General features: G+C 34.0%; 2 long non-coding RNA genes across 21 annotated transcripts; one reads left to right on the forward strand and one right to left on the reverse strand.

Moving 5' to 3' along the window:
• Window positions 1–22546: 22546 nt before the first annotated feature.
• Window positions 22547–31364, reverse strand: LOC141633917 (uncharacterized). Of its 20 annotated transcripts, none has more exons than XR_012538685.1 (14): window positions 31113–31359; window positions 30869–30970; window positions 30525–30673; window positions 30371–30423; window positions 29433–29568; window positions 28985–29079; window positions 28662–28774; window positions 28322–28411; window positions 28024–28124; window positions 27740–27798; window positions 26558–26674; window positions 26346–26448; window positions 23653–23695; window positions 22547–22826 (listed from the first exon to the last, which is right to left on the reverse strand). It is a non-coding gene; the product is annotated as an uncharacterized LOC141633917 (long non-coding RNA). The 20 variants fall into 20 exon arrangements; XR_012538671.1 differs by having other exon boundaries at window positions 29433–29667; XR_012538679.1 differs by having other exon boundaries at window positions 29433–29667; window positions 30643–30673; window positions 31113–31357.
• Window positions 31365–39313: 7949 nt separating this feature from the next.
• Window positions 39314–40421, forward strand: LOC141633305 (uncharacterized). The gene is made up of 2 exons (XR_012538081.1): window positions 39314–40058; window positions 40192–40421. It is a non-coding gene; the product is annotated as an uncharacterized LOC141633305 (long non-coding RNA).
• Window positions 40422–72089: the final 31668 nt, after the last annotated feature.

Below are 72089 nucleotides of genomic sequence, written 5' to 3' on the forward strand. Positions count from 1 at the left end.
AGAGACGAAGGGTTGAGACGGAGGCGAACGGCGCTTTCGTCAAGGAGTGGGACGTTAGGCGGGTTCAGGCTCCGCGGGGGCTGAACTTGCATGCGGCGCCTGCTTGGGCCGCCGGCTCGGATGGTAGCCAGTTTTTGTTGCAGCTCAACACTCACATTTCCTACCGTGCACACGAGGACCTGGTGAGTTGGCTATTCTGCTGGGCTTTGTCACTTTTGTTGTTTTGAGCCTGAATAGGCGTTTTGATCCTGTTTGCTTTTCAATTTCAGAAGGCTGCTACCATGAGGACGTTCTCAGGCTTCTCGACTTGCATGAGTTTCTGCGACTTCTAGCGAGCGGGTTCGAGGGCGTTGATAGAGAGGTTGTCCATGGGCCCGCTGGTTGCTGCTTGGCGCGAGATTCACGCGGCTTCGATTAGGTCGAACCTGTGTTTGATCCGTGCCATGTTGGATCGTTACTGGGACACGACGTCGTCGTTCCACATGCAGTTTGGGGAGTTCGGCATCACCTTAGTTAATTTTTCTATGGTGTCAGGTCTTCCTTGTGGCGAGACGCCGGTTGAGTTTCCGGAGACACCGGCGCGAGTGTCTTTTGTCGTGATCACGGGTTTGATCGGCAATTTTTTACCTCCGCCGACTGACGTTAACCCTTTCTTGATGGAAAACTCTAACGTGAGAGATCACTTCAAGGTGAGGGTGTCCGGGTTCGTTCCAACACTGTTGGCGAGTCCTAAGGTAGAAGCTTAGGCTAACGCAGAGGAGGCATGGTTGTGGTTGTGCTACTTTCAGGGTACTACGTACTTTGGTGACAAGGGTGAGCGCTTGTTTACCAAAGTACTTCCGTTGCTTGCTAACTTGGACGCCTTGGGTCAGTATGACTGGGTGACACCTGTTTTGGCCCGGTTCCCTGGCTACCTGTACGCCGCGGTCCGTTCAGAAACGATGGACGAGGGGAGTGCTCCTGCTTTTGTTGGTCCCGACCTCATCTTGGAGGTACGGGTGCTTGTTGTGGTGTTGTTTTTTGTTTTTGTCTTTGTTCTTGTAGATTTGTGGGTGTTGTCATTCGACGTTTTGAAAGTTGGCTATCTTGTTGTTGTTGTGTTTTGTGTTGCGGACTCGATTGTTTTCTTACCTGCCCGCCTTGCGTCCGAAGACGGTGGGCGATGCGCTTTGGGTTTACCCGGCTATGAGGGGCTTGACGGTGGCACTCGGAAGAAGTCCACCAAGTTCACTTACTTAGACTGCAAACGTCAGGTGAATGTTATTCGGCTTGGCGACGTGAGTTTATATTCCTTATCCTTTCTATTTTGCAAGAATTGGTAGAAATAGAGTGACTAGGTAGAAACCCCCAGTTAGTTGACTAGTTTCGTTGTGAATCCAGTTCGTTGCGAGGCCCCGGAGGCACTACACAGGGGTGCCTGCCTTTGTTGTAGAACGCTTATGGCCTCGTAGTTGTTGTCTTCTGTACTTGGAGATGGCGATCGACCGGGTCTGGTACCTTGGTGAGCGTTTAGCTTGCTAGTGCTTCAACGAGACTTTTGTGGTGCATGTCGACCCACCTAGGGTGTTTTTCCAGGAGTCAACTCCCGACGAGGCTTCGGAGCACCTTCACGGTCGTGGAGGTGAGGAGCTGTTGTTGCTAGGGGTGTCTTACGAGACTTTACGCTTGTAGAGGCTTGCTTGGTACCCGATTAAGGTACGTCTTCATCACCCCGTGCTTGTTGCTTTAGTTTTTGGTAAATGGAGTTGGCAGTCTTTTGATGTGGTTTCCTGTAGGGCGTTGATCACCTCATGAGGACCCAGCCCCCAGCTTTTACGGCACAGACCACCTACTTGGGCCGAGTGGTGAGAAGTTAGAGTTGCGTCTGCCAGAACCTGCTCCTGAGGTGACCGACGTCGGCATAGAGTGGAGGCTGAAAATTTTGAGGGTGAGTTTCTAGTTTGAACTCTTCCATCCGGGTTTTGTTCTTGAATTATGTTATGTTGTTGTTTTTATTTTGTTGAGTGTTTTATTTTGTTGTGTAGGTGTCCAATGGTAGTCATAAAGCTCTGTGGCAGATGGCTAACCGCTGGAGGGCGCTTACTAGTGACCTGGCAAGGAGGGAGGCTAGACTCGTCTAGGTACCTTTTATTGGTTGTCATTGTGATTTGCTTTTGTTTTGCTTTCACGGTTCGTGAGCTTGACAACTCATGTTTTGTTTGGTAGAGCCCTGCGGATCCGGTGGAGTTGGCTCAGGTCCGTGCTGATTTGGATGAGGCGAGAGCGACGATCCAGGCGCAAGAGTTTGGACTCACCACTCGAGACCAGGAGTTGAGACATCGCGAGGAGGAGCTACGGTGTCAGGACGCTGAGATCGCTTCTCTTAGAGCTCAGTTGGCTGTGGTAGAGGCTTCTCGCGGTTCTCCAGAGCCGGGGATCGTGATCGAGCAGGAGACGCTGGAGAGTTCTCCTGAGAGTGTTGTTGATTGCGAGACCGTGTTTGCCCTGGCTCCGACTCCTGGCGAGGGCGAGGCAGGCCCGCCATGAGGTGTTGTGTAGTTTGTTGTTGCCTTTCGGGCATTGGTTTGTATTCGTGTATGGGTGTATTTTGCTTGAGGCGGTCTTCTATATATGACCTTTTGCTTGTTTTGGTTTGTAGTTTTTTTTTTCCTTGGCTCTTTTGTGTTGTGTTTCGGAGAAATGCGGTCGACGGACAGCTTATCGTTTGCTTTGGTCATTTGTACCTGCAATGTTAGTGTAGAAAATAAACAACAGGTAGCACATACGCATTCAATACATGCACGTAAACACGTAGAAATAGGCCAAAAATGTCGTTGAAATAACCGTGATGACTCGAACTTAAAAATTTAAAATTGCTCGTTTGAAATTGAATTTTTCAAAATTCTGCGACAAAATGTCACGCTTGGATTTTTCAAAAGGGAATTGTTTTGAAATTTTGAGAAATTGATTCGTGTTTGAATTAAATTAACTCGAAAAACTGCATTAAATTTTGCCGAAATTGATTTACAAGTTGAACTGAAACTCAAACTGTCTTTTTAATTTAAGACGAGGTGAAAAATAAAAGGAGAGTTTGTAACTATGCTGATTTTTGAATTTGCGAAATCGAGACTCGAATTTTGCGAAAAGCGAATTGCGAGACCGAAATTTTTAAAATCGATTTTGCGAAAAAATTTCACCAAGGTAACGATCCGTCACAGATCGTGGCGACTAGCCCTTCCCCCTAAAAAAAGAATAGGAAACTCGTATGTTTAAAGCTGAGTCGCGAAAACCGTGTCGGATTTCGTAAAACGTGAATCCAATGAAATGTGAGTGTGAGAAAACACAAAAATTCCTGGGCTAGCCACAAGAGGCGGGAGCATTATGGCGAGGAAAAAGAGGTGTCAGGAGAAAACATAACTTGACAAGGACAAGACAAGGTGCGAATCTTTAGAAGCAGCCTAAAGAGGCGCGGGCATCTTGGCAATGCAAGGGGCCTCCCCTTTTTTCTGAAAAAAAGTGCTAATTGCTTTGTACAAATAGCGAGTTTGTGCTTCATTATTTCATCATCCGAAACACAAAAATCCTTACGAAAACTTCCCCCTTTCTTCCACAAAAATTCATGGATACTTTCGAAGGTAGGTTGCGACATTGGTGTCGGGATTTGGTCAATTGTTGGTGCTTCGCCAAGTCAAGGTTCAATCTTTGTTCCTTGGTGCATGCTCTTGGTTTTGGGATACGAACACCACATTTTCGTCTTGCCGAAGGGAAAAAATTTCCCGCTTGTTGAGGAAGTAGGTGCTATTGGAGGGTGGTTGGGTTATACTCCGGTGCTTCCTCCCACTTGGTTGTGCTATAAGGAGACATTCCGCTCCATGCTTGGCTTGTCGGTGAACCAAATGAATTTCCTTCTTGCTCCTCGTGGTTTTGATATGTTGTCTTTTATCAACATCTTTTCTAACCGGTTGGATGCTAATGTTTTGGAGGTTGCTAGGAAAAGGGCCCTTGCCTTTTGCCTAGTGCATGCTTATCTTCTTGTTGATGTTTTGATGGAGGGACAGAAATGGTATGGTAGTATGACCCTCATTCACATTATTGAGCAAATGGAGCATGGACGGGACCCATCTTGGTTAGTGCTCAGTGAGATCGTTCAAGCCTTGGATAAGAAGGTGCCTTGTGGAGATTAATTCACCATCATTTGGAGCTCCTAGTACTCTCCAAGTATGGCTTATAAAGAGGCTAAGGTATGTTGAGCCTCCAATTAATTCTTCTTCCTACTCCTTCCATCACCTTACAATGAGAAAGAAGTTCTATGCGAATAGCTTTGCATGCACCAAGGCCTATTGGACCTCGAGGTTGGTAGAGGAGGGCAGTCTTCATGTCCATTGGGTGGTGTCGTGGTGGCGCTTGAGATCTTTCACAGGATTGCCCGCTTCAGTCGCTTCTTCCCGTTCCTTAGTGATTGTTGGTTTGAAGATTGTTTCCTTCATTTTTCCAGAAAGGGTTATGAGGAAAATGGGCCATCAACAAAAGGTGCCCGGTCAAGATACTTTTGTCCAAGAGAGTGCGTTCCGAAACTCCGAGCTAGTGGAGGTTTTCGAGAGGTGCTGGGCCACTCGGCCAACTTGGGAGGTGCCGGATCCCGCTCTTACGACATGGGTGACTCCCGCTTATGTCAAATGGTAAAGAGCTTCCACCTTGGAAGAAAGGTCAGAGTTCTGCAAGGATGAAGACAATGACTTGAAATACCTGCGGCCAAGGCAAACCGTGCTTTCTTTGATGATTTTGATGATGGTATGAGCCTGAGTGTGATGAGGCCGCCAAAGAAAAGGAGCTTGGGTCCCAAGGAGGCTTTGGGCCGTATGTGGGCTCGGTTTGGGCTGGGTAATGGGTCGTGTAGGAGCCCGGGTGTGTGGTGGTTGTTGCGGATCCGTTGAGGATCCGTTCCGAGGAGGAAATTCAAGCTAGGCGGTCTAGCAAGAAGAGCAAGGGGAAGATGTATCCCGAAGGAAAAGGCAAGGGTAGAATGGAAGAGTCAAGATCTTCGTCCCTCTGTTATTATTATGTTGTACTAGTATTTTTGTGTGTATCATTATTATGTCGTATTAGTTATGTTGTATGCTTGTGTGTGTTAGTTTTACTATGTAAAATGTCCTAGTCAACGCTCTAGCATTACAAGTCGCGAACTCGCTTAGCCTCTTATTGTTGCCAAGTTTGTAATTCCACCCATCAATATCAATATCAATATATATACTTAAAAGAGGAACTTTTCGAGTGATATTAGTGGTCCATGCTTTTCATACTACTATAACAAATAAATAATAACTATTTAAAAGTACATTAAATTGGTAATTAAAAATACGTAAAGATCATATTAGACATTTATTTTTATTATTATTTTTAAAAGTTTCAAAAACCTATTGTAACATCACCTTCTTACCCGGCCAAGGTAATTGGGAGATGTTACCATCTCGGTTTCCCGATGCGGTAAATCGGAGATACAATCAAGAAACATTTATTATAAATAAATAAGTTTAGTGTTTACAAACCATAAACGTAAACAAATGATAAATGAAATACAACTCGTCTATGACAATATCATCCACCAAGTGGCTAAGTACTCGACTCCAAAGTCCGTAGCGCGGCCCTAATACCGATCACATCAACAAACAAAACCTGTACTTAACTTGCTCCTCATATGATCGGAAATATCATATGGATCGGCACAGGCCACCCCGGAAATAGATGACAATTACACAGACACACAAACGTCAATTTCAATAAAGAAAGTATGACACAACTCAAAGTGTGTGAGTATGTAACATGACTATGATATGAATGAGACGCTATCAAACAACCACCACACCGGTACCGGGACACGCCCAGACGTACCCACAACCACCACGGTACCGGGACACGCCCAGACATACCGACAACCACACTGGTACCGGGACACACCCAGACATACCAACAACCACAAATAGGTACCGGGACACGCCCAGACGTACCAGGTCCGGAAGCCAACTGGATCCCCTACCAAACGTCGTGCTCAACCACACGAGTCCCTTTGTAACTCAAGCCATTAATGTGCACATCTCTCTAGTAGTAGGAAGCTCCAAGAGGCGACTCAAGCGGAAGACGATCTCCTAACCGCCTTCCGTCTCCATATAACAAGTAACCAATCAAACCTCCATGTCCTCCGACATACAAGACAACACAATAAATGCGATATACCATATAACATGCCGATTACCGACTCATTCAATGCAATTGATAACAAATGATTCATTTAGCAAATAAACACAATATTGAAACTGAGTAGGATAAACCTACATTTTAGCAAATCCCGCTAAACAATAAAGCAACCGGATACAAATATGCTCTTCCATAAAGTCGGCATCTAATTACGATAATTAAACATAATTACTAACTAAACTAATTCAATTAAAATACGAATTCAATTAATTAAATAAAAACTCGTCTTATAGCTATTTAAAAACCCGACTCACAACTCCCGACTACTCCCTATACTCCAACCACCACCTGCCGCTGCCACCGTAGGCCACCACCACCAGCCATGGTTGCTACGGCCAGCAGCAACACCCATGACCCACGACAACAACCACAACTTAAAGCAATGACACAACCGTAACACACACGCCCTTTTTAAACAACACCAAAGTAGCCACCACAACAGCCACCACCATAGGCCACCACCACCACGGTGGTCATGGCTCGATCCCAAACCCTTGGCCGCCACAAGCAAGGACAGCCGCCACAAACAACAACCACCACTACACGATACACAACAAAACCCAACCTGTATAGCCCTTTTTGACACCTATTTTCGACCACCTAACACCACCCATTCCACCACCCATTACTACCACTACAACCCCCACCCAACCCTCTACAAAACCTATCCAAGGTCAGCCCAAGATATTCACAAAAGGTGGGTCAAAAATCCGTCTTAAGACGGTCGCACAAAAACAACAACAAACATGTATAACCCACGGTCAAACACCCTTTTTACTGTCAACAGTGGTCAAAGAGGTGGTCAATGACGGGTCAAGGTCCAGACGGGTCTATGGTATAAATTAAATAATATATAAACTAGTTTAAGAAGGTTTACCTTACGATCTCGAGGCGGAGGGACAAAAGACGATCTTTCCTTTTTCTCCCTTTTCTTCTCTTTTTCTCTCTTCTTTCTCTCTAAGATTTCTCTCTAATTTTGTGTGGTGGGAAATGAAATAGTATAAGCTAGTATGGATGGATAAGGGTGGAGTATATGAGGTGAGGTGGAGTATAAGTATACGTATAAGTGTATCATATATTATTATTATTAACATACTCGCTTATTATTATTATTATTATTATTATTATTATTATTATTATTATTATTATTATTATTATTATTATTATTATTATTATTATTATCATCATTACCACTTATTATTATTATTATTATTATCATCTTATAATAATTATCATTATTATTTTATTATTCCGTCTCAAACATAACTCGTATTAATACAATATAATATAATATATATAATTATAAATACGGGGTATTACAGTCTTTCCCCCTTAAAATGAACTTCGTCCCCGAAGTTCGCCCCACTCTCTCCTTTCTCCAAGTCTCATCAGTGATTCTCATGCACTCTCTCTCGTCTCACATGCTCGTTTACCGTATACGTTCCCTTATGAACATCACACTCATCCCAAAGTTCTTTGTTCAACTCTCGTAGTTTCTCACATTTAGTACTTCCTCTTTCCTTAATTTCCGAATTGTTACATTCATTCCCCCTAAAAGAGAACTTCATCCCGAAGTTCAACTATCAAATCTCATAGTGTGCTCTCATACGTTCATTACTAAATTCCACAAATGACCAACTCTCTCTTGCCTATTGCAAATCCATTACCAAATCCCATATCTCATATAGTTCTAATTCCATTGATGTAATCCCCCATCTACAAGCCTTCCAAAGGTCAAGTGTCAGGTCAAACCCACGGTTCCAATCTAAATCCTATAAAAAAACTCCCAACTCATCTTGGTTATATTTATACTTATCTATCATGGGGTATAACTCGATTACTATTACGTATCTATATAACGTCAAATCTCATAAATTGACATGTATGCACATCAATCACGAATATGCGGACTCCATGCAATAGTTAAACTATGCCAAATTACTCGTAATGTGACTCGACCATAAACAACACTTCCATTTCTGGATATCATGCCATGCCTATACCACATCAAATACACCACATGATCACACATGTGCTACCATATCCGTTCCCATCCATCATCGATACTTCCGTTCATACAGAAAACCACAATCACAATCATGCAAAAGATCACTATACAACACATAGCGACAATTTTCATCTTACTTTTACACAAAAAAAATAAACTCACGTTGATTAACACACATCAAACAAGATTATCATATCATTTCTATCAACAATCCACTCATGTCGAATCAGCGATTTCCATTACTTGCAAAATGCCACACTATATAATCAAACGTAAACCATTCACAAAATATCACCCGTGTAAGGTCAACATGCTCATTCAAACATAAGTCAACTAATATAAACCACGAAATAAGGGTACATGCTCAATATTCGGTCAAATATCAACAAATCAAAGGTCAAGGCATGCCACTCGGTCGAGGGTAGGCGACCACTCGGTCGAGTGCAGGGTGCACTCGGTCGAGTGTCACCTGGGGCAGAATGTTTTCATTCTCAACTCGGTTCTAAACTTTCCTATTTCATCACATAAATGTTAATATACTCCGATGATGACTAATACATCATCAAATAACCAAATTAAAGCAAACACGACCTTATGGCCATTATTTCATAAACATTGCATTCCCCATATACCCGGTGACGACATCACGCTACCGTCACCAACCAACGCATAATAGTGTGAAACACCATAATCATATTAACACTCATTGCATCTACGCAATCTCATGGACATGGTACTAATACCACCTAAGACAATAATAACATTTCAACTCAACCGAATACTACAACAAGCTCACGATGCATACCACAGACGCTTTACTTGACGATTAGGAGTTAGCCTCATACAACATCTAAACCACTACTCATAGGGTTAAAGTCTCACATAACTATTTTCACACTTATACTCACCTACTTAAATCAAGCGGTCATACGATAAAACACAAGTGATCAAAATACTCTAACCACACAATTGGCTCACATGCATCACATATCGCATTCTAAATTTGCAACCATGGAGACCAATGTGGGTAGTGCTACATCTACAATTCTATCTCACAAAATAACATTTTTCGAAAACCGACTCTCAATGGACAACCTCGTCTTTTATTTCACAAAGTTATGCTCCCCAAAAAACCGACGTTGGTATAATAATATAATCATCAATTACCATATCACGCATGTACAATAACTTCCTAATAGTTTCACCATTCATTTCTCACTATGACTTTTACTAGACATCTCTCACCGTCCAGTCTCATTGATCACCTCAAGTTCCATCTAGTACTCTCTTATATTCTTATTTCGTAAATTCTTGTTGCCATCTTTCGATCCTCATCAATCCTTAGATTCCATTTACACATTCCTACAACTATAAACAACCCAAGTTATCATCTTATTTCACCCTTAGGTACCTCAATTACTTTCTCATTGTTCCACCAAAATTTCCAAGTCATGATCAACAATAATATTCCTTAATATGCAATCCAAACCTCATTCACTATCCATAAGTTCAAACACTCAACAAATGCTCAACCCAAATAACTCATCACTCTTTATCCACAATTACCTCAAACAGTTATCTTACTCAATTCTAAAACACCTTACGCAAGCTAAAGTTACTTCCTACTACCCCTACTTTCCAAACATGAATCATGCATCTACCTACTTACACGGTTCAAATCCAAGTCAAACGAAACTTACATTAATCCCAATAAAACACATGTTTCACACTCATAACTCTCAAATACAACACCACTCATCACAAATTATTAGCATATGCCCAACTACCCTCATCAAAGCTATCACTCAACAATTTATTTACACGTCCTTACTCATCAAAATATACAACCCAAAAGGTAAACAAGGCAGTGATCCATATATATAAGCAAAACAACACATTATTAACAAACATTGCAACACTATGAAACAATGAAACTACGTTTCAATACCAAATTTAAACTTAATCTTATACACCATAGTATGTATATATATAAAAAATGTTGGGCAAAATTTTAAGGTGAGATTCTCGATTTAAGACAATCCATAGCATTATTAAAAAAGATTGTAAGCTTGCGGCACAATAAAACCAAGTATTAAGCACGAAGTAAAATTTGAGCATAAACACTATAATTTTTCATACATATCACCATTACCAACGGTTAGAGAACTATAGAACAATTAAGTCATGTTTCAAATATAAAATCAAAATTTAGTGATGTACTCATGAAATCTCAAAAAGAACTTGGTCCACTTTTAAAACAGAAATTTTGTTTTAAACCATGTTATTACGATGATACTCATAAGGATTATTGCATTAAAACACCGTTAAGCCAAGTTTTTTTTTTTTGGTAAAATGTGAGCTTTTTTGTATTAAGATCATAAAATGGTTACAACATTTCAACTTACTTGAAGTTTCTCACAAGCTAAGCTAAGTACAAAAAGGACAACGAATATTAATCATACTTAGCCAACTACAATCACTAGGCATAGAATTATTACATAATTGCTTTACTAAACGTCCATGCACTTGATGTTGAATCATTGAAATCAGTATACCAGGCCGTCTGATAACATATTCCAGCCGACCAGAATTTCTTTCCATCCAAATAGCATACCAAGTAGCCATCTTGACTACTCTGCATACTCTCCTTTGCAGCTTAGAATAGGAGGAAGAGCTACTATTGAGCTTCAGCTGCAGCCATTGTTCCAAACCCATAATTATCCTTGAGGAATAAGCACAATCCCAAAACAGATGGTCATGTGTTTCCTCCCCCATCTCACAGAGAACACATCTATCAGTAGTACTCAATCCTAGCTTAAACAGTTTAGATCTCGTATTCAAAGCCTGTCTATGAATAAGCCAACCAACAAAAGCATGTTTTGGGAGAATCCAAGAGTCCCAAAGATCATGATACCATTGAACAGGTGGGTGTCCTCCCTGTAACCAATGATATCCAGCCCTAATAGAATAATCACCATCAGAGGCAGTCCAGGAATTACCCTAAAAACCACTAGCCAATTACTCCTTAACCCTGCATACGTTCCTCCAGTTCCAATTAGAATCAGGAGGAGGAGGATAAGTAGCTCAGTCAGCACCCTTCATATAAATATGATCAATCCAAAGTACCCAAAGTCTGTCTGCTTTTGTATATAACCAGTTTACTAACTTTCCCACACTAGCTATGTTCCACACCCCAACATCTTTTATACCCAGTCCACCTTCTTTTTTACTACAACAGACATTATGCCAAGCAACCAAAGGTGCCCTGTTATATTCAGTCCCCCCACACCATAAGTAGTTTCTACAAATGCTCTCAATTCTCTTAATAACACCCTTAGGAATTAAGAAAATGGAAGCCCAATAGTTGTGTAAGGTATTTAAAACAGAGTTGATTAGGACTAATCTACCAGCATAACTCAGTTTTTTAGCCCTTATTCCTCTAACTTTGGAAACAATCTTCTCCAGAAGGATATTGCAGTCAGCTCTGGTTAATCTGCCAGGTTGAATAGGTATACCAAGATATTTAAACGGCAGCTTACCCTCCTGGAAACTTGAGACCTGAGTGATATCCTGTTTCAGAGCATCAGACACCCCCATTGAAGACAACCTCTGACTTAGCAGCATTTACTTTGAGGCCAGAGGAAGAAGAGAATGTAGCAAGAACTCTAAGGATGAGCATGATGGACTGCACATCCCCTTTGCTGAACATTAGGAGGTCATCAGCAAAAAGTAAGTGAGTCAACCTTAGGCTCTTACATAAAGGGTGGAACCTGAAATACCACTTTCTAGTAGTAAACTCCAGTAGTCTAGTAAGGTATTCCATGCAAATACAGAATATAAGGGGAGAGATAGGGTCTCCCTGTCTTAGTCCTCTCCTACCCCTAAAATATCCAAAATGAGCACCATTCAGATTAAGTGTATAGGTAGGAGTGGAAATACAAAGCATTATCATCCTCCTAAACTTTTCAGGAAACTGAAGAGCCTCTAACATCTGATCCACAAACACCCATTCAATGGAATCATAAGCTTTCTGGAGGTCAAGCTTAAAGAGACAACGAGGAGAAGCTTTGCCTCTGTGATACTACCTGATAAGATCCTGGTAAATCAAGATATTTTCTAGAATACTCCTCCCTTTAACAAAAGCTCCTTGGGTCTTGCAGATAAGATCAGGCAAAACAGGAGCCAGTCTAGAGCAAATAAGCTTGGATATAACATTGTAAATAACATTGCAACAAGAGAGGCCTATAATGCTTCACACTAACAGGCCTATCAACCTTGGGGATTAAAGTAATAACAGTAGCATTGATTTGTGTTAACAGCTTGCCAGTTTCAAAAAAATTAAGAACAACCTCACAAATATCAGTACCCACAATGTCCCAAGCATCCCTGTAAAACTGACTAGTGTATCCATCAGGGCCAGAGGATTTACTAGGAGGAATACTAAATAGACACTTCTTTACCTCATCAGCAGTGACAGGGCTATTAAGGAGAAGACAATGTGCTTCTGAGCAGCAAGTCCCCTTTCTAACCACATTAAAATTAACAATATCCGTATTATTCTGAGAACCCATGAGCTCCTGATAGTAGGCCAAAAAAGCACTCTGAATTGCATCCCCTTCAGTATAAAGACTACCATCTTTATCTTCAATTTAAAAGACCTTGTTCATCATCACTCTTTTCTTAATAGAGTGGTGAAAATATGAAGTGTTAAGATCTCCCTCCAGAGACCATTGCACCTTAGCCTTCTGAATCAGGAAACTACCTCTGGCAGCAATAAGGTCCTTAAGATCATGAGCTAAATCCAATTCTTGTTGTAGCAGATCAGCATCACTAGGATTATCAATGAAGGCCTTCTGAATGCTCTCCAGTGCAAGACTAGCAATGTTTGTGTTGTTCTCAATATCTGAAAAGCAATCCTTGTTTAGGGCTTTAAGGATAGGTTTCAAAGCTTTAAGTTTCTTTATAACCCCAAACATTTTAGTACCCTGATAATGTTGTGACCAAATACCATAAACAACAGTCTTAAATTTTGAGGCAGTCCCCCACATGTTAAAATATTTGAAACTTTTCCTTCCAACAATTTCAGCATTCATGTCCATAATAGTACATGGACACTGATCAAAAAGTCCCTCAGGATGGAAATGAGCAACACTATCACCAAATTGGTCAAACCATTCCGTTAAGCCAAGTTTAAGATTAAAGAAAGAATCAAAACTTGGTCAAGTTTTTAAGGCGGAATTCCCAACTTAAGACAATACATAGCATTACTAATGGAAATTGAAGTATTATTACTCAATTAACTCAAGAGAGCTTTAAAACAAAAATTTCGAGACCATGACTAATATCCTTAAATAACATTTAAATCTTTACGACATAATTAGAAAAAGGATGGAGTATGAAAGTCGAAATTAGATCACTTTCGGTATAACTAACACAAATGTCAAAACTTAAGACGATTTGTAAGGCAAAACGGTTAGCTTAATACAACACAATAATGCAACATCAACAAGCATTAAGTATCAAGAACAACTGGATCAAGTCTTGAGTGCAAAGATCAAAATCATTCGTTTAAAAAAAATGAAACTTCAAAAGATTTGGACAACATTTTAAGGTGAAATTTTGATTCAAGGTGTCATTACTAACAAAGAGAAATCAAAACTTGAGCGCGACAAGATTCTTAAGCCTCATTAGTCAACTAAGCTAAGTTTTTTTTAACATTAAAATCAAAACTTTTGCATGAATATTAAGGTTTCAAAATTTTCGGGATAGAATTTTCAAGACCAAATTTCAAATGCATGACAAGAGTTAGTAATAACAATCAACTTTAGTCCTTGTTAAACAATTAACAAAGCAACAAACGCAAATTAAATTATTGGCTCGAGAATAAATATTTTCGGATTCATCAAATTTTCGGGCCAAAATTCGATATAAAATTTTATACTTGACATCATAAATGATGTAAAAAGACGATTAATATCATGAATCAAACAAGAAATGGAATTAATTGACAAAATTCGAAGGGGATAGCGTGGATTTAAACGAAACCAAATTGGGAAAATTAAGAACAATGAGAAAACCACTTGGTTAATTATTAAAAATTAGGAGAATAAAATGGAGTAGAAGGTTTAAATCTAAGCAATAAACATTAACAATGGAGTTTTGGATAAATTTCAAAGATATTTTGGTATTTGCGTTATAAGAAACAATGAAGAAAGGCAAGAAATATAGTAATAATGCGTATCTCGCGAATTTCACAACACAGAAAATGACACTCGGTCGACTGCTGAGTCCACTCGGTTGAGTGCCTTTTCCACTCGGTCGAGTGACTCACTTCCAGAAATTTTCAAGTTTCTGAAAATTGGTCCACTCAGTCAAGTGGTAGGGTTCACTCGGACGAGTGACTGATACCCGGTCGAGTACTAGCTCACACTCGGCTAGGCGCCTCTCTATGGTTTGCAATTTCCGACTAAGGATTACTTCTTATTCTAGCGACTACTTTACTAACAACAATTACTAATCACACTCTAACTATAGCATTAGTGAAATTAAAATATGTATGCGATATTAACATGCCAAATGACGAGGCTAGTGCCCCTCACACACTAACTCGTAATAGCCATCTTCAAAACATGTTATACACATTACTCTTTTCATCAAATTTTCACATATTAACATATACCAAAGGAATAACCACGTCATATAAAAATCCTATCAACTATGCAATTTACGGCTTCAAAACTCATCATACTCAAACACGCAATACTCATACCAATGCATGCATTGCACATAAACAATTCTCTACTCGTATCACATATATTCACTCAAGTAAACATTTCAATTCCATATCTTCAACTATCATATTATCATTTATCACACAACCTCTACATCATGCAAAATGTCCAACAAAACTATAACATAAGCATAATCATGCAACATGTCACTCCACGTTTCCCGGCTCGTAACCACCCACGTAATGACCAACCGAAACAATTGGATCTAGTTTTGAAGTGAGGGATCCTTCTCACCCAAAACCGACCTCCTATTGTACTAAAGTCGGGTTCATTTTATTAGACACTCGAGGATTTATTTTGGTTCATTGGTATAGGTTCCAAAATCATCGCTCTGATACCACTTTGTAACACTCCCTTCTTACCCAGCCAAGGTAATTGGGTGATGTTACCATTGCGGTTTCCCGAGGCGGTAAATCGAAGATACAATCAACAAACATTTATTATAAATAAATAAGTTTAGTGATTACAAACCATAAACATAAACAAATGATAAATGAAATACAACTCGTCTATGAATATATCATCCATCTAGTGGCTAAGTACTTGACTCCAAAGTCCGTAGCGCGGTCCGAATCCCGATCACGTCAACAAGCAAAACCTATGCTCAACCTGCTCCCCATATGATCGGAAATATCATATGGATCGACACGGGCCACCCCGGTAATAGGTGACAATTACACAGACACAAAAACGTCAGTTTTAATAAAGAAAGTATAACATAACTCAAAGTGTGTGAGTATGCAACATGACTATGATATGAATGAGACGCTATCAAACAACCACCACACCGGTACCGGGACACGCCCAGACGTACCCACAACCACCACGGTACCGGGACACGCCTAGACATACCGACAACCACACTGGTACTGGGACACGCCCAGACATACCAACAACCACAAATAGGTACCGGGACACGCCCAGACGTATCGGGTCCGGAAGGCAACCGGATCCCCTGCCAAACGTCGTGTCTCAACCACACGAGTCCCTTCGTAACTCAAGCCATTAATGTGCACATTCCTCTTGGAGTGGGAAGCTCCAAGAGGCAACTCAAGCGGAAGACGGTCTCCCAACCGCCTTCCGTCTCCATATAACAAGTAACCAATCAAACCTCCATGTTCTCCGATATACAAGACAACACAATAAATGCGATATACCATATAACATGCCAATTACCGAGTCATTCAATTCAATTGATAACAAATGACTCATTTAGCAAATAAACACAATATTGAAACTGAGTAGGATAAACCTACCTTTTAGCAAATTCCGCTAAACAATAAAGCAACCGGATACAAATATGCTCTTCCATAAAGTCGGCACCTAATTACGATAATTAAATATAATTACTAACTAAACTAATTCAATTAAAATACAAATTCAATTAATTAAATAAAAACTCGTCTTAAAGCAATTTAAAAACCCGACTCATAACTCCCGACTACCCCCTATACTCCGACCACCACCTGCCGCTGCCACCGTGGGCCACCACCACCAGCCATAGTGGCCACGGCCAGCAGCAACACCCATGACCCACGACGACAACCACAACCTAAAGCAATGACACAACCGTAACACACACGCCCTTTTTAAACAACACCAAAGTAGCCACCACCATGGGCCACCACCACTATAGTGGTCATGGCTTGACCCTACACCCTTGGCCGCCACCAGCAGCCACCACCAGCAAGGTTAGCCGCCACAAACAACGACAACCACCACACGACACACAACAAACACCCAACCCGTATAGCCCTATTTGACACCTATTTTCGACCACCTAACACCACCCATTACCGCCACTACAACCCCTACTCAACCCTCGACAAAACCCACCGAAGGTCAACCCAAGATAGTCACAAAAGGTGGGTCAAAAATCCATCTTAAGACGGTCACACAAAAACAACAACAACAAACATGTATAACTCACGGTCAAACACCCTTTTGACGGTCAATGGTGGTCAAAGAGATGGTCAATGACGGGTCAAGGTCAAGGCGGATCTATGGTATAAATTAAATAATATATAAACTAGTTTAAGACGGTTTACCTTACGATCTCGAGGCGGAGGGACAAAAGACGATCTTCCCTTTTTTCCCTTTTCTTCTCTTTTTCTCTCTTCTTTCTCTCTTCTTTCTCTCTAAGATTTCTCTCTAATTTTGTGTGGTGAGAAATGAAATGGGATAAGGTAGTATGGATGGATAAGGGTGGAGTATATGAGGTGAGGTTGAGTATAATTAGTATACGTATACGTGTATCATATATTATTATTATTATTATTATTATTATTATTATTATTATTATTATTAACATACTCGCTTATTATTATTATTATTATTATTATTTATAAAAGGATGCGCGTAGCTATCATTAATAGAAAAACAAAAGTTTACATAGAAAAACAAAATAATAATAATAATAATAATAATAATAATAATAATAATTATTATTATTATTATTATTATTATTATTATTATTATTATTATTATTATTACCACTTCTTATTATTATTATCTTATAATAATTATTATTATTATTATTTTATTATTCCGTCCCAAACATAACTCGTATAAATACAATATAATATATATAATTATAAATACGGGGTATTACACCTATGTCATATCAAACTCTACACCCATGCATATGTGTATATATAACCTATGTATGACATATCAACGTCTAAAATCCAATTACATATAAGCTCCTCTATTTCTACTACTTCTATGTTATTTTGTTATTTTTGAGATTTTATGAATTTTATGTGCTTGATCTCAATTATCCCCCATTCCCTCCTTCCCTCATCGGTGTACTTCATGAGCTTTTAATGTTTGATGTCCATATGTTTATTCTATATGTACAAGATATTTGTACCAAAAATTGTTTCTTACAATTTTAAATATACTAGTTGATGCCCCGCGCCCTATCGGACACGGGACCGCAATTTGGAAAATCGTTAAGGCGAGCACATATAAACGCATAAAAATGGAAATTTAGTTGCGGAACTACACACATATGCAACATTAGACTGTACATAAAACACCTAAACCGAGGAGTTTCAAACATCATCGACACTAAATGGCTCGGACCTTAGCTAGCTCACATACAGTTAGCCTTACATATTAAGAAAGATCAAGTTAATTCACAAATAATTCAAATTTTGATTACTGTGAAGTATTAAGCTAGGTCAACAAAAATGATGAAATAGTCCACCATTCATATTTGTAATGCACAGAGTCATGAGTCAGGACAATACAGCTAATATTACTTAGAACGAAACTGTTCAGCCTTTGTTATCAATTAAGGGCTATGAATGCTTGATTCTTCGATAAACCATCTCTTTCACACACCAAACAATCAAACCTGGAACAATAAACATGTATTATAAGATCAAATAAACTTACCAAACCAAAAACCATAATGAAACGAACACGAATATACAAAAAACTTCTCATATGTTGGCCGTTTGGTCGGTTTTCTTTTGTGCAAGGCTTGCTTCCTATGTTTTCCTACCAAGTACTGATTTAGCAATTGAACATTTGATTTGGAGAGTTCATAATGCCAGTTGATAACAAGAACTTGACAGCCATATGTAGCATATGTGTTATGAATTGATTTACATCCTGCTATTAATTGATTTACAAATATAATTCTATTACAACGATAAAATTAACTTTGGGAAGTATGTTAAATTGTCGATAAAGGATGGCTGTCAGGAAGGTAGCCGACCCTTCCGCGCAACTTTATTGTTCCACCTAGAGATGGCATTTCGTGCCCAGGCACGGTGGGCGGCACGAGCCCAGGCACGCACGGCACGGCACGGGTGCAGTTCTCGAGGTGGCACGAGCACGACACGGTCGTGCTTGGTCCGGGCTCCGACACAGAATTTAAGAATTTCTCGTGCCCAGGCACGGCCAGGCACAGCACGCACCAGGCACGCGGGCCTGGCACGGCACGGCCCGGGTTGTGGCACGCTAGTGGTTATTTATAGCTGTTGAGGTTGGATGAGGTCATGCTGAAATCTGAATGATGAATTGATGATGGCTGCTCTGTTAGATGTTGCCGTTTTCTCTGTTTTGTTGACCCTTCCTCTGTTTTGTACTTTTGTTGCCGTTGTAATTGCAAGTTTGCAACGGTTGTTTTAGTTTTTTTTTTTTTTATATAATTCCTAACTCTATAAATACAACCTCAATTCAATTCATTTTTTCACAATTCAATCCATCTCTTATTCTCTTCTACTTATCTTTATTCTTATATACTTCTTATAATTTTACAATATAACTTATAAATATATAAAAATCTTATATAAAATAATTAGTAATATAAAATAATTAGTTATATAAAGTAATTAGTTAATCGGGTTTGTTCAAGCAAAAGTTCAATTGGGTTTTATAACATCGGGTTTGTTGAATCGAGTATTTAGTTCAAGCAAGGGTTCAATTCTTCATTTCGATATTCCGAATTCCGATAGCTTTGTTTGCATTTTGTAACTCTACTTTTTATTATATTGTTTTAATTTTTGTTTGTTGAGTTAAATTTAGTTAATTAATTCTATTTAAATATTAGTTTGTCTTTTAAAAATTTAATTATAATTATGGACTCACAAAACTCGTCTAAGAGGTCACGTCATATTAGTGAGTCGGATTCACCAAACCCCGAACCACCATTAAACATGAACCAATATATGAATTTTAATCCGTCACTACTTGAAAACATGCATTTTGAAAATACTATTTTCGAAAATCAAGCTTTTGAAGGACCTAGTACAATGCCTATTTTACCACCTTTTGTGACGGGGGGGATAAGACCACCGTCCGAACATGGGTCATCTACCGAGACATCACTACCCCAAACACAACCCAAACAACCCGTAGTAGATGTATGGTGTACCGAACAAGAAATGGACGAAATGCATAGAAAGGGTCATTCTAGTGAAGCATGGAGTCATTTTTTTAAGTGTAAAACTAGACCGGTTTGCAAATGTAGATATTGTGATCGCATATTTAGTTGTGCTACTACGGGTGGTACTGGTCATCTAAATCGACATTGGAAAAGTTGTACTAAACGAATCCAAAGTGACCAACCTACAATGGACCAATTCGTGAATCACCCCGATAACCAATCGTCCAATTATAATTATGATGAATGTTCCACCCAATTGGCTAGAATGATTATTCAAACGGAAAAACCGTTTACACTAGTTGAACATCGTGCTTTTAACGAATATGTTAAAACAAATCAACCCCGCCACAAAGAAACAAGTAGACGGGCCGTTAGAAATAAAGGCATGGTATTATTTTTGACGGCACGACAAAACCTTATTTCTGAGTTTGAAAAGACTAAATGTAAATTTAGTATAACTGCCGATGGGTGGGATTCGGGCGTCGAGTATTCGTATATATGCATTACCGCTCATTGGTTGGATGACACTTGGACTATGCAAAAACGAATCATTGACTTTGCTAAATTAGAATACCCTCATAATGCCGAAAATACACATGCAATTATCATGAACGGTATTAATGATTACGGACTTGCATCTAAAATTTTAACTTGTACTTTTGATAATGCATCTACCATGAATTCTGTTGCTAACAAGTTAAAAGCTAGTTTAAATGATGTTATTTTAGATGGTGATTTGTTGCATGTTAGATGTGCATGTCATGTTTTAAACTTATGTGTTAAAGATGGTCTTGAAGGCATTAAAACTTATCATGCGAAATTTAAAAATATTGTTATGCATTTTAACTCGGCAAAGTGGAGATTTAAACAATGGAAAGATTTTTGCCAGGCCGAAGGATATAAATGCATTAAATTTCCCGACGAAAATAACACTAGGTGGAATTCTATGTACATTATGTTGAGTGCTATGATTCCCTATAAAGAACTTCTTACTACTTTTTGGAACCGATCCTTTCCCGATAACTTGTTATTAGAAGAGGATTGGACGAAAATTTCATTGTATATTGATTTATTAGGTGCTTTTAACTTTGCAACTCTCTCTTTTTCACATGTTTATAAACCTACCGCTCCTTGTTTCGTTGGTAATGTTATTCCTATTGCGCAACTTTTTAACAATTATTGTCAAAATGCTATGTTTAGCGGGTTTCTTCCAAAAATGGAACAAAAGTGGCTCAAGTATTGGTCCTATATTCCCATTGTTTACGTTTTTTGTATGATTTTAGACCCTAGGTGGAAATTAGAGGAAACTATACAATTAGTTGGTGTTTATAGAAGTCTATTATGTTTACCTTTTGACGAAGCTCAATATAGAGAAAGAATTAGTTCGCAATTTTTTACTGTATATAACCATTACGAGTCTGTTATTGGCAACTTCACTCGTGTTTCTTCTCATACTACTTCTAGTGCAGGTACTAGTGGTGGTGCTATTCAAGGAGCGAGCTTGACCGCTCTTAAAGGTTTGATGAGTCGAGTAAGGCCGAGTCGACAACAATCTACTCCAACATCCAACTTGGCCGAGTATCAAATGTACACTACCTACGATTATATGCGAGGTATGACCGAAGAAGAGTCCAACAACCTTGACCTTTTGCAATGGTGGCGAAATCAAAGGAGGACGCTCCGGTGATGGTCGGCAATAGCAAGGGACTTCTTAAGCATTCAAGTGTCTTCCGTTGCATCCGAAAGTTGCTTTAGTGGAGCAAAAAGGGTATTGGATGAAAAACGAACTCGTCTAAGATCCGATACACTTAAAATGTTAGTGTGCTATAAGGATTGGATGGATGCCGAAAATCGACAACAAGACTTTGTCGATCATGAGCACGAGCTTGATTCCTATAAAACAAGCACCTCGTCAGATTCATAGTTGCATACTTGCATATCATATTAAATAAACTTGTATTATGTATTTTTTTCTTATTATTATATTAGATTAATATCGTTTCTTAATCGTTTCATCGTTTTTTTAATTGAATAAACTTGTAGACGTGTACTTACATCGTTTCATGCTTTTTTAATAAAAGATTGAGGTATTTTTTTTAACATTGTTTCTTAATCGTTTAATAAAAAACTCTTTTTTTCATCGTTTCTTAATTATTTGATTAAATCAAATATATTAAAAATACAAGTAATCAATTACATTAATATTTAATAAAATATATATTTTAGTTAAATTATTATATTAATAAACAAAAAGTACTAAAATCATACAATTATTATAAAAAGTTTTGTTTTTTTTTTTTTTAAAAAAAAAAAAAAATAGCACGGTGGGCCGGCCCATGAACAAGGTACAAACAGCCCATGGGCCAGGCACGGCCCAGCACAAAAATGGGCATGCCACAGACGGGCCGCGGCTAGGGATGGAGAAGATGGGCCAAGCACGCAGGCCAGCCCAGCACGGCCCACTGCCATCTCTAGTTCCACCGTACATCTCAAGCAACACAAAACAGTCCAACCAGAGAACTATTGCTACTTTAAAAGGTAAAAACTATATTTGTGAAGAACATAATTAGTGAAGAAACAAGGTACTAACTATTGTCGAATTATAAGACGATTACAAACTGTGAAGTGTCACCATAGCATTACATAAAAACCCAAGAATGGAAGTGTCACCATAGCATTACACAAACCAGTTTATTGCACCAATTCGTTAATATTACCAAGTATCCCAGGCCTCTAACTAACCTTCATAGCAAGTACATAGAGCATTGATAAGGGGTGAAGAGTGATTATTTAATTTAACAGACAGTGACACTTCTCGCTCAGATTGACCATAGCTTACTCAACATCGTGTTCCACGGTGTTGGCTTGCTCACATTCATCACTCCATTCACTATATCTGTAGGAACAAAACAGGAAAATGAGTCACAAGTAGAGCTAGCAAGAGTATTCTATACACAAAAACAACTTGTATGAGATTGTCAAATATGTTATACCAACCAATTAACACGGTTTGTTGTTGAAGTAGAAATATTCAAGCATTTGGGTTAGGCTAACATGCGAGACTATCACACAGCAGCTCAGCTCCCTAATATTAAAATAAGTCAAAACTTACATGTCAATGGGAATAGTTAATGCTGTGACGGCGACCAGGTAAGACAATACAACTATCATTAGAACATATCTACAACTCGGTCGAGGTTAAATAAAATTATCGCTAATAAGTAATAACCACCTAAGCAAGTAAGCTATGCATTTCTTTAGACATTAATGAATTCCTAAGAAAGTTTCAGCCTTTGAACATCAAAATTACAAGATGCTCCGAAACATGTCACAACTCCATTTCATAAACAAAATTGAGTGAGCCGATGTAAGGGCTTTAAGCACTACTTCCACCGCCTGAGTCATTTGTTTAAATATGATAAAAATACCCTAACAAAGACTAAACCAAACAATGATTTTACAGATCACAAGACAAACATTTGTTCACTTAAGTACAAAATTAATGCATCGAGAGGTTCAAAAAAATACAGCGCCACATTCAAACAAACGAAAAATGTCTTGTGTATGAAAACTTGCAATCTGTAAGCCACCAACCCACCCAGAAATCAAAGTTAAAAATAATAAACAATGAGAAGACGAAAAAACGCTAATGGAATACGAAAAACGAATTAACACAATCAAGCGAAATTTGAATAATTAGGGTCAGAACTCAGAATCAATACCTCTAGATCTGAGCTGAAGCTCTCACTCCGCAACCAGCGACAACTGCAACCACAACAATAATAACAATATCTAAATCTATAAAGCAATAAAAGGAAGGTAACAAACACTCGAATGCAGGCCCGACAACCCAGCTATCGCAACATTATGAGCAAAGTCGAAGTCAACAATGAGAGTGAATGTAGCCTAGAAACCACCAAGTACTTGGAAATGCAATCATGCAAGATAAAGGTACAAGTCATGACTGAAACATGTTCTAGACAAGCTTTTTATTCATACACCACGGTCGGTAAACCATTGAAGCATGATTCCGATGACACTATTCATATACATAATGACACTATATAGCTCATCTTACCACTCGTATTTTATCCAAACTCAAGATTAACGTGCAAATCATTATTTTTCAAGCACGGTCTTTGCAAGCTCGATTGCTTTTTTCGCGACGTAAAAACTTTTCAACTATATCTAGTGTGATCTCCATGGTGGTGCCTGGTCCTCTGATGGTGATAAGGTTAGGCCTATTAGTTCAACTCCACACTTAGGTCGGTAGCCAAAATCTACAATCTTATCATCTTAAAATGACACATGTCCTTTGTAGCACCATCACTACATCAAGTATCGCGAGGCATGACCGACAAATTCACCTTATCTCAACCAAGAAACTTCAAAGCTAACCAAATTTAATTATCTCACCAAAACCCATTTACATTCATTCATCAAACATCAACTAAATCAGCCCAAAACTAATGGCAAAAGTCCAAAGAAAACATCTTGGCAATCACATTTTGTTACCAATTTACCTCGTCTCAACCAATAAACCTCAACTTTAACCAAATGTAATCAAATTTAGTAAAATATAATCCAACTACCTTAAAATCAAGATAGTTAACAAAAATGGTTCAAACAATAGATGCTATTGGAAAAGTTCTCCTTTGGGGTTTGCCCTCCAAATCTACTGATCGCCACAATCCTAGATAAAATCGCGCCCTGAAAATATGAAAGTATCTAGACCCTCACGAAGGGTAAAAAACACAAACAATTCCGTGCACACCATATACCTAAAAAAGAGAGGAGATAATGCTTTAATCCACTGTCATCTACTCAAATATCGCCAAGTTTCAGTATTCTCAAACTCCCCACCTCCATCTAGAACAAAAGAATTCCCCCATCTATTTGCTCACTAATTCCTATACACGATGGTCTCATCACAATCCATCGATATAACGATAAACAACACTTAATCATCAGAATTACGATAGACAATCAAACTCAACAAAAATCAAATAACTATGGATAATTTCAAACGACAAAAACTATGGACAATCAAATCAATAGAACAAATGACCTGCTACCGAAACAACCAGTAATCATATTAAATTTGAAAAAGAGAAAGTGACACCTAACAGAAAAGATCCCATCAGTACCCGTGTAAAATCGATGCCTTTGGGAGTGAGGATAGATCCGTACCTAAAATGACTTGAGAGGGGGAATGTTTTAGACTTTGTAAATCAAACGAGAAGGAACCAAATATTTCAAAAAAAAATGCAGAATACAAAGGGGAAAGCTTAGCCCTTGAATTACAACATTTTAGAAACCATAGAATACAAAGGGGGAAAAGATGAGAGGTGAAGAATGGAAGATGGAAAAGATGAAAAGTGAAAAATAGAAGAGGGGAAAGGGGAAGTAGATTGAAAATTGAGTAGTGCAAAGTGGAAGGTGGAGATTGAGCTTAAAAAAAATAGAAGGCGGAGAATGAAAGTGTAAAAGGCGGGGCAAGAGAATGAACAGAATAGGACATAACCTACGGTGCAAGGGAAGTTCATTCCTTGAAAGAAAAGATGTGTAACATGATGAATTTAGAGAAAAACGAGAAGAGAGAATGTAGGATATCTTTTAGCTTTTGGATCCACTTCACGTGGAATCTTAATGGCATCAGAAGGGCAAGATCTTGATTGGCAGGAGAATTGGCCAAAATGATATGGTTGGGCTGTATGAGGAACAAACATTCATGTAGTTTAAAGGCTTAGGCAGAAAGTTGTACACCTGGAGGATTGTGCTTGTCAATAGACTCCAGGTAGAACATAAAAAATGGAGTACAAAGAATCACAAGGAATCAATGTAAAAGAATTAAAATTCGCGCTTTAAATCATATGTGGCTAATAATAAAAACGTGTGTACGGTCGTCTGCAATACCAAGATTAAAGCAAATGAAGAAACGTGTGCTCAGAAGTGAGAAGTCAACCCTTAACAAAAAATTATCAAGCCTTTTTTTGTTGTTGAATATATCACATATCACACCAACGCAAACTTCCGCAAATTAATAGGATAAGGAACCTAAATATCAGTTCTTCAGTGAGTGTATCCCACCAACAGCTACTTTGGTGGGACAAGGAAGATCAACACGCGTTAGATTAACAACCGTCAAAAATAAAAAATGTATTAGTAGGGCTTAGTTAACAACCTCAGCAAAGATGGAAAACTAATGTATGAAGAAATTATACCAAATTGAATTTAGGGCTTAGTTCAATAAAGGAGCAATTTTGCTTTACTGAATTCAAACAAGAAATATCATCTACCAAACGCCAAATAATAATGAAACTTGTTGACAATCTCATAATTCCTAACAATTAATATGCTCGCAATATTAGGTAAACCAATGGGAGAGACAAAGCAAGTGAAGCTGTCATCTTACCAGTGGGGGGAATATATACTTAAATGATTGGGAACAGTAGAAATTGTTTTACTACGGCCTGTTTCTCTATCAGTCTCGCCTGAAATCTCCTTCCTCACAGCAGCTTCAAAGAAAGAATTCAGGTTTGAGTTCAAAGTACGGTATACAAAATGACGTCGGCATATACAAGTCAAACTAAAAGAAAATTAACAAAATATGGATGTGCAGATAACCTTTTTTAAGAGAGGTCAAGTCCATTTCCTAATCCCGAGAATGGCAATCTACCGAAATCAATAATCCGTTTCCTAGGAAGGTGCGTAAATTTATCCCATTCTCTATTTTCGTCAAACCTTGTGTAGTTGTGAAAAAAAATTATAAAATTGAATTAATCGCCTGGAGCTGAAAATAGAGTCTAAAAGCTAAAAATTCCACAAATGAGTATGCATATATAAGTGAGTGACTTAGGGGAAAGAACACAAGCTAAATAACCAAACTCAAACTAATACATACTATGCAGATTGAGGGCAAAAAATGTAAAAATCTAGTAGTTGGGGTCGGGTCAAAATGTCCCATTCTCTAAAGCAGAGATCAAACAATCTAAACACAAAATCTTATTAAAACCCATTTTGGCCCTAAAAAGAATAGCTTAAACAAACACTAATAACTCTAAGAGCTGAACGATAACAACTCACAAAAGTCAAGCAATAACCCACTTCCATCAAACTGTAGATATAATTCAATCATAATCAAAATCATAATCGCTAATTTAAGGGTGGAATTTTAAATGAAAAAGTAAAAAAAAAAAAAAAAAAAAAAAAAAAAGGAGCTGAAGTGTGATGATGTTTCTTACACACCAAAAACAGAAACAGATGTCAAGCAAGGGCAATGTGATAGAGTTGAATCAAAACCGAATCAAACGAGAATGAATGATTTAAAAACCGCAGAATACAAAGAGGGAAAGCTTAGCACTTTTAGTAAACCATTTTGAACCCAAAGGGATATGCGCTAGCCTATTTCGTATAACCACAGTTTTGTAAAAACAGTATAAAACCCGCGAAATGCTAAAACATTTTAAAACCGCAAAGCGCTTAAGGGGAAAAAACGAGAAAAAGATGAATTAAAAATGGAAGAGGGACGAAAAATGAAGAATAGAAGGCGAAAATGCTAGGGTAAAAGGTTGGATATGAGAAATGAAAGGCAAGGCTGAAAGGGAAAAATGGAAGGAATGGATTGAAGGGGAAAAAGTGTGAATGAAGGTAACGCCAAGTAACTTAATTGGAATACGAACTTGCTTAGACATGGTTGTGGAGAGTGAAAGAGAGAAAAGAAATCAAACCAATTAAGATAGGCAGGGGAAATTTTTAAATCACTTGAAAAATCCAACAAAACATGAATCAAAAATACGAATTAACCACCTAGACAAAGACGCAAAAAAATCCAGAATCATCTCTTCGCAGCCAACCTGACCCCACTCCTGCAATTCAGGGTACAATTAGGGTTAAGACGAAATCTAATATCGTAAAGAAACTGAAGCCTAATTAAGGGACACAGCCAGTAATCTGGAAACAAACTCAAAGCCCAATTAAGTTAGCCAACCAGCAGCCTGAAGACAGTACAGGTAAGCTAACATTTAGCCTTAAGATTCTACAAGCTCCTACTCATAAACAAATGAAGACAATCACGGTGTACGAGGGAAAACCTTAAACGCTGCCTAAATCAAATTGACGCCCCTCCCTGGCTGCACCGATTCTCCACTATCCAGCACCTCCAAATTTAGGCTGATATAGCCGAAACATCTACCTGTCAATAAAAAATAGTTTATGATAATGGCACATAATTCCCACACCCAGACCCCTCGCAAACGGCAGCCCAGTACTCTACAACCACATATACATGTAATACTACCCCAGGAAAGGAAAACAACGTCAATGGAAATGTCAGAGCCCGTCATCTCCAAGCAAACTATCTAGTGCCAATTAGGGCAGTGAGACCAATACCTGCACTTTGGCGCCGCCAATGCGGTTGACAAACATAAAGCACCCGCAGGTAACAGCTTGAGAATCCTATCTGCCTCTGCCACGCCTAAACTGCAATGTTTAGCATGTTAAAGATCTATTCGAGAAATTGCGTCCAAAACAGAATATAAAAGTGACGTAGACGAGTGCAACACAGAAATTTCATTCCCAGGGCTCACCTAAACGGCACTCAATGCCATGTGAACACATATTCTCAGGTTACTGGGCAGTAAAAGTAACCAAAACGGCAACGGTAATAGCAAAACAAATCAACACTTGCCAAAACGGAAAACAACAGATATTAGACCAAGGAATTAAGCACCTGTGGTTTAGCGTCGATTATGATATTGCCGGTCTTCACGAGCTAGCAGTATCAAATAGCCGTTTTCCTATGGCTATGCCGGATGTGCAATGTTAACCATATTAAAAATCAGCCTGAAAAAGAGCAATCCACATTGTATAAAGTCGATGCACAACAACGCAATACGTAATCAACCCCCCCCAACCAGTAGGCCTATGCCTCGTCACCACATATACACAAGATACCAGCGCAACATCAGACATATGACGAAGATGGAGTTGGGAAAATAAATCAGCATTGGCCAAGGGAAAAATAAACAGACATTAGGTTAGCGAAATCGTTACCTGTGCTTTGGTACCACCGATGCAATCGTCAACCTTACGTGCTGCCAGGATCAAACTGTCACCCCCATCTGTGCCAGAACTACAATGGCCAGGAGCTGTAAATTCCAACCGAGGAAGCTTATAATAAAAGTAATAATCAACTAAGATAAGGGATAATTAGTGTATAGTACATTTTGTGTCTTACCTTCTAACACATTCTGTGTATAGTACATTTGTTTATGTGTAGTACCTTCTAACACAATGGCCAGGAGCTGTTATTATTGTTGTTGTTTTACAAAGAGGCACACAGGGTTGTAAAAAAAAATAGCAAAGCATTGTTTTACAAAAAGCAGCAATTAATGTATGGTTTTGAGATTTTAGCTAAACCTACATCGAAACAGCAGCCATAAAGGCTGTAAAAAAATAGCAAAGCATTAGGTAAAGAGATGTGTCCTAATACCATCTGTACCTGAGCAGGTGATTACAGGTTACACATGCCTTATGGCACATCGCAGGCTACCAAGATGCACCCAGTGTAAAGTACTTAAACGCACATAAACAAACTGAGACAATCACCGAGTAGCAGCCAAGACTTCATGGCTCCGCTGCAAGACGTAATGTTCAGCACAATAAAAGCCAACCCCAGGAAACGACACCAAATTCGTAAACAACTATGACGAGCTGTGCTGGAAGCTACCATGTACCTGACCATGAAATCCAGATCCACAAAAGTGCTGGTGAGATAAACTTTAGAGATAAGAAATAAGATAAAACAATGTAGCCCGCCAATAGAGACTAAGGGGTCGAATGTCTGCAGCATCCTTACCATTGTTTTTAAATTACAAAGAGATTGCCTCTAACCAACTCAATGCCAAAAGTAATCAGCTAATTTAAATACAATGTAAATATAAAAGCGATAAAGGGAAGGCGACAACTCTGATCGCATCACAATAAGAAGAGTAATCAGCAGCAAGATAACAATTTTAATAGTAGTAATTAAGCAAGAAATTGTATATACTAATACAAGACAAGCATCAACACCAACAACACTACAACACTTTAACTAATCGGTGAAAATAATGGGCCAAATCAAGGCATAATTAGAAGCTCCTAAACCCTAAACAAAAACAATGAAATCGGCAAATTAGGTAACTAAATAAACTACGAAAGCGCTTCTCACACAACACCAAAAACAACTAATTTCCAACCAAGGAATCATTATAATACCCAAACAATAACGAAATCGCACCCAAAACAACTAATTTCCAACCAAAGAATCACTAACTACCAATAATAATTATAATAAATAATATAAGACAAGCATGAAGCATCAACACTAATAACACTAACACTTTAACTCATCTGGGAAAATAATGGCCCAAATCAAAACATAATTAGAACAGATACCTTCAAAGACAAGCTTGTTAGCCGAAATCCCAACCGGACGCATGTTTGCGGAGCTAAAAAAGAAAACAATGAAATCAACAAATTAGGGAACTTAATAAACTATGAAAACGAATTTCATACAGTACCTAAAACAACCAAGAACTCAATATAATACCGCAACACTTGCGAAAAGGAAGGAACAGCGAAAACACATAAGAAGGTGGGTGTTTCACGGTAACCCAATACTCGAATATTCTAGGATTATCTTAGGCAGTGCATAAACTCCAACTCACCCCGCCAACTGCTGCCCAAGGCTCATGTCCACTGCACACTCAAGCATCAGTAAAGAACAAAAATGGAATACAAAATCGCAATTAGGGAAATGATAAACAATAAAATGAATTAATGCTAGAACATTTTAAAAGATGTGAAGCCAAAAATGGTAGAGGAAGAAGATGAAAAGTAAAGCAAACAAAATAAAAAAAAAAGGAAAAAAAGAACGGGAAAAAAAAAGCTGACCATGAAGAAAGAGCTGGGGGATTGAAAAAGGCGCTTGAACTTGTGCTTCCTCTTCTCAAGCTCGGATGGTGGGTTCAACAAACCAATGTCATTTTGCAATTCCTAACCACCAAATAAATATACACAAAAAAGGGGTAAAAATCATGAATATTATGATTAACATACGAGGAACGCTAAAAAGCCAGAAAATTGAAGGGCTAAAAATCACGAATATTATGATTAATATATGAGGAACTCTAAATACCCAGAAAATTGAACTGATGTAAAGGTAGATGAAGATGGTAATCGAGAATTCGCCATTTTGAGTGAGAGTGAGCAGCAAGATGGAAACGAGAACCGTAGAAGATGAGGATGGGAATTGAAGAAGATGGAAGCTGCGAATCTGCGATTGAGCATGAGGGCGTGAAGTAGATAGGTTAGAGATTGAGTGAGCAGGCAGAAGGAAAGAAGAAAGGGGAATGTTGAATGAAAAGCAGGGAATGAAAGATGGTATAAAGGCAGAATAGAAGGATAGGATTGTGAGGGAGAAATCAACGGCTGATATTTGGTGCACACTATTCATAACTACAGTGTATACAACTCCAAACTTTTATCACGAAATTCTAATTCTTATTCTTATTCTTATTCTTATTTTTATTTCAGACCGCAAGATTCGTCTGAAATAATAAGACGGATATCATTCACTCTCACAAAATACCCATTTAGTGAGTGAGTGGGAAATCACGTGGGGGTGTCCCACCACCCATGTGATTGATTTTCACTTGTGAGAGATCTTATTGTTTCAGACGGATCTTGCGGTTTGAAGCAATACGGACTGAACTTTTATAAGTGTAATGATGCAGGAGCAATGGGTAGTAACGAAGTATTGGAATGGAATCTGTCGAAATGAAGATTATTGAACACTCCTCAGGACTGTTCAAAATGCTCCAGTATTATTCAGACAAGTTCACGAGATTACTTGGCATCCAAGGTAGTCATATCCTAGTATGTTTAGAATTTAGGAATCAATATCAATATCTATCTATATTATTAAAGGAAGCTTTTTTCGAGCGATTACAGAGAGTCCAACTTTTATGTACTACATAAAAAAAAACTAATAATAAATTCAATATGATAAACATTGGTACATAGTGTTTTACTAGAACACTATATTGTCAAATATAAGCAGTATATTACTTTACTTAAATCTATTTATTGCACAAATATGGTTTTTTGTATCTGGCTATATTGTAGTGTAGAGTACATCAGGTTTCTATTGGAAAGAAATAATTTAGTATTTAATTATTTAAGTACATCCTTATTTAAAGCAAATCCACCTAAATTCTTCTTTTTCTCCTATCGTAATATATCGTTAAACTTGTCTATGAATTACTATTCCGCTGCCTAATTCTTCGTCTTTTTCCTATTGCAGGCATTCTTGCGATTGACTTAGGACAAGCTGAAGATGGATAAGTAGCCATAAAGAATCCAATTACAGTATTATTTACGTAAGTTATTGTCTTTAACATTCTTGATTTATGATTTTATGTGATTTATTTATCTTAGCCAGGTAACTTGTAAAAGTTGGACTCTCTGTAATCGCTCAAAAAAAGCTTCCTTTAATAATATAGATATATATATATATATATATACACTAGATTTTATGCCCGTGCGATGCACGGGCCACTTGTTAGAATCTTTTGTAAATAACGACTATAGTTAAGCTTTAAACGTTATTGTTATTCTAAACTTTGAGAATGAGTTATCCATGCGAAGTATTATCGTATTAACATAATAATCTCACAAAAAAAATAGTTTCTAAGAGTTGGACAGCTATTTATTGGAATTGTTCCAGAAAATCATATCGTATTATCGATATTTGACATACTAATCGTATTACCTAAAATTTAAAGGTGAGGCACATCATATCTCAATTTTTTTTAGGTGGTGAACATCATATTGCTAATGGGTAGCATGTAGTTAAAAATTAAATTTTAAAAGTTGTTAAATTTGAGAAGCATCCTTTTAATTGCTCTATTCCATTATTCAATCTCATAAAAGCATAGATTTTTTTTAAAAAAAAAAGTTTAAATCATTAAACTATAAAAGAGCTTAAAAAAAATTGACTTTGGGATTTAGAGTACATGTTAATGTCGCTTAAAAAGAAAGTTCAACATTAGATATCTAACTGAAAATAAAAAAAGTTTTTGATTCTTAAAATTTTCTATAATTTTTTCACTAACTTTGTTTTAAGTTACTTTCACATGTATCTTTAGGCCATATTAAAATAACAAACGTATAAATTACGTAGAGGCTGTGTGTAAGTTTGCTTTAGTTTTAGGTGTATGGCTTAACTAGTTTTAAACCCGTGCAAAAAATGCACGGATTATAACAACATGCGTTATTATTAATATAGGAGTATATAAATAAGATTCAATATCATAGCATTATAAATAGTCGCAGTAGAGTATCTAATTGAGGATCAATATGAACACACGCAGGTGATGATACTCGCTTTGTTTGTCGCCTCGTTCAACTAATATATAAGATATGAATATTAGGTAATATACACTCATTTTATTTTAGTCACTTTCAAATTTTTTTATCAAAAACGTCTACTTACAATAAAATTTAACATGGTAAAGGTGAATATTGATAATAAAACTAATTTAACATGTTAAATACAAATAATCATGATAGAAATAATTATGTTTTTAATAGAGTTATTAATTATAAAAAACATTAAAAGAAATAACACGTTTAACAAATAATTGGGCCGGGGGAAGAAATAAATTAGAAAATGATAGCCCAACTACAAATTTTAAAATCGCATCTCATAAACCCGACCAGCATAATAAACGTTTTTCAAATGACCCTACTAACCCCGACGCTCATATCAGTCACTACTCACTCTCATTTCACCCTCTTCTAATTTGTGACTTTTCAATCCATATATTCAACCCAAAACAACCATAAATGTGTATCCTGCTCTTTATTTTATTTTGTAGATGAACAAATCGAACATTGATTTAGTTAGATTTTTTCAAGGTTAGATGTTCTAATTGTTGTATTTTTCAGGTAAAATTCGTTTTGTACACGAGGCTAGTTACTTGTATTGATTGTTCTACAAATTGAGTAATTGTTTAAGAAATATTGTAATTTTAGATTATTTGAGATCCAAATTTATTTGTGGAGCATATGTTTTTGCAGTTATTTACACATCGTCGTTTCATTTGAATTTAGATTTTGTTTTGCATGTTACATTTACGATACTTTATCAAATTCAAAGTATTTTGTTTTTATGTTTTATATACAAATTTGACATTTTTTCTGAAATTGTATCAAATAGTCCATATATTTACATCTAATTATTTTACTTTCAATACAAATGTCATATCAGTATATTTATTTTGTTAAATTTGCGATATTAGAGTATAATAGTTATGCTGATTTTTTTGTTTGATTTATAGAATGAATTTGACTACTAATTCCGGATGATTAATCAATATGCATCGTTCACATTTTATTTGTTCAGCTTAGAAGTAGGAGGACGATTATTTGAAAATTTTATTAATTTTTTTTAATTGTAATTTATTAATGTGTAATTGTATAATATATGGTTTTATATTGTTTTGTGTAAATGTGTAATCTTAATTAAATAAGATTAAGAGAGTAATAGGAGTAGTGTAATTAATTCTATAGAGATAATGGCGGGTCCCACTAAAAAAAAGGAAAAAAAAAGGAAAAAAAATCAGCCAATAGAAATCCTTTAAAAAACCCATCTTTTATACTATGGGGTTGTTTGGTTACCCTTTTAAATCATGGGAAGTAGAAATTCCCATGAATTGCTTAAATATGATGTTGTTTGGTTGCCCATTTCATGGGAATTAGAACTTTCCAAGGAACTTCAATTCCTCCATAATGTAGGAAGTTGCTTACCTAGCCCCCCTTGGTAAGTGCAACTTCCCACATGAATTCATTTCCCACATAACAACCAAACAACATTTTTATAATTCACATGAATTATAAATTCACATGAACTTAACTTCCTAGGAACTTCATCTTCCCATAGTGAACCAAACAACCCCTATGTAGATTATTATCCATTATCTTTCTCCTTATATTGGGAAAAACATATTGAGTTGCCCTAATGCTTTATTTAATGCTAGATACGAATATAATGCCGAAGAACAATAATACAAATCAGGGGTTCAAGGCAAATGTCTCATAAATTGTTGATACGCTATAATTTCTTACGGTTCTGTTCTAGAATCTCTACCCCTCTTTCCATTGATTAAAGAGTTCTCTAACCAGGCCAACAGTTTCCTCTCCCTCCTAAAAAAGACAAAAATCCTATCTATTTACCAAATCCTCTTTGCTTTAGCTTCTTCGGCATACACCTTATTAGACCGCCACATGACTTCCTTACTTGTGTGCTTTGACGGGATGATGTATATCGCTTTTTAGAATGTTATATCTCTATACTATACTACGGAGTATTATTATTGGGTCCAAGATAATTATCATCTTTATAAAAAAAAAAACATATTGTAAGGTTGCAATATTCTTTAAAAAATCTTAATAGAATCAATTTTAGGACCACAAATTCTTGTATAAGACGGTCTTACAATAACGAATCCATTTTTGAAATAATGGTCAAAAATAAAATATTTGTCGTTTTGGGTCGGTTTTGAAAATATTTGTCAAAATGGTGTCCACGTAGGCTCGGGATTTCTGGATCTAAAACACGCCACTACTAATGGCGTGTTTATAATGAGTAGGGAAAGAAATTTCATTAAAAAATGGACTAAAACAAACACGCCATTGGGAATGGCGGGTTTCGGAGGGGAAACACGCCACCCCCTATGGCGTGTTTTTAAGTAATTTTTTTTTTTTTTTTTTTAAGTTCAGTCAGTTGAGGAAAAAAATTGTTGTAAAGACACGTCACTGCTAATGGCGTGTTTTTTTCACAAAACACGCCACTACTAATGGCGTGTTTCAGGTCTAGAAATCCCGAGCCTACGTGGACACCATTTTGACAAATATTTTCAAAACCGACCCAAAACGACAAATATTTTATTTTTGACCATTATTTCAAAAATGGACTCTACAATAACTTATATTAAAATCATATTTGCGCATTAAAAGCGACCCTTTCCATTAGTTTGAGAGTGCTATCAGCAAAAACAGCATGTAAAATTCATGGGTAAATACCCAGGAGGGAAAATAAATCACATAAAATCATAAATCAAGGATGTTAAAGACAATAACTTACGTAAATAATACTGTAATTGGATTCTTTATGGCTACTTATCCATCTTCAGCTTGTCCTAAGTCAATCGCAAGAATGCCTGCAATAGGAAAAAGACGAAGAATTAGGCGTGAATAGTAATTCATAGACAAGTTTAACGATATATTACGATAGGAGAAAAAGAAGAATTTAGGTGGATTTGCTTTAAATAAGGATGTACTTAAATAATTAAATACTAAATTATTTCTTTCCAATAGAAACCTGATGTACTCTACACTACAATATAGCCAGATACAAAAAACCATATTTGTGCAATAAATAGATTTAAGTAAAGTAATATACTGCTTATATTTGACAATATAGTGTTCTAGTAAAACACTATGTACCAATGTTTATCATATTGAATTTATTATTAGTTTTTTTTTATGTAGTACATAAAAGTTGTTAATAAAGGAAGCTTTTTTCGAATGATTATAGAGACTCCACCCTTTTGAAACTACCTAAAATATTTTTTAATGAAAATATATTTAAAGATAATAATCAAAGATGTAAATTGATTATTATATATTGGAATAGATAAAATATTATATCACATCTCAAGTCATAAGCCAACAGTTTATTTAGACATAACAACCAAATTGTACAATTAATCAAACTCTAGGAAATAATTTTTCTATATAAACCATCCTATTCGTACATTCCCATAAATTAACTTAGCATAAACACCTTTTTTTCTTTGTATTGCATCGTATCATGTTAATATTATCGCATCCAATGTATTTTTATATTGTGCGATCTAATTTTGTATTTTTTATAATTTTCAGGAAAAACAAAGCGGGAGTTACTAAAAAGTCAGCCGTTGAAATATTTCAACATCAACAATAAAATTTGTATTTTTAAGATATATAACCGTACGATGATATTGACGGTAAGTCATAACTATACTCACTTATAGAGAATATCTATTAAATTATATTGATTTATTTATGATTACTTTGTAGTTGTTATCAAACAGTAAAGATTTATATTGAGTGTATGAGTTAGTTATAACCGTTGTTAAGTTTCGATAATACCGGTTACGCTCTATGGTCATCATTAATTACAAGCTTTTTATATAAAAAATATATAGAAAATAAGCAAATTAGAAGTTTGATTATTGTTCAAGATGCTGGACTTAGCCTAGACGGTGAGGCGATCTCAAACTTTGAGATTGTTCCTTTATAATAACCTTACCCATTCACACACAGTAGTAGAGTTAGGAGGGCTAGCAGGGGTTAGCGGTCGCCCCTTTAACGGATGAAATTTTCAAAGTTTTTAGTTAAATTTTTGGAAATTTTTTCAAATATACCTTATGAAATTAGTCGTTTGCACCCCTAAGTTGAAATCCTGGCTCCGCCACTGTTCACGCAAAAAGTTCATCTCACAATATGAGAAAATTAAAAGTTGGGTAAGGGGACACATTAATAAAGAACGACTAATTATCCTTTGAAATGGTCTAACAATAACAATATAAGAACGACTAATTATCCTTTGAGACGGTCTCACAATAACAATATTGTGAGACCTCTCACATAAAAAAGTGATTATTTTTTGTATTTCTTTTTCCCTGTTTTGGTAGTTATTAATGTATTTTATACTTTGTCGACAGTAAAAACTTCAACAAAAAAATTACCCCATGATGGTTTATAGAAGTCGGTGCATAAAACATAGACCACGACCACGATCTTGGGTACGACAAGGTTTATTGACGGATTTGTAACATTGTATGGATGCTATAATAATTTATGAGCGCTACTTACTATTATTTTATTAATTAGGCAAATTCTTTATTTATAAATTAGGAGAGTTTTGTATGCCAGTTAATTAGGACTTAGGGGTAGAAAAAGTTCAGTTCGTTGGATAAACATAAAACTCGGTCATGAAGAGAGATATAAAACATGTACTGTATGCCAGAAGGTCTGACGGACGGACGGACTCTTAATGATTTTTGTGGAAGTTAATTTTGATCGAGGAAGACAATAGTTTATTCAACTCGGAATTGATTATCAACTAATTTTACACTTACCCAAATACAAATATCAAAACATAGCTGCTAAGTTTGTTATTACTAAGTCAATACGTGACGTAATGTTTGTTATTACTCAGTCAATACGTGACGTAAATCAATTATCGAATGTATTTAACGGTGCGCAAAAAAAAAAAAAATTAACCAAATAATGAAGCGATTAAGTTGTTTAAGTACCGGTGATTCGAGACTTGGTTACTATGGCGAACGAAACAAAATTTAGGAGTTTAGTGTACCACAAACTCAAATTTAAAGATGGTTACTGTATCAAATAAAGCATATACCATATTATTTATTATACGTCAAGGTCTGTTAAGTGGGTTAAGCAGAACAAGTAGAGCGGGCTGGGTTGTTAAAACACGGGCACAGCCGGAACATGTGACCGGTCTGGTCGGGCCAATGTACATACCAATTTTTAGTTGAAACCATGAAACCAACAATGATTTGGTTTTAACCATGTGACTTAGTTAAATATATGAGCAAATTGCACTATGACTGATTAACAGTGAACTCCTCAGGAATTTGACATTTTAATTTTGCGGTCCTATTTTTTGTCCCTAACTCAAGATTTACTGATTTACGATTAACTTATATCCGCGTATTCATCCCATACTATTAGAGTTAAGCTTAGGACACAAGGTCGATTCATAAAATAATATTGTGTTAATATATTGAGGTGTCAATTATATATACAAGCACACTCTATAGAAAATTACATATAGGCCCGTGCATCGCACGGGCATTAAATCTAGTATATATGTAAAAGAGGCTTTTTTCAGGCAATTCTAGAGAGTCCAACTTTTTTAAAACACGGTTTTTATTTTTAATAATAAACTCAGTTGGAGATAATTACGATTTTTATTTTTAATAATAAACTCGGCTGAAGATAATTATTTTGAGCTAAAAGATTTGAATCCTACATAAGATAAATCTCCAAAAAGTCATATACATATATATATACACATGGACAATTAAAAGAAAATCTTAATATATAAACAGATTTTATTATTAGTATATAAAACATACGTCATATTTAATCAAATAAGAGTTGTAGACTAACACAAATACACCTCTCCTTAATCTATTTATTTATATAAGATTTGGAGACGATTTAGATCAATAATTAAGTGTATATGTCTCGTATAATTGCACTGGACACTATGCTTTTATGTTACGTCTATATGCTAGAGTTCTGTTGTTTAGTTTTGTTGTTTTGGTCGTTTGTTTTATTATTTTTGCTTATGATGTTTAATTATACTGATTTTCTGCAGGAAGTAATGACACTAGCAAGATCATTCAACGACATCAACAACCATCAAATGAAGATTAGACACAATAATTAGGTACTTTTATTGTCACAATATGAAATAATATGAAAGGTAATAGTCAAAACCTATATCGGGCGCTTATCATATTGAATGAGATTTATGTATATACATACAATGTACTTATGTACCCATCGTATTGTTCATCATTGTCAAAATTGTTGAACCTTCACAATTAAATTTCCGTTAATATATTTGTGGATATTTACATGTTATTTATGATGATTGCACATAGTTTATTTTGCTTTCAGATTTTACTAATTTATTTAAATAATTTACTATGTATAGAATATGGAGATCGCTGGAAGTGAGAAGTAGGATTTGGTGGTATAGACAACTTATAACCTCTTTGTAGCAATGACATATATCGCCACATACTCCGTAAATATAATGGTGTTTACCTAAGGAGTTGTTTAGTTACCCACTACGTAAACGTATACTAACTACTACGGAGTATATGTTTTGCTATGAAATTCTTTTTCAGGGGAACCATCGACAATAAGTGCAACTCACGAAGCTTGCCTTGGGATGTAAGAGTACTCCTCTTCAATTCCTACACCAACGACTAACGTATGTCTCTTAACATTCTTTCATCTACTTCAAAGTATTAATGTTACAATATGCATATAACTATTACTCATTACGTGATTTCTCATATATTTACGTATTTGTTCAGTTCTAACTATTTTTTATTTTTTTTCAGGAGTTCATGGCTTAACGAGTTTAATGACGAAAGATGAAGAAGTAAAAAAAATCAAGTTCGTGTTCCGATATTATGGGATGATCGTAACCGTCCAATATTTGTTTGTATGGGTTTAATCGATAAGGAAATCAAAACAACTAATCATTATGAAATTTGTTTTTATGTTTGGTCAATATTGATTTCATTTGTACGTCAATCGTAGACATGATAATTCAACCTCTCTATCTCCATTAAGATTCAAGGCCAAAGACATGAACTATTAGCTACGTCTCCTCATTCTGCTTTTTTACTAATTAGATTAAGTTTATGATTTAATATTTGCTTATCATATTGTTTTTGTGTTATCAATAGAGATTTCGAATAATTTTTTTTTATCGAACACTCATTTATTAATAAAACTAAATTAATGGATTTCTTACGCAAAAAAAAAAAAAAGACTTACATGTGTGACCGTCCTATTCTAGAATTTGTGTACAAAGTTATGGAGTTCGGGTTGAGTTGACTTTTTTAATAAAATTCTCACGATTTTATATTTTTTATTAATAGATATAATGGTGTAAATTTTATTGTGACTTTCCGAGGATAATCAGCATGTAAGCAGAATTCCAATAACTTATCTTCTACACTACTATAGTAACTAATAATTTATTATTTAAAGATGCAAATAACTTAATTAAGCACACTATCAAAGAGATCGAATGCATGGCCGAACAAAGCCATTTTTCTCATGACACTAATGCAGGGAGTACCCATCAATCTAGGTGAAGTGATTATTAGTAGGTAGACTATGGCATAGTTTCCAAGTTATATAAAATATGAGAAGTCAATAGTTTAAGTGTAAAATCTACACCCTCCTATTCAGCCTATAGTTTATTTCAATGTATTAGTATATACTCACATTCTCACGAGAAAACTAATGTTAAGAAAGTAAACATAATTTATCAGTTGCGAATATACAATTAGAGACGAGTCAATATTATAACCCGTACAACGTACGGGCACAAAATCTAGTATATATAACAAAAGGAGGCTTTTTTTTCTAATTATACTATTAGCATTAGAATTAGGAGATAATATTAGGAGATAATTAATTATTTGCAATTTTTCTATTATAATTAGGAATATAATTTTCCTATTAGAAATGAGAATTAATTAATTATTTTTCAATTTTCCTACTAGAAATAGGAAATAAATTAACAATTTATTAAGACTTTTTTTCCTAATATAATATTAGAATTAGGATTTTTTTCTATTTATACTATTTGCATTAGAATTAGGAGTTAATTAATTATTTGAAATTTTTCTATTATAATTAGGAATATAATTTTCCTATTAGAAATGAGAATTAATTAATTATTTTACAATTTTTCTATTAGAAATAGGAAATAAATTAACAATTTATTAAGGCTTTTTTTCTTAATTATACTATTAGAATTAGGAGATAATAATTATTTAAAAATTTTCTATTGTAATTAGGAATATGATTTTCCTATTGGAAATGAGAATTAATTAATTACTTTACAACTAGGTTAGATCCCGCGCAATAAATGCATGATATTTATAGTATTTTTTTTTTGAGGAAGTAGTATTTTTACTTTGACTGTTTTAGTTATTACTTATTACTTATTCATTCAAAATAGACACATTTAATAATTTTTCATATTTTGCCCCATTATATTTTGATATGTGAAAAAAAATCAACTCCAAAACTAATCAAGAAAGTTAAATGTCATGAAATGTGTATTCAAGAATTTATGTCATCCCAAATTATAATGATTTAATTCCAAAAGTCAATTTTTCCTAATTTGTGCAAAAGTCAAACATACAGAAAATTTTAATTATGGTAAAGATTGTGTCCACTTATTGAAATTTCATATGTATTGAAATTCCATATATAAAATATTTAGTATTTGGGTCCACAAATTGTCTAATTAAAGGAGAAGTGATTTAGGCGGGAAAAACTTAGAAATTTCCTATTCATTTAGTAAATAGGGGATTTTATTATTAGAAACAGGAAATAAATTAATTACCTACAATTTATTAATATTAAAAAATTATTCATTAGTATTTGTTTACTTTTTATTAAATTAGAAGGAAAAAACCTTTGACATATTTATAATATCCAATTTTATAACAACTTCCGATTAAAAAAATGAGGTATTATGAAGCTAAAAGGCACTAGGCTGAGCTGGGTTGTGACAAATGTGCATGCATAATACGTACTACATGGAATTTACTCATATAAAGAGTAAAATGAACGCTGAAATATGCCCCTACGTCTTTTGTTATTGCTAATGTCATATTTAATTATACATAATACGAAGTTTATTTTTCAAATGTCATATGTATTTCTTCTACTAATTTTAAAGTTATTTCCCTCACAATACACTTCAACTTCTATTGATAATTTATTATTATATTATTTACATTCATTTGTCATTATATAAAATTATATTAATCAAAATTTAAATAAGATATTCACAAATTATTGATAAGTACAAAGTTTGATATGTATTTTTCAAGGAGTATTAAAAGATAAAGAAAGTTGTTGCTAATTTGCGAATCGAATTATCATATTATGACAAATGAGTAAATGTTTTGAAAAACTTTATTGTGCGATTGTTTTACAATTTAAAATAAAAATTGTACCACGAGTAATAAAATAGATTTAAATGAGGCTTGAAGGTAAATTAGATACACTTATTATATAAATATGTATAAGGTTAAGATTCAATTCAAGCAACGATCAACATTAAAAAAAAAAAAGTCATGAAAAACACATAAAAGGGTAAGAGTAGTCTTTCCCTAACATAGTGAAGACCCCCTCTCTCAAGCTTTTCTTCTGACAAATTTGCATGCGTAAAAAATGATTATTCAATTATATGGAGCAAATTAATTATTGTTGATGCTATATATATATATTTTTTTGTGTAAATTGAGCACACCATCACTATAATTTAGGGAGAGATATGAATTGGGGAAGGGTGAGATATATTCGTCATGCATAATATGATACTTTAAAAGGGTGAGATATATTCGTCATGCATAATATGATGCTTTAACCACCTTTAGGCAAAAATATTAAAATAAATGAAAAAATTTAAACCTAAAAGGGGGTCACGTACTTGCCAACTCTTCTATAGTTCTCACCGCATTAATATTCTCATGAAATTTATGACATTTATTTCATATTAATAAAAAAATGATTATACTGCTTCATACAATTTGTGATTTATAACTTTTAGCTAACTTATTTGAACTTGCTTAAATTTATATATTTTAAGTGAAAAATATTAATTATAAATATGATAAAGATAAAGTTTGATCTTTAATTTCCTCAGAGATAAAAAAACTCAATTTTTATTTTCTTATAATATACTAATTAAAGGTCATAATGTAAAACAAGAAATTACACCACAATCTACTATTTCAATATGTCGATGATCAACACTGAAAATAGCACATTTGTTATTTAAATAGTGTAAAAACTCTCAAAATGCTAAAAAAATGTTCAATATGTCGTTATCAAACAAAACCTAATTTTCGGCATTTTTTTTTTTGTCATGTTCAACTTAATCTTTACGGGATGTAAAAATGATGAAGTTCAGAAAGTAGCGGTTAGTTTTCTGTTAGTTAGATGGACTTTTCAAGAGAGAGATGAAAGCTGTGCATTTTAGACCGTTTTATGTGTGAACCGAAAGGATTAAGTAGTGGGCTATAGGCTGTCTCGAGTGGGGATGAGGTTGATTGCGACGAGTTGGTTGACTAAAGTTTTTCCTTACTAGATCTAGAAAGGGGATAATAATTACGAGATAATAAAATTTGAAGAAAAAAGGACAATAAAAATGAGATGAAGGTAGTAATTAAGATTTATTTATGCAAAATAAAATAAATAGCAAAGTTTATGTATATATATAATATTCAAACTTATTCAGTTTACAAAAATAGTACCCAAACACTTTGTTTGAGTATTTGGAATGGAGGTAGGGGAGAGGACGAGAAAAAGATGAGGAAGGGAAAGGGAGAGAGATAAGAGGGAAGATTGCTTCTTAATTTTTTCTTTGTTGAAGGAGAAATAAATTGTCTTCAATAAGGGAGACGAGGATACATATTATCTGAAGTAAAGAATGGTGTTTCATGGACGTGAATGTGATTTATGACTTCCCAGGTGTAAAACATGGCATAAAGGTAGTGATAGTGGTAGTGGTAGTGGATTGGAGGTTGTTTCAAGTAGTAAGAACTAATCACAGTGGTTGATGTTTTATTTTGCGGGTAAATTAGTGGGGTGGAGGGAGGGTACATTTGTAGAGGGTGATGAGTTTAACGAGGGGATAGTGATAATAAATAAGAGGTTATTATCAACAAAATATCGCTTGTATTAAAACATATAGGTAACATGAATTATAACAAAAAACCTCAAAAGATCATACTGATAAACTTAATCTTGACCCCTATCAATCAAAATTAAAGTAAAATCTTAATTCTAACAACATTGTCGAGAGTAAGGGTTAGTTTCCATTGGATTGTGGATTCTTCCAGAAGTAGGGGTTTAGTTTTTCACTTGGTTGAATAAATTTGAGAGAAGTTTCGAAGATAAGGATCGATCTTTCAAGGGATGAGATTGGTTGGATAAATAAGTGGGGTGGAGGGAGGGTGCATTTGTGGAGGGTGATGAGTTTAACGAGGATAGTGATAATAAATAAGGTTATTTATCAGCAAAATATCGCTTGCATTAAAACATATAGGTAATATGAATTGTAACAAGAAATCTCAAAAGATCATACTCATAAACTTAATCTTGGCCCCCATCAATCCAAATTAAAGTAAAATCTTAATTCTAAGAACATTGTCGAGAGTAAGGGTTAGTTTCCATTGGATGGTGGATTTTTCTAGAAGTAGGGGTTTAGTTTTTCACTTGGTTGGATAAATTTGAGAGAAGTTTCGAAGACAAGGATCGATCTTTCAAGGGATGAGATTGTTTTAGATCATGTCTGTGAATAGGGAAGAAAAATAGGGGTTTGCGTGAAAGATTTTGTTTAAAATGAGAAGATGGGGGTCAAGACTATTGCTATAGGAGGAGGGGGTCATAAGCAGCCCTAGCCATGTAGTATTGCGTCGGAATTTGGTTCACATTCAAACGTACTTCTATTGTTTGACCGGGAGATATAACATTCTAAATACCTCTAAATGTTTTTACATAATTACAATTTGATCCAGCAATGATTAAATTATGATCCTTATTCGAAAGAAGGAGATTAAATTAAATCATTTTAATATCCGTGCAACGCACGGGCAGGAAAACTAGTAATTACTATAAAGGTTTAAATTCGAGTAGTAGTAACACTTTCCTAAAATCTTTAGGAAAGCTTTCCTAATTCTAGTTCTTTCTTAATCTTAGTTTGATTGTAATAAGGCAATTTGCCATACTATGGGTCGGTTTCCTAATCTATTTAGGACGAGTTAAGGAAGTTTAGAGATTAATACAAGTTTTCTTGTTGCTTACTGCTTGCGAGCTTTGAGTGTCTTATTTCTTTCTTGCGAGGGAGAGATTAGAGTGTGGTTGATCCTTGCGAGGTGAGAGTCACAAAACCCAGTCGTGAGTTACAATCAAATTCCTTGCGAGGGAGGAGGGAGTGATCACGTCATATCTTTTAAATTTTCGTTCCAATACATATAAAAATCAAATAAACAGTTTAATATTCCGCTGCGTTTTTTACAGAAAAGTCCGAACAATCCAACGTACTGTCCATATCCATAAAATCGACCAGATTTTACATCAATTTGGTTACCAGAGCAAGGTTATTAATTTGTTTCTTAACAAGTTAATCTTGGGAAGTAAGGATGCCGGGAGATTACGATTCCAGCAAGACTACCGGTGATGGTTCAAGCACACTTCAAGAACAACTAGATGAGATGGAACAAGCTATGGCCGAGCTAAACTATGATGAAGAACCTTCCAATTGGACGAGGTAGAAAACGAAGTCCAAGTCGTAGTAGGTCTCGTGGATCATATTATGATGATGCGGTTTCCAAGTCCAAAAAGGAGAACAAAAACGATGATGATCGAGGTCTAAAACTTGACATACCTGATTTCAATGGAGATTTGGATCCCGAAAAGTTTTTGGATTGGATTAGGCAAGCTGAACGAGTTTTCGAGTACAAGGAATACGATGAGCATAAACAATTCAAGGTAGTTATTCTAAAACTCACTAAATATGCATCATTGTGGTATGAAAACTTGAAAAAACAGAGCAAGCGAGATAAGAAGAGAAAGATTGATACTTGGGAGAAACTTAAGAAGCATCTTATGAGGAGATTCTTACCAAGAGATTATGAGCAAGAAAATTACCTAAAATTACAGTCTTTATCACAAGAAAATCTGTCCGTGGCCGAGTACATTAAAGAATTCGAAAGGATGATGATTGTTTGTGATCTTGAAGAAAAGGAAGAGCTTAGAGTTGCAAGATTCATCAAGGGTCTAACACCGTCACTTGCTTCAAGAGTTGAAGTTCAGATTTACAATGGATTTGATGATGTTTGTAGATTGGCTCTAAATTTTGAAAAACAAGACAAAACAAGAAAATCCTATACTTATTCAAGAGGATCAAATTCAGATTCAAGTTCTTATTCGGAGCCAGAATTTAGCATGCCTAAGGAAGTTCAAATAGAAGATCCTAAAGACAAAGGGAAACCAATTGCTATGGAGCCTAAGAATACAAGTTCTATGAGGCGATGTTTCAAGTGTCAAGGCTATGGTCACATAGCTAATGAGTGTACTCAAAAACGAGCTCTAACCACGCAAGAGCTTTGCAAGATGATTCCTGAATTTGTCATGCCCAAAAAAGAGACAAATCTGATTGTTGATGGTGTAAAAGAAGAAGAAAGAATGGTTTATGATGTTGAGCCATTGAGTGATGATGATCAACAAGAAGAAGTGGTTCGCAATTTACATCTTCAAACTAGTCCAATCAAGGAAGAAGAGATTGAGTTTATTGCTATTCATGAGGAAGAAAAAGAGCATGTCGAAAACAAGCTTCAAGAAGAGCAAGCTGAGTCTTTCAAAGGCGTTCACGAAGAAGAAGCAAAAAAGCATGCCCAGAACAGTACAGGTGACTGTCAGATTGTGGAGATGCATGATCTTGTTGAAACGAACGGTGCTGAAGAATGTCAGATTCCGAATGATAAAGCAAAGGTGGAAAACGAGATTGTCACAAATATTGTTGAACCATTAGATGAAGATGATAACAAAGAAATTCCAAATATGTCCAATGGTGAGTCCGAAAATTCTTGTTTATTACCAATCTTGGGTAAGGAATTATTACAACATAATACTTGTTCTGATGTTCCATTCAAAGAACAGTATAAGTCGCCACTAGATATCTCCATTGACAAGAAACTATATGGTGGAAACTATCAATATTACTTCGTGAGTTCGATTTAGGTGGAGGTTCAAGATAATCTTATTATTCCAAACAAGTATCGTTTGACTTTGCTACGCTTGTGCAAGGAGGGAGGTGGGGTGGAAGGCACACGAAAGGGTGGTCTGAAGAGTATAGACTTAACAACAAAAGAGATGGTCTTAGAAGCTACAAGAGGAATGCTACATTAGAGGAGCTCGAAGGGATGCTACTTGGGATCGTAATTATTGTCATGATTAAATTCGTATGGTTTGTTTTTGATCCGGGTGATTTCACATATATTCAAAGCTTGAGGACAATTTTTTTGTAAGAAAGGGAGAATGATGCAGGAGCAATGGGTAGTAACGAAGTATTGGAATGGAATCTGTCGAAATGAAGATTATTGAACACTCCTCAGGGCTGTTCAAAATGCTCCAGTATTATTCAGACAAGTTCACGAGATTACTTGGCATCCAAGGTAGTGATGTCGAGACTTATTGCTTAAGGAGTCATATCCTAGTATGTTTAGATTTTAGGAATAATTACTATAAAGGTTTAAATTCGAGTAGTAGTAACACTTTCCTAAAATTTTTAGGAAAGCTTTCCTAATTCTAGTTCTTTCCTAATCTTAGTTTGATTGTAATAAAGCAATTTGTCATACTATGGGTCGGTTTCCTAATCTATTTAGGACGAGTTAAGGAAGTTTAGAGATTAATACAAGTTTTCTTGTTGCTTACTGCTTGCGAGCTTTGAGTGTTTTATTTCTTTCTTGCGAGGGAGGGATTAGAGTGTGGTTGATCCTTGCGAGGTGAGAGTCACAAAACCCAGTCGTGAGTTATAATCAAATTCCTTACGAGGGAGGAGGGAATGATCACGTCATATCTTTTAAATTTTCGTTCCAATACATATAAAAATCAAATAAACAGTTTAATATTCCGCGGCGTTTTTTTACAGAAAAGTCCGAACAGTCCAACGTATTGTTCATATCCATAAAATCGACCAGATTTTACATCATGTAATAATAAGGATAAGGATATGTTTTCCTTGATCTAATCATATCTTTATTAATTCAGAAGACAATGCTGAATGGAGAATGCGCCACGTCATTTGTACAATTTTTTTTTTTGGAAATTCAGGTTATGGTAGGTCCCGTTGATGTGCGAAGAATTTATTTCTTCAAATCATCTGCCAATACAACCATGTGACAGTCTCCGTCTTAGAAAAAAAATTATGAAATAATTATATACAATCGGAATAAATGAAATTAATTACATATAATCGGAATGAATTACAAAATGGAATAAGTGAAATAAATTCATATAATCGGAATGAATTACATAATTAATAAAAAAATTACATAATTACGAGAATAAATTACATTTAATTAAGGGAATGAATTAGATATGATGGGAATATATTACAGAAATTAATTATTACAAACAATGCGAATAAATTAAATAACTTAGAAAAAAGGTGTTTGTTGAGTTGGATTTATATCTCCGTTGTAAATAATAACTGATGTAAATAAGAATTTGTGCTTAAATAATTTTTAAAACTAGATAGTACGATATATTTTTTTTAAAAAAAATAATTATGCCTGAGTATTTACTTGGAATAAAAAACTCGGCAACTTTTCTATCAGCCGTGCATAACGAAATTGGTAGGTGACAATGATAGTCTACCGAATAAATCTAAACTTCGACAAGCGCAAAGCTAAATTAAATTTTTATTTCGCTAAAAAAAACCAATAAACTTTTAAATTCATTGAAATATTTAAAATTATAAATTTAAAAAATTATAACACAAACGATTCACAATTGTTTAAATTTTTTTTTTTTTAAAAATATAACACGATAATTAAACAATTGTAAAACTTTAATATATGTCCGAACGATGTTGTTGAGCTCTTAGTGAGAGATCTAGGTGCCGAATATGGTGAAACTCTTACTGATGTTAATCCGTCTCTAACTGGAAATGAACATTCACCCTGTAGTTATGGTTTTAACGCATCATATTTACATGGAGAATGTTCATTTCCAGTTAGATCACTGATCTACATTAAACATGTAGATCACTGATATAGAACTATTAGATAATTACAATAGAAATCTAAAAATAAAATATTCATAAAAAAACATTCATAGCGTCCTAAATACATACCCGTGCAATATTGCACGGGTTTAAAACTAGTATTTATTTATTTTCATTTCAAGTCCATATGGTGTAGCATGTTTGCATTTATGGATGACCAACCTGTTCTAAGAAAGTTTATTTACTATTTATGGTTTACAGTAATAATTGGTGATAAACTGATAACAACACAAAAGGTAACTTTCGCCTCTTTAATTAAGGATAATGATAAATACAGCCCTTAGGGTTGTATTTAAGCATTTAATACCGTCCATATCTATCAATCTATCTATATTATTAAAGGAAGCTTTTTTCAAGCAATTATAGAATCTCCAACCTTAATAAAACACCTTAATAAATAAATAATGCTAAATAATAACTATAACTATAAAATAAGTATAATAATAAGTATGAGAGACCATTAACTTTTATTAGTTGGAATCCTAATGCCAATAAATAACAAATTTCTTTAGTATATAAACCACTCCCCCACCAACATATTTTCAATCTTTTAATTACTGTTTGTTAGCTTTAATTTATTCGATGAAATATGTTTTCTATTATTTTTGTCTAATTTGACATCCTCATAAATTTTGCTATCAAATATTAACGATTTGATTATTTTGCTATGTTAGCAGTTAGAAGAAGAAAAAGCGATGCATTGAAGCTACTTATTTTTGAGGAAGTCGATATCAATGAATTATTTATCGACTATCACGTCAATTTAGGTATTTTAATAAAATTAAGTGAATTACCTCCTACTATGATTAGGCACTTTGCTCTTTTAATCGGAATTTTCTCGTGATGGATAATCATAATTTTTTGGATCATGTAGATAGTTAGCCTTGAGCATTATATAGTTGTTTATACTATTTTCAATTCCTATATTTTTGTTTTATTTCGTTAATATGGAGTCTAATTGCTCTGGTGCACTATTATGATTTTACTTACTTTGATTATTCACAAAAACTTCGGAGAGACGGTCTTTCAATAGCGTTATTGAGAGACCTCTCACAGTCTCACATGATGGGGCGAGGGACCCACTGAATTTCTTTTTTCTCTATTATGTCTCCCACTAAATTAGTGGGAGACGGTCTCTCATGAGACCTACTGTTGATTATTAATCTGATAAAAATTTGTATTTTGATTACAGAAGCTTTTGACTTCATGATCATATTCTATAAAGCTATTAAGGTTGGTTTCCTATATTCTTGATCGAATTACATCTATTTTAATTTGCTAATTATATTTTTTAGTTTTATGGGTTGTTTCTTATAATTGATTAACCTTTTTTTTTTGGATTTGTAAGTAAGTATTAATAAACAGGCCAAAAGCGAAGCACCAATACAACCAAGCCTATTACAATTATTCACACTACTTGAAGAATATGCGTCAAATCATTACAATAAAAACATTCTGCAATTAAAACAAATTCCTATAGTAGTTCAAAGCAATTCTCTGCTTGCACCATTGTCTATCAGTCCTGCATATGTTCCTTGCATTCTACACTTGATATTGCACAGCCACCATCAAGGAGCACAACAATTGACTAACCTTTATCTAACATCTTTTGTACTTATTTAAATTATTAGATATAGATTTTTTTATAGCTTAATTGTTAAACATGTTTTCTTTGCCGCATATTTATTAAGGTACAATCATCAATGAAATAACTAAAGAGAGTCGAGTTTTTACGACTTGCCTATATATAAAACGAGCAATATTAGAGAGTTGAAATTTCTTAACCTACCTATATAAAAATAATAATAATCCGTATTAGTGTGATATAAAATCTGAAGAGCTCCTACTCCATAGCATTAGTGCAAAAAATCCAATTGGTTTCGAAACTCAATTTCGCATGCACCCGAGTCATTCATTGATACTTAAAATTTATTTAAGTAAAAAAATAAAATTAATGTAGAATCTAAGGTCATTAGGAGTAGAGTTTAAGTAAAAAAAATAGAATCAATGTGTATACTTCTATTAGAATCTGAGAGTCATTTGAAGATTTAGTTAAGCACTTAACTAAACATGTTTAACTACTACGTAATATTTTTGCACCAGAAAAAAACTACTACGTACATATTTTTAATCACTAATAATGAAATAGGATACGGAGTATACGAAATACTCCCTCTGTATCAATCATCAATTTACTTAAAAGTTTAGACACTTAAATAATTTTTGTAACGTATTTTTTTTTTATATCGATATTATCACGATGAGCCATGATACACGAAAATACCAGACTTATTATGATAAAATCATGATTATCTTTTATTTTGAGGAGATGTTTTACTTCATATTATTCTTAATTTATCATTTGAATAATGCTCGATTGATTAAACTAAACATAATGATTTGATTATCAATTGAACAATGCTGGATTGATTAAACTAAACCAACGGTACGTATGCAAACCAAGTGTAGTTGGGAATTGAAGGTGATAATTTATCACATTATATATTTATTCAATAAAGTCAATCATATGCCAGTCGCAGTTAGAAGATGAATGTTATCTACTTTCTCTCTCCCACTTTCTCTTCCACCTTCTCCCTTTACCCTCTCACAACCGATTAAACTAATATATATTGGGTCGGGTCGGATGACAAGTGGATAAGGTCATTTATATTATATTTTAACCGGTTATTAGAGAAAAAGGTAGAAAAGAGAAGGTAGATAATAATTCTCCTCATAAAAGAAGATGAGTATATACGTGCTATGATTGAATAAAAAAGTATGTGTACTATTACCTCATAGTAATTACAGTATTAATTTCATTAGCAAACTAGAAATGTATGAAGTATTAGGATGAGTAATTTAGTCAATTTGAAAACAGGGTTCTCATCGAGTTTCTGTATTGGCATTACTTAAAATTTGTATTGGTTATTTTATAACTCGACGTTCAATCTATCTATCTATCTATCATCATTGCCACGTGTCTTCATATGACTTTTTCACTTCCCGCCCAACTCATAAACCCTATGTTAATTCTTACTAATTTTGGTTGCTTCTATCTCTCTCTCTCTCCCTCTCCCTCTATACACACACATATATATATATATATAAAACAAGAACCACCTACATCATCTTTGCCACGTGTCTTTATATAGCTTTTTCACTTCCCGCCCAACTCATAAATCCTATGTTAATCCTTACTAATTTTCGTTGCTCCCCTGTCAAATAAAAAACTAAGATGGCCATTTATTCATCTTTGCTCTCTGTTTTCTGATCCCTAACCAAATAACTATATGAAATGTTCGCTATTTGTATCGCAATATTAGGTATTTTATGATATATTTCTTATGTTATTGAGATCAAAATCAAGCGCCATTTAATCAAATGTTGAACGAGTATTTTTTTTTTGGTGTAGATGTTCAACGAGTATTAAAAAATAAGGTTTCCAAAATTTTAATCACTGTATTTTTTTTGTTCTAGTATAAGTTACTGTATTTAAGTAATGAAAATAATAAGAGAGATAAAGTGTCAATTAAAAAGATTAGATTAAAAATAAGTGTTGTTAATTATAAAGATTAGATTAAAAATAAGTGTTGTTAATTATAAAGATTAGATAAAGTGTCAATTAAAAAGATTAGATTAAAAATAAGTGTTGTTAATTATAAAGATTAGATTAAAAATAAGTGTTGTTAATTATAAAGATTAGATTAAAATAAGTGTTGTTAATTATGGAGATTAGATTAAAATAAGTGTTAATTAATCTTGGGGTTATTCCCAATACTACTCCCGCCAAAACCCAAATAATCCCTCCCATTTTTCCCTCCAACTTTTCCTTCAAACAAAAAAAGAATCTTTGACTCACCTTTACACGTGGCGAGCGCTGATTGGCCCGTGTACCAAGGCCTTGTACAAAAAAAGAATCTTTGCTCTCAGTTTTCTGATCCCTAACCAAATAACTATATGAAATGTTTGCTATTTGTATCGCAATATCAGGTATTTTATGATATATTTCTTCTCAGTAATTAGTTATTCTCTTTAATTTTTTCTATTAGGTGCATGTTAAAGGATTTCATATATGCTTTTTGATAATGAATTGAATGAACTTGGGCAATATTGATGAAATTATTATGATGAGCGATAATTCAATAATGAAAAGACGATTTTCCGGATTATTAATTGTTTACGATTTTCCGGATTATCCATTCTACTAAGATATAAGGTTTTCTTAACAAGGCATTTCATGCAATTGAATTGAGAGGTTTGATCTTACAGTAAAGAGAACAAAGTATTGGGCTAAAAACTTCCATGGCAAAGTAGGTGAGACCCTTAACATATTGTCTGCTCTAATACAAGTCATGTAAATTTCTTTTGAATTCTCACTTTTGACTTTTGTTCAATACAAGAAGTAGTACTCCGTATTTATCTTCTCTATATTGTAAATCATAAATCATGTCAGTAGTACATTGAGTAGTTAAGTGACCTATATTGGTAAGCAACTAAAATAATTACTGTGAATCTATTTTTAGTTAACTATTGTTTCATTATATTATATGTTTTATTGATGAAATGTTTATATAATTATACTACTTTTATTTGAACAATTGATACTGTATCGGAATTTTTTAAGTTTTCATCCCATTTGTACTCTAATAGCTTTCTAATGCGTCTTATTTATATTCGATTGCTTTCATTTTGAAAGAATTTGGTTATAGAATAAACTCCGTAAAGAATAATGGGATTTTGCCTATTAGTCTATTACAGTGGAATTTACCATGTTGGCTCTTAATATATGGGGAAATCTAAGAAATACATTGTTCACTAACCGGTTTATTGATGTTATTATGATGGAAATTATGTCAATCTCTTTGCATCATTCATACTCCGTAATAAACTCCTAAAAGTTTATCAACTTAGGTAGACTTGTGTACTTTGTATACTTGCCCTATGCTCTACGGTCTCATATTTTGTACACGGTTTATATACTACTTTATCTCATTAATTTTGCTTTAGTCTCATAGTAATTATTGCTACTAATAGTTGGTTCCACTAATTCACTAAATATAGTATGTTTGATCACAAATTTTAATTTAAGATGGGTATATCCGTCTAAGTTTAAGACGGGTGAAATAGTATGAATAAAACAAAAGAAATTACATAGAGAAAAGAAATAAATTTGTCTTATATGTACAAGTGGAATAATATTTGACCTGTAATTCCCGATAAATCAATTTTTTGTTTATGGAATTAGTAGCTTCTTTATTGAAGAATAAGATTTACCTATTATTTGGATTGAGTATTTGGAGGAGAATGAGGAGGGGATAGCGGTAACGATTTTTCTTACTACAACTATGCTAAATTCTGCAGATTTTAAGAGTTATTTACTCATTTTCTTTTTTGGTGCATATATTTTGGAGTCGTTTAGTTTACCATAGGAAGATAGAATTCACGGGAAGATTAAATTAATGTGAAGTTGAAAATCATGTGAATTGTAGAAATCTTGTTTGGTTGGATGTGAGAACTTGTAGGTAAGTGACTTCCTATATTATGTAGGAATTGGAGTTCCATAGAAAGTTCTATTTCCCATGAATTGGGCAACCAAACAAACCTTCATTTAGCTACGAAAAGGCTACATGTACACGAGGTGTACAAGGGCCTTGGTACACAGGCCAGTGAGAGCACGCCAAGTGGAGTTTGGTAGAGACCATATGAAATCTTTTTCAAATGAGTTTTTAGAGGGATAAATTTGAAAATTTTGAATTTCAAATTCAAAAAGAGACAACCTATTAATTGCTACACTTTCCAAAGATCATTAGCAATATTAATCTAATTTTTTTATACTAATCTCTATACTAATTATTTTTTGTTTCTTATATTTATTTTATGTTCTTATTTATTTTAACCTCATTTCTCTAACTAAAAAAAATCGTTTCTCTCACTTAAAAAAATCAGTATATTTTTTTCCCCAAATCTAATAATCCATAAAAAAAATCAGTATATTTTTTTCTCAAATCTAATAATTCCTTAAAAAAATAAGTATGTTTTGTTTCCAAATCTAATAATCATATTTAATTATTAAAATCTCATACTATATTTCAATTGTATCGACACCACCATCATCTTTCAAATATGAGTTTTAATCAATCTTGTTCTTGCGATTCACATTGTTATCATAACTTGGTTCCAATCCGTCAACTCGTGAAGAAAAATGGACCTAACAAAGGAAGGTTTTTTTATCGTTGTCCCTTATGGAAGGTATATTTATGTTTATAGCTCAAAATAATATAATTAGTATAATATCTATGTTTATTGCTCTAATTAATTTTTAATGCATCTTTAGACTGAAGATTGTGGTTACTTCGTATGGGATGAATGCGTGGAGGTTGATCGGAACATGAACATGTTGATTGATCTAAACAACTCTTTGGAGGATAGGTTACGGCAATTGACATCGGAAAATATTAAATTGAAATCTCAGAAGTTACGTGCTACTAAATCGTAAAAACTTAGCTCGCTTTGTTATTGTATTATTCATGGGTTGTATTTGTATTATTATTATCAATTTGTATTGTGATAATACTACATAAATAAGAGAAGAAGCTTTAATTTGTTATTGATTGTTGATCTAAATTTGTATTTTGACGATAGTTGTCCATTATTCGTTGTCGATCAAAAATAATTTCGGTCTCGGTTTGTTATGCTTGATTATTAAGGTTTTAAAAACTTAAAATGAATCAATTGCAAAAAGAAAAACATTTAATTTGTAATGTGTTAACTTTGCAAATTGCAAATTGCAAATTGCAAATGACATCTACTTACTGACGGCCCAAGTAAATGAATGGATGAAAATGGCCCAATTGAGGAAGTAAATGGGTCGACGAGAAAGAATGGATGAAAATGGCCCAATTGAGGAAGTAAATGGGTCGACGAAAAGTAATCGATGAAAATGGCCCAATTGAGGAAGTAATAATGGGTCTAGTTACCGAAGGCCCAAGTAAGTTAGTTGATAAATAGAATGAGCCCAAATTGTTATATAAGACCTATATTTTGATTGGGTTTTTCCCCTATTGGGGCCACATTCCTAATGGTCTGGTTTTAACATAGAAACATGGAAAATGAATATTAATGGCCCAAGTGAATAATGGTCGGTCATCCTACCAAGTTAAATTGCATAATTATTTGTAGCGAAGATAAGATCTCGTTGTGGCGTTTGTTACTCGCTTGGCCGTGTTCTCCTCATGTGCCGGATTTATTTTGGATTAAAATTAGTCATCACACATTGGTAAAATTACGGGTATTTTTTTAACGAAGGACGTAAGATAGTAATTAAAAAAAATAACAGGAATTTGAAAAGGAAAATGGGTAGTTGATAATCATAGATCTATTGGAAAATATAAACCAACCTTTTAATCCTTACAAAATACGTACTATATAAACCATATTTAACCTAACTAAAAACCAAGAAGTTCAAGTTGATGAAGCTCCAACTCAATTTTCTGGATTTCAATCACCCCTTGTTCACGATTAGCTTTCACTTCATGTATAAGAGCTTCTATATTTTCCCGCACGTCGTTCATCCCTCTACTTATTGCCCATTTGCCTTATCACCTCCGCTCGGTCTATTAGATCGGCCAACTGAGTGTCAATCTCTCGCAACCGAGCGAGTTTGATTCTGCGATTGATAGTGTATTGTACTAATATAGGAATGAACTGTCTAACCATCTGAAATTCATACTAGTTAATTAAATTAAAAATAAAACGTTATGTAAAAGGAAAATTGGATGACAACTACCATTCATATCCCATCGCCAATATGGACATAAACCGTTTACATTCAATCAAAAAATAGTTATGATTGACGAGTTATTAAATTCATTGTCACATACATGCAAAAATCGTTTACGGTTTTAAACTTATACAAACAATTTCATTTAAAAGAAAGAATGGTTAAATATCTTGATGAAATGAGCAGTAAAAAAGAAAGAATGGTTAAAATACCTTGATGAATGATCAAACAATTAGTAACAAGAGTTGTGAACAAGTTTGGAGTCCTCCTTACAAGTATATATGAGATCTAGGGTTTGTGTTGTAAAGGGAGTTTTATTTTTGTAGATGAATGTAAAATACTGCCATATTCCTTTTATAATGGGGAGAAAGACAATTTTTTAATTTTTGTAATTAGTGATGTTTAAAACCGTCTATATTTAATTAAAAAAATTAAAGCGTTATGTAAAAAGAAACAAATATAACAACCTTTCATATCACATAAACCGTTTATATTCAATTAAAATATAATTATGATTGAGGACTTATTAAATTGATTGTCGCATACATGCAAAAATTGTAAACTATATAAACGATTTAATTTAAAGGAATGAATGGTTAAATACCTTGATGAATGAATTAGTAACACAAGAGTTGTGAACAAGTTTGGAGTCCTCCTTACAAGTATATATATGAGATCTAAAGGTAGTTTTATTTTTGTAGATGAATGTAAAATAGTGCCATTTTCCTTTTATAATGGGGAGAAAGGCAATTTTTTTTTATTTTTCTTATTAGTGATGATGTGTTTAAATCCTGTCAATTGGAAGTCAAATCAACATGCATGCATGCTAGATTTCTGCCGTTTCGTTGCTTGCTTACACGACACACATAATCAAATCAAATCAATTGTAATTCTTTTTGTGTTGTGTTTAGTCAAATCAAAATAATCAAATCAATCCACATTTTTAACTATTAATAGATATTCATATGTTATATCGAAACCAAAGAAAATCAATGATAATAAAACTGATTCAAATGGAAAATATTAAAAACCCACATTTAAAATTTACATACTTAATATAAGTGACATCATGCATGCCCACTAAATTAAATAGAACTTAAACGAGAAATAGAGGCTCTTAGGGAGGCATTCTCTTCCATGATTTTGATCTTCACCTCCTTTGCTAGTTTGAGGTCTCGTAGCGTATGCAATATCTCGCCCGCATCTTCTCCAACTCCGGCATAAAGCCACGATCTTTGGCCACCTTGAGTGGGATCTAAACATTAACAAGGAATAGGTTGTTCTTCCTTTCGATTTCCTCTAAGCGATTTATGAAACATTTGTTGTACTCGATTGTAATCAATGTTTTGGTAATGTTCCGATCCATTATTTTGAAGGAAGTTTTCAGTTTAGGTTTTAAAGGTTTAGGGTTTGAAATATTGATAGACAAATCAAATTAGATAATGGCTTGGGTAGTAGATGTGGTTAGGATTTACTGAATATATGTATCATATATATAAATAAAGAGTGTGTCGTGTCTTTTCATATGCCACACGGGAGGATTTTTAATTATAAATTAAAATTAACAAGTGGAAGTTGAATTAAAATTAATATGTTTATAGGAAATGACAACTTGTCCTTTAATCTTCCGGTACAATGAATTGTATTTTAATAAATCTTACGTAATTAATATAATTCCGAGTATTTAAAACCGATATTTATTTATCAACTCTTGTTCAAGTACGAAATTAAAATGACGTCACATAGTTAACATTCAAAATCGAACAAAATATAAAAGGGGTAGAAGAGAAAACCCAACCATGATAGTACTAAAATGAAGTAATATTAAGATAAACTTAAATAAGAAAAGTACAACATAATAATATTATAAAAATAAAACATGCATAGATATTAACTGGAAATTAAATACATGAATATATAATTAAGGACTTCTTTTAATCCTTACTAATTTAAGGATTTTAAAGCCTTTAGATCATCCTCAAGTTCTTTCCTAAGGTCGATGCATTTTCCATAAGAAACAAACAAGGATTGTATGAGATCATCCGCTTCCTTTTCAATCTCCTTAACGCCCTGTACATAACAATAGTTCCGAGTTTCAATCGCACCAACAATCATCTTCATCGCTCTCAACTCTTGTTCAAGTACCGTTTGAATGTTTTTTTCCAAATTGGCGATCAAACCCATTGACATACCACTTAGGTTTGCCATTTGAAATCTTTTGTAGTTTTAGTGAGAAGAAAGAGATAACTATTGTTATTTTAAATTGTTTTCTTTTAGAATGATGTTAACCACCAAATATTTATAATTGAATTTATGACCTTTGGAGAGCCGTGCGTTGAATAGTTAAAAAAAATTGCCACTTGCGTTTTTATTTTTATTTTTGACAAATTGGTTCATAAATTATGATCGTTGGATGATTGCCAATTTCATTTACCTTGCAAACAATGGCCACTTGCATAGAAATCAAATGAATGATACACCTAATGTAAGAGGTAGAAGTAGAGAAAACCCAACAATGTTAACTAATTTAGAAATAATACCAGGATAAACTTAAAAAAAAGTACAACGTAATTATATAACTAAATATCAAACAGGAATAAAATAAGGTCTCCTAATCCTTATTAATAATGAACTTTAGAGCGTCAATATCCTCTTCAAACCCTTTTCTAAGATTGTTAAATTTTTCATACGTACCCAACACGTATTTGATGAAATCATCCGCGTCCTTTTCTGTTTCCTTAAGGCCCCTTAAATAAAAAAATTACGAGTTTCAATCGCCCCGGCAACCACCTTCATTGCTTTGAACTCGAGTTCACGAAGATTGGAAACTTGTTCTTCTAAAAATAGCAACGATTCAATTAACAATTCATTAAGGTTTCTCATTCTAAAAATTTTAGTTGATTTATTTAGAGAGAAGATAAAAGGTGAAATAGTTTAGAAAGAGAGGAATAGTTATGTTTTAGAATGGCTACTTTGTGTTAGCTCCCCACTATTTATAATTAAGTTGGTGACTGTTCTACTACCATGACATCAAAGAAATTAATTAAATTAAATTAAATTAAATTTAAAATTATTTTTTAATTACCGTTGCTTCACCATTGCTCTATTAAATATAAAAAAATAAGTTGGTGACTGTTGGCGTAACATTGCTGTATTTTGATTGAAATTATATAAATAATTGAAATTGGCATAATTTTTAAATACTTTAATTTAGCACATTTGAAGGTAAATTAAAGAGTGCAAGGATTTGAAACGTAAAATCGAACTGGTAGATAAGACTTAATACTGAATTGAAAATAGGAACATAACAAATTCGACCATCTAAAATCGAAACGAGACTATGAATCTACTTGAAATTAAAAGGATCCATGAAAGTTATTTAGTAAACTCTTTGATCCACCCTTGATAAAATTCTTGCAACCCTATCCTCTATTATGGCAAGCCTTTGGTCAAGATGAAACAAATCTTTTGTTACTGGGTCTCTTATCCCCTGGCATAGACAATATTCCTTGACTAAATTAGTCCCTCTTCTTATAGTAAGGATACCAAACTTCACCTCTCGGCGTAAGGACAGACGGTAATCTCTTATAAATGATGGTTCATGGTCTCCAAGAAGAAACCATTTAGCCCAAGCTTTGCATACCTCTGCTACATTCTTCTTATCAGCTGTGACCAACCTATTGAATATATGAGTACTCATAATATCCACATTGCCGAGGTCTTCGGTAATAGGTGAACCCGTTCCCCGGTTTCTTTCAACACTATATTCAACATCGAAATCCATTTGCATGGAGTGCTTTTTGTTGGCGATATATTCTTCTTTGAACAATTGTTTGTCCTCTTCCAATCTATTGATTGAATGAAATCAACAGTCAACAATTCTCATATTTGAATATTGTTTTATGTTAAATTATGTTTAATTTAACTTGAGATAGTCTTTTAGGTTGGAAGCATAAGGTATTTATTTAAGATGCGTGACCGTAATGGGTCTGTGGCCTTAAATACACAACTGTTTATTTGAAGAATGTAGCAGATAATGAAAGGTTACATGAAACTAAATTATTTGAAAGATACCAAATATAATATTATGATATCTATTTTAAGTGAACATTACTAGACAATGTTCGTTTATACAACTTAATTGATCAACTATTTTTTGTACGAAGTAGTAGGTCTAACTTATGGCGCTTTGTTTCTAGGTTTGGTTTATTTTAGGGTTGGTTGTTTTAGGGTTTCTAGTGTTTTAGGGTTGGTTGGGGTTGTATTTAGTGTTTGTTAAGTATAATTATTTCTACGTCACGTTTATTTTAGGGTTGGTTTTGGTGGTTTTAGGATTGGGTTTATTTTAGGGTATGGTTTTAAAAAGGGTTTGTAGGGTTTTTTACTAGGGTAGGTTTATTTTAGGGTTTGTTTTTAAAAAAGGTTTACTCATTTCGTCTCGATCTTAGGTTTATGTACCTATTTCTCTGTCAATTGATATGTAAATTACCTTTTTGGATGTATTACTCAAATGTTATTTACTAAAAATAAATTTTGATAACTATTGAGTCATAGTCCATATTTGTCTGTCAATTGATATCTAAATTTCCTTTTTGGGTGTATTACTCAAATATTACTAAAATTATCATAATATAACTATTGAGTGATACTATAAATTTGTCTCATTAGTTGATATCTATTTCGTTTTTGGGTTCATTATTTGAAATGTTATTACTAAAACTAGATTTAGATAACATTTGAGGCATACTCCATCTGTCTCGGTCTCGGTCAATTGTTATCTATTTCCTTTTTTCTTGTATTACTAAAAATAGATTTAGATAACATTTGAGTCATACTCCATCTGTCTCGGTCAATTGTTATCTATTTCCTTTTTTCTTGTAATACTCAAAATAGATTTAGATAATAGTTGATTGATACTCCATCCGTCTCGGTCAATTGTTATCTATTTCCTTTTTTCTTCTATTACTTAAAATAGATTTAGATAACATTTGAGTCATACTCCATCTGTCTCGGTCAATTGTTATCTATTTCCTTTTTTCTTGTATTACTCAAAATAGATTTAGATAAAATTTGAGTAATACTCCATCCGTCTCGGTCAATTGTTATCTATTTCCTTTTTCGGTGTACTACTCAAAATAGATAAATATCCACATTTCAGTCATACGCCATCCGTCTCGGTCAGTTGTTATCTTTTTCCTTTTTGGGTGTATTACTCAAAATAGATTTAGATAACAATTGAGTCATAGTCCATCCGTCTAGGCCAATTGTTAGCTATTTCATTTTTCTGGTGGTTGTTATGTCAAATTTTCTTTATTAGGATTAAACTTATGTTTTGTTGAAGTCATTTAAAATTGAGAAGGATTTATGTTAATTTGTTTACAAACTAGATTTTGTGCCTGTGCGTTGCACGGGTTACAAAATTGTTTCTCCTCTAATTGCTTTGGACTTTTTATTCGTGTTCAATAATAGAAGTTACATAGAAAACACGTTAAAAGATACGGAAGAGCTATCTTTCAATGAGTAGTCACTTGTTCCTTGATCGTCTTAAATTGTGAATTTCAATTAAAAAAATATCAAAATATTATTAAGTTATTGATCGCATTTTTTGTGACGTTAATTTGGTTTATTTCAACTTCAACAAAAAAAAAAAAAAAAAATCCTCAAATCACATAATATTCTCCTATGTTTAGGGTTTCTTGTTCTTCCCAACAATGGCAGTTCGATATACCGCAAACTTCTCCGCAGCCGTAGCACACAGACACAAGTGCCTCACCAATTCTTACCGTTTTCATGGACTCCTCTTTTAATCATACTTGGTTTTGAATTACGGTTGAAAAGACTATCATTATCGGTTGCTTAAAATCGTGGTCATTCTTAAGGTAACATATATGTCTCTTGTAAGGCTCTTGGGACGTTCCTTTGATGTTAATTTTTCTTAATTTGTGAGATTTCTTTTCAATAGTGAGGTTTAACTTGTGCAATAGCATTTGGTATGTGTCAAATAGCCTTATTCGAGACGGTCTCGTAATAATATATTATTATTGTGGTACATCGATCTCACATGATCGGTAAATTCATTGTTTCTTGTGTATTACATCGAATTACCTAATTTAATTTAGTATGAGACGGTTTCTCAGTAAACTTGCTCGGTAAATAATTGAGTAAATTAATAATAACACCCTTTTATATACCTTTTTTCTAAAAAAAACTCCCTTTTGAAAACTTTTTAATAAATTACTTCCCTAAAATGTTCTCTGATCAAAAATTGCACCCATTTTGACTCTCAGGCGTCAATTTCCGTCGGAATTCAAATTTTCTGATTTAAAACCTAATTTTATGACGATTTTGCCCTTCTTTATGTTTTTATATACTCAAGTCTTCTCTCTCCCTTATACTCCTCAATTCATTCTGTCATTCATCCACTTTAACTCTCACTTCAAAACTTTCCCCTCTTCTTATATTTAATCAATATTTGGTCACAAATAATCAGTAATTAATTTGTTAATGATGAAGGTAATCACATACCGGTTTAGATCCTTTGAGTTTGTGGCCAAATGATGAAGGAAATCTTCAGCTTGTTACCGTCATTCGCCTCTAACCCATACACATTAACCCATACACATTACCGTCATTCGCCTCTAACCCATACCGATTTCTGGGCTTGTTCGTGCTCTCTTCACGACCACACTATGGCTACCTTATGTGCCCTACACGTCAAGATGGTGACCTGCTAGAGTGACATAGATACTTATTATTATTATTATTATTATGAGACCGTCTCATTCAATTATTTAGAGAAAATTAATAATAACACCCTTTTATATACCACTTTTCTAAAAAAACTCCCTTTTGAAAACTTTTTAATAAATTACTACCCTAAAATGTTCTCAAATTACACCCATATAGACTTTCCGGTGAAAAGTCATTTATTATGACGATTTTGCCCCTGGTTTTTGAATGTGTGTGATTTTCACACCTGGGTTTCTCTTAATTTTTTTTTTTGTCTAAACCTATATACAAAACTTAAATTTATTTCTTTTTTGTTTCATGAATTTACATATAGAAATGATGATTGATTGGTTGTGTTATTTTATGAAGGAGATATAGTGTGTACTGTGCAACAACAACTAACTGCTATTAATCATTATTATTCCACATTTTCACACATTCCACTCCAACCCCTGTGATTCTTCATCTCCTCATCTCCATCACGTCTCAAATAATCCGGATTAGCCCACGAAATGAAATCTTTCCCGTAAATCTTCAGCTTGTTACCGTCATTCGCCTCTAACCCATACACATTCTCGAAAAGACATTTCTGATACTCCGTCACAAATTGATCATAAACATTATTTTCCTCGGAAAACTTCAACGCCCACACACAGCCGTTGGCAACAAACACAACACGCCGCTGTTCCGGAAACATCTTCAGCTGCAAATCCGATGAAACAGTACTCTTAACCATGGACCCCACCCGGAGCTCCCAAGACCCACTTGTCTTAACAATTAACAAATTGAATAAAAAAGATAACCAAACTCTAATCTCTATACTAAGGAACATTTAACAAAGCAATTATGCAAATAAAAGGTAGTCTACGATTAGTTAGAGGGTTATTGGCCAGGAGATGCACTAAGAAAGCATATGGAGTATATATATAGTTAGTAGTCGTCTGTTTTCGTCTTTATAATCCAATGCGTCTTCCCGTTAACAATGTGCCTTGCGTATATCATCAAGGAAAATACCATCTTTTAGCTCAAATAGGTATACACAGAAGCGTATGAGAAGCGTAAACGATAAATATGATCAATATATATAGTAATGAGATTGAGGTGCGTGTGCATTATGGGCAAAACATACATATATTTTAATCAATTAATGTAGTTTGCTTATGGAAGGATTCAATAATGATCCATCATCTAGGAGACTCTTGAGAAAAACTAAATCATAATCAAATATAATTACCCTACTTGCACACACCTTAATCTCTATCTTATCATAAAAGTGGTTAATTTTTACTTCAATATTTATCTTCTTTATTTATTTAATCTATATTTATTATTTATTATTATTATTCTGTTGTCATTTGTTATTATCTTTTATTTCAGTTTTATTTTTATTTTATTTTAGTGTTTTGAAAAAGTTGGACTCTCTAGAATTGCCTGAAAAAAGCCTCTTTTATATATATATATACTAGATTTAATGCCCGTGCGATGCACGGGCCTATTTGTAATATTCTATCATGTACTCCGTATAATGTTGTAACATAAAAGTGTTAAAAAAAATGTATAATGCAAGAAGGGAGGAGGTAGATGTCTAAAAGTGATCTACAAAAAATGCATAAAATATTGTTTATTTATTACGGAGTATGTTATTACCTGAGACCTCATTTGTTTTGAGTTTATGTAGATTTTTTTGAGCTTTTTAAAGTGTATAAATTTTATTTTAATTTTTTACTGTCAAAACTTAATATTTTTGAGTTATATATTGTAATTTTTTGAGCTTAATGTTTAAGTTAATGAACTCATAAATTTTATAGTAAAAGCTCATAATTTTTTAAACAAAACTCGAAAACTTTATTATAATTCTCAGAAACTACACAATTGGTGGTAGTATATCAAATGTATAGTCCACTTACTGTGGGTGTAATTTACGTGTATAGTTGTATGTGTGCGCTAAAAAAACGTCTATAAGTATAGGTCAATCTCTAGTCACTTATTTTGTTTAATTCACATAAATTGCAAGTTGATATGAATTTAATTTTAATAAGAATTCTATGTTCTCTTAGTAAACCACACAACTCCGTCTCGGTAATTTGTTTACCTTTTTGGACACAAATATCGAGAAAAGGAATAAAAAAATACACATATACTCCTATTTGGTTTATGCGGCAGATGGGGAGAGTGGAACCTTTGATTTTAGCTTTGGCAGATTGGCTGGGGAGACCTCAAGCCTTTACTAATTTTTATGACAGAAGATTTTTGTGAGGTAGCTTGTACATGGCTGTATTTTCAAGGGTAGTTTGGTAAAGTAATATTTTGAAGGAGTAAAAGCTTCATAAAATAGAAGGTAAACAATTCATTGAGATATCAAAATATTGGGATAGATGAAGTAACTACTTTTTAATTACCCTGGACTCCTACAAACCATAAACCTTTATTGTTTAGCTTTTATGATACGAAGAAATCTATTTGTAATTAGTCACATGATTAATTACGTAGTAGTCTTTGAAGAATAACTCTCACCAAATTTGAGTTTTATTTCAAATATTTTGTGGTATATGTTTTAGCTTTTAATATTATTGTCGGTTTCGATCGAAACGTGTAAAGGTCAACTAATCATGCATGATATACTCGTATATAGTATCACAAATACGTAGTACAATCTAGCTCTGTGGACTTTGTAGCCTTGTTCCCCTTCAAACTCACTCTTTCATATTATCCAAAAAAAGCATTTCGGAATTTCTTAACCAACCAGCTTGGTTTTAAGATGGAGCAAAATAGCCCCTATTTTCTGAACGACCCTTGAAGATTTTCATAAAAAAAAAGAAAACAAATTTTTCGTGAATCCTCATGTAAATACCAGTTAGTTAATTACATTTTGACAAAAAAAATCCAACGTATTAATGAATATGTATATATATACGTATATGTTAATAATAAATTCGTGACTATCACAAGACACTCAATTGCAGGCATGTATTATAGCTTGTTCACAACACCTAGCGTGTCTGTTGCACCTGATAAAACATGCGTTAGTAATAAATTTGTATTATTGTAATAAACTTGTGTGCAAACACGAATAGGCACACCTTTCGAAGATAACGACCTGACTGAGCTTTGACTGACAATACGAATTTAAGGCAACAAAAACTTTATAGCTATAAATTATATGGACAGACAACGAAGATGAATGTAGTAATAATAACTCATAATATTAGAAAGTATACCATCAAATTTGAATCATAAGTCTTTTGTCTTACCTTATTCATGTTAAGGTATCAAAGTCTCTAAATTATATTCTCATTCCTCTTCAGCCTTTATTATCGTCAAATATGTATATAATCTTCAATATATTCGTCCTAGAACAATTTATCAGCAACTTGCATCATATATATATATACAAATAATGCTGGTAAATAAAGAGCAATTATAGTTATTACTCATTTGAAAAAAATATTATTTCACATAGAATTAAAACGAACAAAACACTAACACAATCAATTAAAAAGTGACTGTCAATGAGAGAATAGTTATAATATCTAAGATGAAAAGGCGAAATATATAAAACGTATGTAGCGTTGTAAAGAAGGATGGAACATTGTATACATGAATAATTAAAACAAAGAAAAGCACAACACATTCAAAAGGAAATATATGAATGAGCGAATACTGATCGATATTCGAGATGAAGAGCTGAAATATATATACTACGTATAGGGTTGCTGTTGTATTAGAATTGGTGATCTTCACGTAAATGGTAAACCTATGGCTTATCTTTGTTGTGTTTTGAGCTTAATAGAACTCTATTGCTCTTATTTGCTAACAATTATCAATTATAATGTCCTAACCAGATTCTTATAACTATATAATACTATATTATATATTATATTATTATATTATATATATGCTAGAGTTGTTTTATGTAACAAAGTGGACTTTAAACTCTATTACGGTTGGGTAGATTTTTTTTTTTTTTAAATTATAATTATCCTCGGTGTTTCGGAAAAGGTGGACTCTCTATAATCGCTCGAAAAAAGCTTCCTTTATTAATATAGATAGATATTGATTAATTGTTAATTCTTTTACTACTCATGGCATGTTTTATTTTGTTACAAAATAAATTACTGATGAACAAAATTAGGTATACTAAAATATTAAACCTACTACCAAAAACGTACGCCTAAAACTAGGTTAATAAACACATTACCTCGTAAATAGATGACATAATAAAGATTACATAGGGAACTTAAGAAACACAATTTACTTGCAGCTTAAAAAAGAACATTATCATCATGAAATAACATTGGAATATTAAAGAAATGTCAGAACTCAATGGCCTTTTAGATTAAAATATAAATTTATGAAAATCGAATTTAAGGAAGGTTATTTATATGTATATATTGTATATCTTATACTCCAAAAAAAAAAGATAGTGGTTAATTTTCTTTAAATTGTATCAAATATTTTAGATTTAATGTTATATGTTACTTTTAATTTACTATATTGGCCTTTAGTTTTTTGGAGGGAAAGTTTACTACATTAAGTGTAATTTTGGAGGGAAATTTTACTACATTAGGGTAATTATGGAGGGAAAGCTTACACTATAAAATAATCACCTCCCTCCATTTTTTATACACACAATTTAACACTCAAGTAAAAGAAAAATCCTTTTATTACTCTATACAAAACAATGTCGATGGAAAGAAAGGCCCACATGGCTGATCTTATTTCTTTAAGGATGTTCATGAGGGAAATGCTCAAGGAATCTGGAAAAATTGCGGATCAACGCAATTTCTAGAATCCCTAGAACTCCAAATCGCTTACTAGATAACATGTACGAGGAGGAGTTTAACCTAATGTTCGAGTCAAAGCCGAGAAGAGATCACCATGTACGAGGGAAATAAACGGGGTCGTTGATGTTGCAAGGCCAAGTGATGAAGATGTCATTCTCTACCCTGGTCAAGAATGATATTGTTGAGACACCAATCGCTAGAAGGAGCAACCGTGTAAGGTTAGCAACCCCAACAGTTAACACGCCGTCACCAAGGCCAAATGTTCTTACGAGAGGAATGAAAAGGAAATATGGATCTGAAAATATAATTGTTAGAAGACTACACTTCTAACAAGCTTTAATCTAAGGATTAATATTAATTTAGTTATGGGGGGGGGGGGGGAAGGGTTAGCAGTATCTTTCGCAATTGCTGTACTTCTATTTTGCATGCATAACTTTCATTAATGGAGTTTATTTTCATATCAAGTGGATTAATTGTCTAAATCGTTATATTTACGTTTTAAATTAAGTTAATTTCACAAACCAATATATTTGTAGAAGTTTACGTCTTAGAGGTATAATCAACAAAATTTAAGCATCGGTAGGGTTTATTATAAATTCATTTCAAATACATTTTTATTGTAGAAGTTTACGTTTTACATGTATCTACATTTAAAAACCATTAGATATTAGAATTCACTAGTTCCTACTATTTTGCATTAAACATATGATTCAATTCCATCAAATATTAACAACGTTAGAAACTCAATATTACATAAACAGCATTATTACGGACTTAATAGATTACTTCATGGACAATATAATTTTCCATCATATACGCCGTAGAAGACTTATAATAACTAAATTGAAGACTTATAATAACTAAATTATGAAATCCCAAAATATTACAGACTTAATAGATAACTTCATGGACAATATAATTTTCCATCATATACGCCGTAGAAGTCCAATTCTTCTCTAGTCTTTTCCTCCATCTCCTCCATTAGCCACGCGGACCGAAACCACCATTGATGCCATGCTCTGGTTGTTTTTCTCACGACAATTGCATTCCATCCGCACCGGGGTAATATATACCCCACCATCAAATCCTCAGAAGAACCAACTTGGTAAGCAGATGACCTCTTATCCGTACCGTCGAGACTAATTTGTTGTGGGGGATTTCTAATGAAATCCAAATAATCTTTCTCAAGCCGTTGACGTTGTTCCACTTTTCTCTTTTTCACTTCTAAATACCATGGTTCTTGTTTTATGGCCTTTTCTCTCCTTTTATCTTCTTCAAACTTCTCACGGAGGCATCGTTTATCCGCCATGTTTTAAGTTAACTTGTGGGATTTTTTTTTTAAAATTAAAAATCAATTTAATATGATTAATGAGTAAAATGGGAAATGTGGACCATTGGTGGAAATGGTAAACCAATGAGCCTATTAATAGGGACGGCGCGTGTAAGAACTTTTCAGAAATTATCTTTTTATTGACCAATGACGGTTGACGTGTACGGGGAAGTGGGATTAATATGAACCGTTTAAAAGTAAATACTTTATAATTTTTAATTATAATAAATGAATACTTTATTATAAGAAAAGACGTTTTGGGACTAAAATATCACATTTGATATGGATAATTGTGCAAGACAGTATTTATGAAGATGTCATTAATTACTCAATTTTTTTAATTATAATTAATTACAACTTTGTTAATAGAGAAACCTTTACGCGACTAAAAATAAAGTTTCAGATGGTTAATTGTTAGACAGAGTTTCTATGAAGATGTCTGTTCATTACTCGATGTCTTTTTCAATTGGTCAATTGATATTTTTTAGTTATTTATTTTTTTGATTAAAAAAAATATCATGAAATTTTAAAATTAACATCGAAACGATATTGAAATATTTGAAGCTTGATGACTTGTTTTGATTATTTCTTCAATTTTAAAAAAAATAAAAAAATTGTACTTCTGAACTTAAGTCAAATTTATATAATTCGATAATGAAACAGAAAATAGAACGATATTCATATTGCATAAACGATAATGTGAACAATACATCATGAATTGAAATTCAAACATCGAAACGATAATGGAACACAAATTAAAACGATATTTGAAATTGCATAAACGATAATGTCAACAATACATAATGATTTTCAAATACAAAAGAAGACAATAAAACCATCATATTGCTTGAGATAAGGGACTTCTACATCAACCCGGAAAATCAAAAACAAATTAACAACAACAGATAAGAAAGAGATATTAGATAGGTTCCCATAATATGCATGTCCTCCAACTTAATTAAATTATTAATCAAAATAACTTAGTAATTGTACTCTCGATGAAGATGGAAGCTTCTTTTCTTTGTTTTCTCCGTTCATATAATGACAGAGGCAGTATCTCTTAACATCTAAATCACCTCGACTAACGACTTGCGTTCCTAGCCGGAGTTTATATGTCAAACTTTGATCATAAACTCTGTCAAGCCTAGGACCATTTGTTCCAATGAGGAACCATTTTGCCCAGGATTTGCAAACCTCGGCCATATTCTTCTTATCTCCCAATGCTAACTTATTAAAGATTCCATCTCTCACAATCTCTTCCAGATTGAGAATTATGTTACGACTTTGATTTCTCCTTACACCATCTTCTTCAAGTGTGTGGGTACGTTTAAAGAGCCATTCCATTGCATTTTTTTGGTCCTCTACGTGATTTTCCTTAAAGGACTTCCTATCTTCATCCATTATGTCTATCTGGATTCTTTGGACATTCGTCCATTCGACATTGAACATCATCTTCGGAAGGTAGCTGATAATATATTTAATTTGGATTTAAATATTGGGGTAGATATGAGGAGTTGATAATAAAGTATGTGTTATGTAACTATTTAATAGGGAAAGGAACTAGGTTACATTATATAGAACTATTAAATAGTTCTGACGATAAATAGGTCATTTACTACGGTTTCTAGGGTTTCTATGGTTTAATGGTTAATATAAATAATTTTAATTATATTAAAATAAATTATACTAAATAATGATTTATAAATAAGCTCAATCTAAGTTGAGAATTGTAACATCACATGTAGATGATTAATACAATGTAGATGATTAATACAATGTTGCCACCC

Source organism: Silene latifolia, chromosome Y, assembly GCF_048544455.1.
Source record: "Silene latifolia isolate original U9 population chromosome Y, ASM4854445v1, whole genome shotgun sequence".
Lineage (NCBI taxonomy): Eukaryota > Viridiplantae > Streptophyta > Magnoliopsida > Caryophyllales > Caryophyllaceae > Silene > Silene latifolia.